The following is a 57,998-nucleotide window of genomic DNA, read 5'->3' as shown; positions in this document are numbered from 1 at the left end:
ACCCTTCAATTTCTCCCCTGGCTCTCTATTCTGTCCAGTAACTTGTGTGGAAAAAGCAGGTCTTCCTGACTGGTGCCCCCTTCCCCGCATGTGCAGAGCGGGGCCAGTCACAGAAAAGAGAGCCCCCAAGAATGGGATGGTGACCACAGTTCCCATCCAGGGGGGTAGGGTGCTAGGAAAGAGGAGGAAAATGGGACGGTGACAGATTTCCAGATCTCTAACCCACTCAGGCAAACTCACTGCAGCATCCCTGCACAGAGTCACCTGTGAACAAGGTGAGGAGCAGAGAGGAAAAACCAGCCCCTGACTCTCCCTGTTCCCCTGCTGCAGGAGTGTGCTGCCCTGGGGACAGTGTCAGGGGGAATCCCCCCAAAGGGGCTATTTTGGTTCTGGTCTATTCCAGTGTTTAATTCACAGTCTGTTGGTGGGAGGGTTTGAAAATGTCTCGATGGGTTTAGTCCTGGTTGGCGGAGTGGGGGTGGGTGGTGGGGGGAGGACAGGGGCAAGGTCTGTGCTGCACTATGGGGACTGAGCATGTTCCCAGCATGGCAGAATCTACAATCTGTGTCTGCAGGGAAAGGGCCTGGGGGAATCGCGATGTGAAATGAACTAAAGCCTGTTCTGAAACCTCCACAGCTGCCCTTCTCACCCTGCCAGGCTGCAGAATGATGCCCACGTCTCGCTCCAGCTCATCCCAGCCTCCAATGGGACAGGGAAGAGAAACGGTCACAGTGGAGCTAGCTCGGGTAGGGGTTATTGGGGGGTTGCTGGTGGGTTCCTGCTGGAGGGAGAGGGGCAGTAAATACTGACAAGGTGGCAACTTCTGGGGAGTTAGGGCTGGAGGGGGCAGGGAATACTCTGAGTGAAGAAAGGGAGGGGGACAGAGTGTGACAAACCTGCTGGGACTTGTTTAACGTGGGCCTAGCTCCACGGAACAAATGCTTGGTTGTTGGGGGAGAAAATTCCCTAATTTGTGAAACAGGAAACAGAGAAACCAACTCTCTGGGCAGGGCGGGGAAAACTGACCAGACTTCCAGTGCTGAACCCTCAGCCTGCTAGCCAGAGGCTGGTGTGACATGGAAAAGGGGCACCCACCAGGGAGGTGTAGGGAAGATGTCCCGCCCCTCACATCCAGCTGCTGGCAGTGGGGAGGGTGTTAGGATTCCTACCATGGGGATGTGCCTGGACCCTACTGGGGGCTCCATCTCCTGTATCAGTCTCTGGGTAGAAGGTGTATGATGGATCTGCTGGGAGAGACAAGGGGCTCTCTCTTTGTCCCCTTACCCTGATGCCTCCTGGCTGCTCTCAGCAGTGTGGGGATAGGACTTTGCTGACTGTCTCTCTCTCAGAGCATCCATTTGATTGGCTCCTTTCCCCCGTGAATAGTGGGGTTGTGATTGGGACAGCAGGTTCTGAGTTGGGGGGCTCTTGCTCTTTCAGGGGCCGGTGACCTTCGAGGAGGTGGCTGTGTATTTCACCAGGGAAGAGTGGGCTCTGCTGGACCCCACTCAGAGAGCTCTCTACAGAGACGTCATGCAGGAGAACTGTCAGAATGTGACCTCACTGGGTAAGGATTCCTGTCACCTCAGTTCTTGGAAGGGGAAATGAAGAGATAAGGTTCATGCCACCCCCACAATGCCACCTCTGCTCTGCCCTGTTTCAGCATCATCCCGACATGCCAGTGACACACATACTAGCCCTCTCTCCTCCACTGTTACAGAACGCTCTGGGAACAGAGGCGTATAGCAGAAAGGCTAACAACTTCTCTTTGCTGAGATAATATTCAGGTTCATCTCTGTCATAGCAAACAGAAGCTTCCTCCCCTGGCCTGCACTCCTGTACTGAACCTCCTGCACGCAAACCATCTGAGACTTGCAAAGTGTTACCACCCCTTTGCCCTCAACCTGAGTTTTCCTTTTCAGTCACTGCCTTCACTTACCCCTCACTAAGCCTCACAGATCACTAGAACCAGAGTGCTGACAATCCCCATGGCAAGAACACACCCTTGGGCACCTTTACTGACAAAGCCTGCAAAACTCAAAATGGAAATGAGGCAGAATTGGCCTTCCCAGTTTCACATGCACCTCTCTTCACAGCACAGTCACAGCTCTGCCAAGCTGCTCCAACCAATCCCTCCATCATCCAGTTACAGCTTCAGCTGACCCGTGCACACAGCTGGAGGGCATGCGGATAAATGCTGGGATTCCCATCTGTGAACACAACACAAACAATGGCACATTCTCTTAGTCTTTCCTTGTATTGATTATAGGTTCATAGATTTTAAGGCCAGATGTGACTATTAGGTCATCTACTCTGATGTCCTTTATACCACAGAGCACAGAATTCATCCCGTTACTGCTGCGTTGAGCTGAATACCTGAATTCCTGTGGCAGTTTGTTAACCTTTCCACCGCACACACAGAACCAATATCAGTGGTTCTTGCCAGCTGCCGGGTTAAGGGTTGGAGGCAAAGTTAAGGTTGCATTGGAAGGGTGGCGTTTACATTAACTTCTCATTTCCTGGTTTGTGGAGGTTTAAGTTTAGTCACCGTCCATACTGTGCAAGGCAGGAGGCAGCACTGGGCAACCTTAACTGTGTTAATGTAGCTTGTGAGCATTTAGTTTCCTGTTTTAAAAAATGGCTGCTTTTGCCACTCTAGCTGTGTCTATAATTGAGCTTTTGCCAGCAGAGCTATGTTGGATGGTGTGTGTGTGTGTGTGTGCGTGTGTGCACATGCGTATGTGCACTTTTTCACAGCCTTAAACAACAGAGCTGGACTGGCAAAGCTTTTAAGAGCTACCTAAGACCTACCTAACTAGTTCCTCGACAGGCACCTGACAGGCCATCTTTAGGTGAACTAATATGTGCTACCTGGTCTGTGGGATCCCAGTAAAACATTAGGCACGCTGTGTCCTCGGCCAGGTGGCATCAAGAGGTCAATGATGAGTCACATCCTCCTCCTTCTCCAATTGCTGCCTTAGAGTGTCCTTAGAATGATCCTGCTCACCCCCATTGCAACCTTCTGTTTGGGTTCCACAGAGCTCCATCCTTGGTCCCCTTCTTTTCTTCCTCTGCACCTTATTTCTGGGTAATCTCATCCGCACACACACATTCAACTACCATCTCTGTGCTCCTAACTCACAGTTCTACCTCTTTGCTCCTGACCTGTCTCCTTCTGTCCCAACTGAAATCTCAGCCTCTCTCTGTCTCTCATCTCCTTATTGATGTCCAGCCATCAGCTAAAGCTCAACAACTGAAGCAAAGCTCTTACTATTTCCCCCAAACCCTCCCCCACCTTCTTTCTCTACCATCACAAACAGCACCATTGTCCTGCCTGTCACTGAGGCCCATAACTGCGCAATACCTTTGTCATGGAGCTCCCTCTAGGGCACTGGTTCCCAAACTGGGGGGCATGAAGAAATTCCAAGGGGAGCGCAAGGCTGCCCGGTCCTTGAGCTGCCGGCCAGGGAGGCTAGCCCCCAGCCCCTCTTCTCCTGTCCATCCTCCCCCACAGCCATGCAAGCAGCGCAGCTTGTGCCTGCCCACCTCCCAGGCTTTCCAATAAGCCAGTCCTGCCCCTCTGAGTGGCCTGGTAAGGGAGCAGGGGAAGGGGGAGTTGGATATGGGGCAGGAGGTCCCGGGGGGACAGTTGGGGGACAGGGAGCCGGGGGGGGTTGGATAGGCGTGGGAGTCCCGGGGGAGCCTGTCAGAGGGAGGCTGTGTGGATAGGGGTCGGGGCAGTCAGGAGACAGGGAGCAGCGGGGGTTGGATAGGGGGTGGGGTCCCGGATGGGGCGGTCGGGAACAAGGATTGAGGGAGTTGGTAAAGGACAGGTAGGGGGGGCGTGAGGGTTTCTCAAAAATTAAAAAGGGGGCATGATGCCAAAAAGTTTGGGAACCACTGCTCTAGGGCCTCCTATCTAGGCTGTGCCTACATCTGGCATTTTCTTTTTGTGTAACTTCCCTAACATCTGGCCTTTCCTAGCCATCCGTGCAGCTAGAGCTCTTGTCATCCTCTCCTGTCTCAGTTGCTCCAACATTCTTTTCTCTTACCTCACCTTGCACATCTCCATTCAGAAGGAAAACGCTACCTCCTCGTCCTCGAACATGACCTATGACAGAAGGTTGAAAGAACTTGGTATGTTTAGTCTTGAGAAAAGAGTGAGGGGAGACCTAAGAACAGTCTTCAAATGTGTCAAAGGTTATTATAAGAGGACAGTGATTAATTGTTCGTCATGTCCACTGAAGGTAGGAGGAGAAGTAATTGGCTTGATCTGCTGCACTGGAGTTTGAGGGTGGGTAATACAAAAAACTTTCCAGGTATAAGGATAGAGAAGTACTGGAATAGATTACAAAGAGAGGTTGTGGAATCCTTGTCACAGGAGGGTTTTAAGAACAGGTCAGATGAACTTATGGCATACTTATACCTGATCCTGCCACAGGGCTACGGGAATGGAGTTGACGACCTCTTGAGGTCCTTCCAGCCCTATATTTGAAGATTTTATGATTCATTGCCTTAGCCCTTCGCTTTGATCACGTCTCCCGGTGGAGAATGTGGACCATTTTTGCGTACCTAGAGCCCTGAAAATCTGCAGATATCCATGGACCATTTTTGTGGATCACGGATTGGATGAGGATACAAATTTTGTATCCATGCAGGGCTCTCCTTGTCTTACTTCTGTCTATACCTACAACTTAAATCTATTTTGTGCACAATGATTACATTTGAAATAACATATGAGATGACCATAGCAATGATCAATGAATGATCAAATGAACTAATTGGCTCCATGAACCACGGAGACTCTTCCTTTTCCATCCCCACCTGCAAGAGCTGCAGTCTCTCTTCCCTGCATGCTCTTTGGATCTTCGACTTTGTCCCTCCCGAAGTCACATGGCCTGATGCTTATTTTTCACATTCTCCTTTGGCAAAAGAAATAGTCTGTGGTTCCTGAACTATACCATCTAATTTGCCAGCTTTCTCCACACACAGTGTTTTTTATACTCTCTCCCTTTACACCTGACTCACTAGATTCCCCAATGCCACAGTATGTGCTTTTCTGACATCTAATGCTGCTGAGATCCTGCATTCAGTGATGTCCCTGCCCTTCCTGTTCCTTACTCCACTGAACCCCACCAGCCCATGCTTACTGTTCCCAGTTCCCCAGGCCTCTCATTGTCTCTGGACCTCGATGTCAGCAAGAAGCAGAGCCAGGGAGACTTGCCCTCTGTCTGGAATCTTCACATTCTGGGACATGCAGTTCCAGTCTCTGTGTTTTAGGAGCCTGTTTGATAATGAGTGTCTGGCTGTGTATGTTCCCAGCAAAGATGGGAATAGTTAAATCCCTCATAAGCTGAGTGTTCTGCACCTTTGAGCACCTGGGGAGCTGGCCCTGAGATTTTATTGGTTTTAAATTAACAGAATTTTTTTTTAATGAAAAATGGCCTATGAATTCACCTGACGTCGCTTGTTTTCTTTCCCTTGAGCAGGGCTTCCAGTTTCCAAACCCTATGTGATCTCCCAGCTGGAAGGAGGGGAAGAGCCGTGGGTCCTGGATCTCCAGGGTTCAGAGGAAAGCGAGATCCTGAGAAGTCCCTGCACAAGTGAGGAAACATTAAACCAACCCAGACACTGTAAGTGCCTGAGAGAAACAGCTGGGATTCCCCACAAAGACTTTGTGAGCTCAGAATAGTCCCCAGAAGATCTCACTCCTGGCTTCCTTCTGATTATGATTGACACCTTGGCAGCAGCTCCCTCCTTTCCTACTGAGTGTTTGGATGGGATGTGGACAGGGCCGGCCTTTGGGAAAATGGCACCCTGGGTGAACTTGTATTTTGGTGCCCCTGGCTCCCATGGGTGTGGCACCCTCCCATTGCCCCTGGCCCCTATGGGCTCCCCACCCTTCCTTTCCCCCTAACCCCTGCACTATACCCACTTCACCCCAAATGCCTGCTCCCATCCTGCACCCCTAATCCCTACACCCCCTTTATTCCTAACTTCTGCCCCCTACTGCACACCAACCCCTGCCCCTCCTGTGCCCCTAACTGCTGCACTGTGCCCCTTCACCCCAACTCCTGCCCCTCCCTCCTGTGCCTCAATCCATGCAACCCTTCACTGCTACGCCCTGAACCTCCCTCCTGTGCCCCTAACCCCTGCACTGTGCATGCCTCCTCATCCCAATCCCTGTCCACCTACTGCACCCCAACACCTGCCCCCTCCTGAGCACCTAACCCCTGCACTGTGCCCCTTCACACCAACCCCTGCATCCCCCTCCTGCACTCACATGGGGAACCTGACCTGGATGCACAAAGAAGGTGGCATTGCTGCTCGCTCCCCCACTGGACTGCTGCTCCTCTGCCCCACGCAGCCCTGGGGGGCTGGGAGAGGGGAGCAAGGAGCAACATCAGGGCTTCTTACATCCAGGTCACTTTCCCTGTGGGCTGTGTAAGGGGAGGGCAGGAGAGCAGCAGCTCCTGGTGCCTCAGCACAACCCAGGTGGGGAAGTGACCTGGATGTAGGGAGCCCTGGTGTGTGTGTTGGGGGGATGGTGTGAAGGAGTGTGTGTGTGTGTGTCTTAAAGGGGGTGTGTGAAGGAGTGTGTGTGTGTGTGTGTTGAGGGGAGGGTATGAAGGGGAGTGTGTGTGTGCCTGAGTGAGTGAGCTCACTGTCTCTTTAAGAAAGCTCTCAGGGTCAGGAGCCTGAACTAGGCTTGTTCAGACACAAGCAGCTGCCAGCAGCTCCGGTCCCAGAGAGGCAGCAGCACACGCAGATTCCCCCAGCCTGGCACCCCAGCGTAGTGGAAATCGGGTACACGGGTGGGTGGGAGGGGGACACCCCACCATCAATCAGCCCCCACCCCCCCAGAGCAGTCAGGAGGATGCTCCCAGTCTGGAGTGGCCCTGGGTGACTCCATGGATGGGCGGAGGCATGCGGGGAGAGGAACAGCAGCAGCTGCACACGTGGAGCAGGGCGGAGGAGGGGCATCCCTGCTCCGGAGCAGTCACCTGGCTTTGACGTCTGGTCATCCAATGGCCCCCTGCAGCTCGGGTCTCTCCCCCTCCCCCACGCTGCTGCTCGCCTTCCTGCCATGCCGCCTCCGTCAGCCCAGCGAACCTCTCATCAGCAGGTCAGGTGGGAATCCAAACTCTGTGCACGGCACCCCCTTGGGCAGGCCACCCATATGGCCCACCCTAAAGGCCAGCCCTGGATGTGGAGCAGAATTGATTCCCCACTGTCCCGTATGGGGAAGAGTTTGGGGGAATTCAGTCCCTGATTTTTATTTTCTGTCTCTTCAGCACTTACTTGGGTTTGCTCTCTGCTTTTCCATCCCTAATTCTGAGATTTCTCTTCTATTCTAGCAGGTGATGGGGTGGTGAGGGAGAACAAGGAGCAGAATCCTCACCGGGAAGATGCTGAGCTAGTAGAACCGCATGGAGCATTACTGCAAAGATCCAAAGGGAATGTGTCCAGGCACCATGAGCTGGGAAAAGCTGGTGAAAGTTACCACAGACCAGAGAGAGAGCAGGGAAACCAGTCAGAGGAGAAAGTGGATGAACCCATTAATTATCAGGAAACTCACAAGGACCTCAAGGAAACTACATCCCAGGAGAAAATCCTCATGGAAAAGAGAGAGTATATATGCAGTGAGTGTGGGAAAAACTTCAATTACCGCTCAGCCCTTATTCGACATGAAATAATCCACACGAAAGAGAGACCCTATGAATGCTGTGAGTGTGGGAAAAGCTTCAATCATACCTCAGCCCTTATTAGACATCAGCGAATACACAGAGGAGACAGACCCTATGAATGCTGTGAGTGCGGGAAAAGCTTCACTCAGAGCTCAGACCTTTCTACCCATCAGAGAATCCATACGGGGGAGAGACCCTATGAATGCAGTGAGTGCGGGAAAAGCTTCAACCATAGCTCAGCCCTTCTCTCTCATCAGAGAATCCACACAGGAGAGCGACCCTACAAATGCTGCGAGTGCGGGAAAAGCTTCACTCAGAGATCAGCCCTTATCTCTCATCAGAGAATCCACACGGGAGAGCGGCCCTATGAATGCTGTGAGTGTGGGAAAAGCTTCACTCGAAGTTCAAACCTTACTACGCATCAGAGGATCCACACAGGAGAGAGACCCTATGAATGCAGTGAGTGCGGGAAAAGTTTCACTGACATCTCCTCCCATATCTCTCATCAGAGAGTTCACACGGGAGAGAAACCCTATGAATGCTGTGAGTGTGGGAAAAGCTTCTCTCAGAGCTCAACCCTTATTACACATCACAGAATCCATACACAACAGAGACCCTATGAATGCTGTGAGTGTGGGAAAAGCTTCACTCAAAGCTCAGGCCTTATCTATCATCAGAGAATCCATAGAGGAGATAAATTTCATAAAAACCTTCTCTAGAGCTGTTAGAAGATTTTTTTTCTTTAATTCTTTTGACAGTTCCCAGGTAGTGACCATTAAGGCTGTTTGCATCTTTTGCACACTGTAGTCCCTCAGCTCCCACACATGAGTTGCCCACTTTTGAAGGCTGCCCTTCTTTGGGGTGGATCCTGTGGTCCTTTCTATCAACTTCATTGTCCTGTGCGTCATGGGAGTGTGTGTCCTTTCTACCAGGAATGTCCATCACCCCAGGTGGGGGAGAAAGGGGGTGTCTTTAACCAGCTACATTGAGATAAAATCTACCTGGGCCTCATCTCTGTGGTTTCCATGGAGTTAGCTAGCTTGAGTTTGCTTTCCTGATGTAAAAAGACAGCTATTCTTGCACTAAAGACATGGGCCATGGAAAGTGGATGAGGTTATCTAGCACAGTTCCTCCTGATCTGACCTAACCACCACCACATTTCCTCATCTACACCGACCTGGAGATTCACACTAATACTCTTCCTCCAGTGGAAAGTTATTGTTCAAGTCGTCAAGTTCCTCTCTGAGGACAAATTGTCTCATTCCCAGTTCTCACATTACCCAGGATCGTGCAGAACAGTAGTTATTTTGTTGACTATTTTTCTCATTTAAAATATATTCAAATGTAATGAAGAGCTGGAGCAATGTCAGGGAAATAAGTGTCATTTCAGGCTCTGTGACACTGGAAGGAGTTGGGGTGACTCAGAGATTCCCTCCTTCACACCAGAACTGTTACCTTGTGTCTGAGCCATGCAGAGTTCACCCCCTTCATATTCCTTCACTTCCCAAAGTGTCCGGTGAGGTCGTGTTCTTGGCTGTCCGTGCTTGGAAATGGTGTGTGGATGTCTTTGCAGATACTTTAAGGCTCCCGTCTGTATGTTCTGGGGACAGTTGCTCACCTTCAGTGGAACGTTCCTGAAATTGGCCTCCATCACCCTGTGGTACATTGATCTCCATGCGGACAGGGCCAAAGGGAGGGCTTGCTGCTGTGGCCACTTTGGCTGTGAGGGAGGCCACTGCTCTGGCTTAAACCATCCTGCGAGCACCTTCCACCTAGCCACCCAATGAAAAGCCCTGGCTGGGATGAGTTAGTTGGTGTTGGTCCTGCTTTGAACAGGGGGACAAGGGACATGGGTTCCAAAACCCAGTGAAAAAAGAGAGGCTGGAGACAAATATTTGTATTTGAGGGTATGATCCCCTTTGAGGGCTTGAAATACCAATTGTATCTTCTTCTTTCTCTACTGTGGATGCTATTAAGAGTCTAGTTACAGACTGCTCAGCTGAATTCACTTTGGGCTAATGGTGTACTACCACTGAGTTTCCCTTACTACAAGCTGAAACCACTGAGTGCTGTGGGAGAATGTGAAGATATATTACTGGTAGAGCAGTTTGTGGAATGACTGGAGTGGAGCAGTTCCTGGAGTGGCTTGGGGTGAAAGCTGCAGCAGAACCCCATGGAGAGGCAGGGCAGTTGGTCTTGGACCACGTAAGGTACCTCTTAACACTGCTGTGTGCTCCGCCCCCAGGCTGGGAGGTAAAACTCTACAGATAAACTTTTGAACTCGGGGCTGCACTGACTAGGGACAGAGACTTTTGGGTTGTTGGACTTTTGGGACTTTGGGTGATTTTTGGGTTGCTGGTCTTAAGACCCTGAGGGGAAAAGGACACTGCCAAACTTACTTGGGGGGGGGGGGTCTTTTGCTCATGGTTTGTGTTATGAATCCTGTTTGTGGTGTTTCCCCAACATAATGCCACATTGTTTCCCTCCTTTATTAAAAGGATTTTGCTACACTCAGACGCTGTGCTTGTGAGAGGGGAAGTATTGCCTTTTAGAGGGGGGTGGTATGTAATTGTCTCAGGTCACTGGGTGGGGGCTCGAGATGGTTTTGCATTGGGTTATTGAAACGGAACCCCTAGATACTGAACCCAACCCTTGTTGCTTCCAACTCAGATGGGCAGAAGGGTTATACAGGCTTTTCAGGTGCAGGGAGACTAGTGAAGGCTGCATAGCCTGTTGACATTGTGCTTCATTCCCCAGAGGGGATCAGTCCTGGGATCCTGGCAGTCAGTCTCTCTTAGGAGTGGGAAAGTCGACAATGGGACGCATGTTGACAAAAGAGTGCAAGGCCATTAATTGCATTCTATTCTGAAAGACCATGACTCTGGGCAACGTGCGTGACATTGCAGATGGCTTTGCACAAATGGGCTTCCCTAACTGCGGTGGGTGAAAGATGGCACACATGTTCCATTTCTGGCACCAGACCACCTAGCCACCAAGTACATTAATCACAAGGGGTATTTTTCTATGGTTCTCCAGGCACTTGTGGATCACTGTGGGTATTTCACGGACATTAATGCAGGCTGGTCCGGTAAGATGCATGACACATGCATCTTTCAGAACACTGGCCTGTTCAGGGAGCTGCAAGCAGGGACTTTCTTCCCGGACCAGAAGATCACCGTAGGGGAAGTCAAAATGCCCATTGTGATCCTGGGAGACCCTGCTTACCCGTTAATGCCGTGGCTTAAGAAGCCATACATGGGGCACCTTGACAGCAGCAAGGAGCGGTTCAACAACAGGCTGAGCAAGTGCAGAATGACTGTGGAATGTGCTTTTGGCCGTTTAAAGACCTGCTTGTGCTGCCTATATGGAAGGCTGGACATGGCCGATGACAATGGAGATATCCCATCTCCTAGAACTGGAAGGGACCTTGAAAGGTCATCGAGTCCAGCCCCCTGCCTTCACTAGCAGAACCAAGTACTGATTTTGCCCCAGATCCCCAAGTGGCCCCCTCAAGGATTGAACTCACAACCTTGGGTTTAGCAGGCCAATAGTCAAACCACAGAGCTATCCCTCCCCCTAAAATATTCCTATCCTTATAGCCACATGTTGTATGCTCCATAATATTTGTGAAGGGAAAGGTGAAAGCTTCACTCAGGGCTGGACCATTGAAGCTCAGCACCTGGAGGCTGAATTTGAACAGCCAGAGACAAGTACTATTAGAGGGGCACAACATGGGGACATAAGGATCAGGGATGCCTTGAGGCAGCAATTTGAAGCTGAAAGCCACTAATATTTGCTGCTATGCACCGCAGTGCAGTGCTTGTAATGCTAAGAGGTGATTGTGATTGGTGCAGATGATGCACTATGAAGGTTTAAGAAACTTACCTGTTGCTTTGCAGGGCTCTGTTTGCTTTCATTTAATGGAATGAAGATTGCTTTCAAACCAAAACTATTCTTTTATTAAAAAGCAACCACTGGAGGAGAGAGACAAACAAACACCCACCCACCCACACATCAGCACTCTAGGGGATGAGGGAAGGGAGGGTCCCCTGAGGAGGTGAGGTCCCGGGACGGTTAAAGATTTGTGTATGTCCAGGTATCATATGCAACCTTATCCTTTGGATTACAGTGCAGTGGGTACTGTACTTCAGCAGGAATGAACTGCAGAGGGATGGGTGTTGAGTGCACTAGGTACTGGCCGTCCACAGGGCTGGACTGCGATGGGGCAGGAGTGGAATGCAGAGGGTACAGACTGGAGCCAAGAAGTTGATAAGAGTGTGTTGGCCATGTCTGGGGCACATGGGAAAGAGGTTTGCGACAGTGGCTGCAGGGAAGGGCACGCGCAGTGCTGCTTGGTTTACAGTGCTAGTAGTGCCTGGAGAGTGTCAGCTTGGCACTCCATAACTCCTGCTTTCTGCAACCCTCCTGCCCCCAACAACTTGCTTCAGTGATTCCCCAAATCAAAGCAACTAGCCAGCTGTGAGTGGCTAGACTCCTCCAGGGTACAGAAGAACTCCTGGCTACATACATCTCTGACCTGCGAGTCATCCTCTGACTCTTGGTCCCCTGCCACCTCCTCATCCAAGATTTCCTCCTCCTGGCTTGGTCCACTCAACTGGCACGCAAGCCACCGAATTATCCACAGTGGCCTTCGCAATGGAGGTGGGGTCACCACCAAGTATCATGTCCAGCTCTTTGTAGAATCTGGAGATTGTGGGCACAGCACCGGAGTGGTGGTTTGCCTCCAACACCTTGTGGTAGGTGTTCTGCAGTGCCTTCACTTTGACCCTGCACTGCAGTGTGTCCCAGTGATGGCCCCTTTCTCTCATGCATTGTGATATCTGTCAGTAGCTATCACAATTCCTATGGATGGAGCACATCTGGAACTGGATAGCCTCCTCTCCCCAAATGCTGATGAGGTGCAGCAGCTTGGCATTGCTGCAAGCCGGGGATCGCCTGGTGCGCGGAGCAGTCATGGTCACCTGAAAGATGCACTGAGACTACTGCCTGCGTCACCAAGCAATCAGGGAGGAGACTTTTAAAATTCCCAAGGAATTTAAGGGGTAGGGTTCACAGTTGGTCACCAGAGGGCAGTGCAGTAGAGTTCAAACTGATGACCAGAGAGGCGAGAACAGGGATTGTGGGACACCTCTGTGTCAAAGGAAGTCCAATCACAGGCCAAGCGCAGTGCTGTAAGCGACCAGGCTGTCTACACCGGCAGCGAGGCACTGTAGCCCCAGCACAGAAAGCTGCATGTCAACTGTGCAGTTTGTGCACATGAAGTGGCTTGGCAGTGTGTACATCTCAGAAGTTACAGGGCAGAAAGCTGCTTTACCATGCAGAAACTTGGCAGTCTAGACAAGGCCATAGATGGCTTACATAAGAATGCAAGACTGGTCATACTGGGTCAGACCAGTGGTCCTTCGAGCCCAGTGTGCTGCCTGAGAGTGACCAGTGCCAGATGCGTCACAGGGAATGAACAGAACAGGCTTGTTGACCTGCAAGGTGAGAGTCTTTCACCTTATCTTTAACTTCATTGTTGTTAATTCCTACTGATGCTATCTTACCAGCCCTCCCCTGAGGTTACTAGGCAAATCAGGTGTGAACCACTCCTTTGACACAGATGTGTCCCAATCCAGCTGAATTGAGGCAGACTTTGGGCCAATGTCAATTTGGAAAATACCTGCTTAACCCAACAGGTTTCTCAAAGTCTCTGTTGCTGTGAACCGCATGTAGTGTGGATGTGTGAACCCCAAAGATATCAAACATGAAAGAAACACCAGGCCAGTTCTGAGGTGGTTTCCAGAGCCAGGCCTCAGGATTAAACAGCTGTGCTCAAAAGAAAGAGGGGCCTTAACACCTATAAAAATAACTGGTTGCAAAACCAAAAAAAAAAAAAAAAAAAGAAGAAGAAAAATAAATAAATAAATAAAACCAAACCAAACCAAAAAAACAAACCAGAAAAGCTACCGTCACAAATCCATCACCATTGTAGATTTTGACATCTCCTGCCTGATGTGACATCTTTGCTTTGCAAACAAGAGATCTGGGGAACTCTGTGGGTGTTACCCTCTAACTGGGTAAAAGATTACACATCTTGTCTCAAGTAATTTTCCTCTTAATAGAAGATTTATTTTAAAATTTATCAAAATAAATTCCATTTTAAATAGAAATAATTACCGTCTATACTGGGTCTCTATTCTCATACATGCTATTTTTATCACATATTCCCCCACTCTAATTCCTTTGGAGTGAAGTTTTAATTTCAGGATTAGCCTCCATTTCCTATATAGTAGGATGGGGCAGGGAGAGAACTAGAAGAAAACATGAATTATATTGTAACACTGAAAGTTATCACATAATCAGCCTCTTACGTTACACTAATTAACTTAAAGTTTAATTTTATTGTCACTGGTAACAACTTATTCAAAGATTACAAAATATAAACCAATAGGACAGTTTTCTCTTAATTCCCATTTCCACCCAGTCAGCTTTGTGTGAAGTCACGTTCTATAATAACCTAGGAGCCTTCCATTTTTGAGAGTTCATTTCTCCCTTGGTCTTCTTCCACCCACACTCATGGGAGGAGTCTCACACTACGTGGGAAGGCTGCATCATGAGAAAAACTACCTGTGCTCTATTTTCACACTTTCTAATCTTTCAGGGTAGCAGGAGCTGGAGAAGTGGTACAAATGTATAAGACTTAATAGCAAAACTAAGAGACCAAACCACAGACTCTGGACTCAGCATTCATGTATCCTGCAGTCTGAACTTGGAATCTGATACATTCCCTCATTGGCTACCATCATTTGCCCAGCATGGAAGTGCTTCTTCTCCATCAAGGCAGCCAGATTGGGACCCAGAGGCATGGAATGGCTCTGATGGAATCAGCTGTTTCTGTGCTTCATGAAACTTTGGATCCAAATGGTAAAAGACAGTTGTTCCCAATTTAATCATGGCATCCTTTAGGAGTGTGATCTATGCCACTTAACTAGGGAGCAGCATTCTAAAAATAGTTTACCTGGGCCACAGGTCACCATCGCTTCCATCTCTGGGGTGAAAATCAACCACTAGTACCTGCAATTTCTACCTGAGTTCTTGTCAAATCTTTGACCTTACTTGGAGTAATTTTATACTTTTCTGGCGTAGAATTCTTCACCAACCACACAACAGATCAGTAGCGATAGTGAAGTATAACTCCCCCAAATATGCCTTTTTATTTCTTTAATGTGGTGCAACAGATTTAAATTAGGGACTAAATTCAGGTACAGCTTAGAATCCCCCTAAGACACCAAATTTCAGGTAGCTATTAAAAATAGGTATCTTTCTGCAGCTATATCACATTCAACACAGATTTCATTTTCTACACATTTGCAGCATCTCCCAGGGGTGAGCTGAAGAGAAATGTCACTTCCATTTTCCCATCTCTACCTAAATAGGGATTGCATTTCCCAAATAATAGGCAACATGCAGCTGATTAGGAAGGAGATATCTTCAGGAGTGACCTTCTGCAGGTCCCGGGCCACAATTGCTTTGGGAGCCAAATACATGGGTATTTTGCTTAGTTACAAGTCATTTACTAGGGAATCCTCTTCTCAGCCCTTTAGGGAAAATATTGACCTAACCACTTGAACAACAGGGGGATTGGGATGGTGATGGGGAATAAGGGAATCCCTCTGACTTACCCTATCTTCTTCTGTTGTTACAGAGGGTGAAATGACATTTTCCCTATCCGTGCCCTGTTCCTGCTCTTTGTTATATTTCAATATATTTTAAGTGAGGAAAATGGTAATAAAAATATCTGCTCTCCAACACAACCTGAAGCAACATGAAAGCAACTGGGAATGAAACAACTTGTTGCCAAAGGGGAAACCTGATGACTAACAATTGCTTTGAAATGGGGGAACAGTATAACCGTGATGCTCAGGGTTTGTTTAGACTAGGAAAAGTGATGGAGTTTAGGTCAGGTCAAGGGGAAAGCTAATGCCAACCACTGCACCTGGGCTGCATCTGCAGTACAACTATAATTGTCTTTTTACATCAAGATCACTAACTTGAGCAGCCAACACCTAGTACAGTCCTAGTGGATGTCAGGCACAGGTGGTTTTTGCCTCAGTGTAGCTTGTTGGGATAAAACCTCTCTTCCCCACCTGGAGCTGATGAACATTCCTGGCTGGTGGGACACACTGCTTCAACTCAAAAGGAAAGGAGTTGATAGAAAAGATCACAGGACTGATCCCAAAGAAGGGTGAGCTGCAAAAGGCAGAAGCACGCAACTCATCTGGGGGAGCTGAGAGACCACGCTGAAGATGGTGCAAAGATCACTATTTGGGAATTAGCAAATGTGATTTTAAAACAAACAAACAAACTAAAAACTCCACACTTTGGCCAGCCCTAGTCAAGGCATTTGTTACAGATCACTCTCGTGGATTTTCTGATGTCTAATAAGGGTTGAGTTCTGACTGAAGCGTTTCCCACACTCAGAGCATGTGTAGGGTGTCTCTCCCGTGTGGATTCTACGATGTGTGATAAGGTGTGAGCTCTGATTGAAGCGTTTCCCACACTCAAAGCATCCATAAGGTTTCTCACCCGTGTGGATTCTCCTATGTGTCATAAGGTATGAGCTCCGATTGAAGCATTTCCCACACTCAGAGCATCCATAAGGTTTCTCACCTGTGTGGATTCTCTTATGTGCGATCAGTACAGAGCTCTGATTAAAGCTTTTCCCGCACTCAGAGCACATGTAGGGTGTCTCTCCTGTGTGGGTTCTCTGATGTGTGATTAGGGTAGAGCTGTGATTGAAACTTTTCCCGCACGCAGAGCATGTGTAGGGTCTCTCACCAGTGTGGATTCTCTGATGTGTGGTAAGGGCTGAACTATAACTGAAGCGTTCCCCACACTCAGAGCAGGTGTAGGGCGTCTCTCCTGTGTGGATTCTACGATGTGTGATAAGGTGTGAGCTCCGAATGAAACTTTTTCCACACTCGGAGCATATGTAGGGCCTCTCTCCTGTGTGGATTCGCTGATGTGTGATAAGGGCTGAACTATCAATGAAGTGTTTCCCACACTCCGAGCATTCATAAGGTTTCTCACCCGTGTGGATTCTCTGATGTGCAGTAAGGGCTGAGCTATAACTGAAGCGTTTCCCACACTCAGAGCACGTGTAGGGTGTCTCTCTTGTGTGGCTTCTCTGATGTATGATCAGAGTAGAGCTCTGACTGAAGCTTTTCCCACACTCAGAGCATATGTAGGGTCTCTCACCGGTGTGGACTCGCTGATGTGTAGTAAGGGCTGAACTACTAATGAAGCATTTCCCACACTCCGAGCACATATAGGGTTTCTCTCCTGTGTGGATTCTACAATGTGCGATAAGGTGTGAGCTCCGAATGAAACTTTTTCCACACTCGGAGCATATGTAGGGCCTCTCTCCTGTGTGGATTCGCTGATGTGTGATAAGGGCTGAACTATCAATGAAGTGTTTCCCACACTCAGGGCATCCATAAGGTTTCTCACCCGTGTGGATTTTCCTATGTGTGATAAGGTGTGAGCTCCGATTGAAGCGTTTCCCACACTCAGGGCGTGTGTAGCATGTTCCTTCCAAGTTCATTCTCTCAAGTGTAACAAGGTCTGAGTGGCTATTGAAGTTTTCCTCTGGCCAGTGCTGACTCTCACAGGCTTTTTCTTTTTCTTGGAGTGCACAACTCCTTGAATCATTCCTTTTGGATCTTCCTGATAATGTCCGTTGTGGTTCTACTTGCTCAGCATCTTCCTGCTGGGGTTTCTTCTTGTTCTCGCTCACCATCCCAACACCTGATGGGAGACAGAGAGAATCCAGACATAGGTCATTCCCTGCGCCAGAGAGAAAGAAAATCTCAGAGAGAAGAATGGAAAAAGGGATGAACAAACCAAAATATGTGCAGGAGAAATCAAACCTATCAGGAGCTGATTTTCCCCAAATCCTTCCCCAGAGGAGAGAGAGGAAGGGATCAGTTCTGGATCCGCATCTTACCAGCTCTCTCAGGGGAAGGCCAGATGGGGAGGGAGCTGCTGCCAGTTGTCAGTCAGGATACGTGGGAAGCCATGAGTGACATCTGCCTAATGATTCCACATCTACAGGGAACAATTCTGAACTTGGAGAGCTCACAAAGTCTTGGTAGAGCATCCCAAATGTTTCCTGTATTCATGGACAATTTTTGAGTTGGTTTAACCAATTCCTCACCTGTGCAGGCAGCTCTCGAGAGCAGTTTTTCCCCAGAGCCGTGGAGGTCTGGGACCCATGGCTCTTCCCCTCGTTCCAGCTGCGAGATCACATCAGGTTTGGAAACTGGAAACCCTGCTCAAGGCAAAGAAAACAAGGGAAGTCATTGGAATTTGTGGGATAGTTGTCACAAGGAATATTCCATGATTTTAAGCCCAGATCATTTTTAAGTAGTAACATCCCAGGGCCAGCTTCCTTGGCTCAAAGTGGCAGGAGAGTTTATTATTATTATAAATCATATTCATTATCTTAGTTCCTAACGACTAACTAACAGTGGGTCCCCATTGTTGTAGGCACAGTACAAACCCAGAAGAGTAGATGGTCAGTAAGGACATAAGAACGGCCGTACTGGGTCAGCCCAAAGGTCCATCCAGCCCAGTATCCTGTCTACTGACAGTAGCCAATGCCAGGTGCCCCAGAGGGAGTGTATCTAACAGGTAATGATCAAGTGATCTCTCTCCTGCCATCCATCTCCACCCTCTGACAAACAGAGGCTAGGGACACCATTCCTTACCCATCCTGGCTAATAGCCATTAATGGACTTAACCTCCATGAATTTTTATCTAGTTCTCTTTTAAACCCTGTTATAGTCCTAGCCTTCACAACCTCCTCAGGCAAGGAGTTCCACAAGTTGACTGTGCGTTGTGTGAAGAAGAACTTCCTTTTATTTGTTTTAAACTTGCTGTCCATTAATTTCATTTGGTGGCCCCTACTTCTTATATTATGAGAACAAGTAAATAACTTTTTCTTATTCACTTTCTCCACACCACTCACGATTTTATATACCTCTATCATATCCCCCCTTAGTCTGCTCTTTTCCAAGCTGAAAAGTCCTAGCCTCTTTAATCTCTCCTCATATGGGACCCATTCCAAACCCTAATCATTTTAGTTGCCCTTCTCTGAACCTTTTCTAATGCCAGTATATCTTTTTTGAGATGAGGAGACCACATCTATACGCAGTAATCAAGATGTGGGCGTACCATGGATTTATATAAGGGCAATAAGGTATTCTATGTTTTATTCTCTATCCCCTTTTTAATGATTCCTAACATCCTGTTTGCTTTTTTGACCGCCTCTGCACACTGCGTGGACATCTTCAGAGAACTATCCACAATGACTCCAAGATCCTTTTCCTGACTTGTTTTAGCTAAATTAGCCCCCATCATATTGTATGTATAGTTGGGGCTATTTTTTCCAATGTGCAGTACTTTACATTTATCCTCATTAAATTTCATTTGCCATTTTGTTGCCCATTCACTTAGTTTTGTGAGATCTTTTGGAAGTTCTTCACAGTCTGCTTTGGTCTTAACTATCTTGAGCAGTTTAGTATCATCTGCAAACTTTGCTACCTCACTGTTTACCCCTTTCTCCAGATCATTTATGAATAAGTTGAATAGAATTGGTCCTAGGACTGACCCTTGGGGAACACCACTAGTTACCCCTCTCCATTCTGAAAATTTACCATTTATTCCTACCCTTTGTTCCCTGACTTTTAAACAGTTCTCAATCCATGAAAGGATCTTCCCTCTTATCCCATGACAACTTAATTTACGTAAGAGCCTTTGGTGTGGGATCTTATCAAAGGCTTTCTGGACACTATGTTCACTGGATCCCCCTCATCCACATGTTTGTTGACCTCTTCAAAGAACTCTAATAGATTAGTAAAACATGATTTCCCTTTACAGAAACCATGTTGACTTTTGCGCAACAATTTATGTTTTTCTATGTGTCTGACAATTTTATTCTGTGAAAGTGAAATGAATTATATTAAAGAAATAGAATGAATTAAAGAATGCTGTATGTACCTTTAAGTAGAAATGAGAAATGCTGCAAGCCAGGGGGGCAGGAAAGCAGACATTAACTGCTTAATGAATTGCCCCACTTAAGGGCAATTGGTGAAGCATTAGCCTTAGATTGATAAGAGTTAATAAGGAAGCAGGATATGCATATTGTGCCCTATGCAAATTTTACAATTTTGCTCTCTCTGTCCCTTTGTTTAGTTCGCACCCTTTTATCTGTATAAATAAGACTGTTTGAATCTTGCATGGAGGCTCACATTATCTGAATGTATTAGCAGAGCGCTGTGCTAATAAAACAGAGTGGTCTGACAAACTATGAGTCCTGAGTCTAACTTTGACAATTTGGAGGTTCCACCGAGATGGCAACCGTCTTCACTGGGGCTGTGTGATTCCTGACCGTTTTTGTAGGACGACCGTGGTAGCCGGCACCTGGGCATTTGGCCCAAGCGGTCCTCCTCCTGAACGGAAGGGCGCACAACCACAGTGAGGTCTACGCCATCGAACCTGTTGGTTCCCACTCTGTTCTGGTAGGGATCCCGGGATCTGACATCAGGAATCTGGTCAGGTAATTATTTCTGTGTTTTGTCCGGACTGAGGACTGTCCTGTCTCTGTGTCTATCTGTCCTCCTGTGGAGTGTTTGAGTCTGGGTGCCATCTCCGTCCGGGGATTGGCCGACCAAGGGGTTCCTGTCCCCACGGTCTGAGTGAGTGAAATCTGCACAATCGCAGCTGCACCGCACCTTGGGTAAAACCCTTGGTGTGAAAGCAAGGGCGATTGAGTCAGTAGCCTGTGGGCTCCTTTTGTGTGTTGCACCGGGCATCGCTCTGACGAACCCGAATTTCCTTCTTGTGTGATTGGTGTGTGTAAAGTCCTCCTGTATTGGTAACCAGACGTCTAAGTCAGGACAGTTCCCTAAAGGAACGCCGGCTCAGTTTTATGAAGGGTCCGGACTCCTGTAAATTTCTGGAAAAATGGTCTAGGCTAACTCAGGGAGATCCCAAAACTCAGTGGCCACTGTTAAAACCTTGGAACAAGGACCGAGTGGACATCTTAAAAAACAAACTCGGCCAGCCTAAAACTAAATTGGCTAAAGGAGAGGTTAATTGTTTCATGCAGTGGTGGGAAGAGGCAAATCGTAGGTGGACAAAATCAAAACTCGCCTCTCTCAAATATTCAAATAATAAATGAAAAGCTTTATTAAAAGCCTCCTCTCCCACCACCAGACTGAGCGCTCCCCTTCACCCTGTTCTCTGACACACACACACAAAAAAACAACAACCCTGGATTGATCCCAACTCCCTTCATACTCCCCTCTCATTGTAAAAAGGATAAAATGCCCCTTGTTCTGTTCCCCTTAGTTGTCTGCCTCAGAAACTGATTCTTTAGTGTTCCATTACCAATTCAGCAAGGAGGGTGGGCTCCTCAACTAGCCCCCACCCTTCCTGGTCCCTTTCCTTAAGCATTTCTTTCAAAATTGTGAAATGACCACAATATCACTCACAAAAATGGTTCATTGGAAAAAGCAGGATTGGGCCCAGACAAGCAGGCAAGCAACAGATAAAGAAACTAAAAAAAAAAAACAAAAAAAAACCCAGGTTGGAAGCCCTAAGGGCACAGTGTCAGGAGTAAGTGCAAGTATGAACCCCTGGAACAATACTTACAATGGTGAAATCTGAGTTGATAACGGTGTCATTTTGGGAAATAAACAAGTGATTTAAGGAAAGAGAGTGAAAAGTTAACCCTACAGAGGCTGGAGAGAATTAAACAGTTAAACTTTGTGAAAATGTTAAAAAGGATCTTGTTAAAAGAATTCTTGGTTTCTTTGCAGCCATTCTAAAGGAAAAATGGGCCCTTTTCCAGAGGAATGTCTGTAAATAATCCAGGTAAAGAGACTATCTAATTAAAATCATTTGACTATGAACAATTGAGTCAAATTTGCTAAAAGAACATAGGGGGGGTTGTATTGGAACTTACCTGCCCCAAATGTATAAAGGGAATGTAATCTATGTACAGCTACGTAAAAACAAAGCAGTGTAAGAGGGATGTTAAGGGACAGAAAATGTGTATGTATCTGTCTGTCTGTGGGAATATGTGAGGTTTGTAAAACTCCTGTTTTGTAAGTTTAAGATAAATTGGTTTTGTTTTGTTTATAATGCCACTAAAAATCCATTTGACTCTTTAATTCAAAGTTGCAAAACTGACGGACCTTTTTGCCAGACACAGGTAATCGGTGTTGGTTGACTTTGAGATCTGGTATTTAACCCTTAAGGGGTAACTTGATTCTTTACAAAATTTAAATGTTTTCAAATAAAGACCAAGTCATGACTGCAGCAGGACAGTCAAAATCAGAAAAATAGGGAGAGATTCTGGATTCTGTTTGTTTGTTTTTGTAACAAAATAGCAAATGAAAGCTGTAGGAAAAGAATAAAGACAGTGGCCCTCTGAAGCAACAGCAGGGGTGAGGTGCACAAAACAAAAAGAAGCAATGTTAGAAACACCGAGCCTTAAATGGCTCTGTGTAATCAGACTGTCACTTTGATAAGGGTACATAAAACTCTGTGAGAACAAAAGAAACCGTTACACCCTAGGTAAAAATTAATATGGCGAATGGTTTAAAAGTTAAAGTATAGAAGGAATGTGCAGACGTGTGCAGTGTATATTATAGAGGGGGTAAAAGAAATGCAAACGAAACATGCTACTTAATTAAAATCCTATTAGGGCTCCAAAAGAGCCACAATAGACTGTTTTCTTTTTCAGATCTGTGTGTGTTTCGGAAGCAAGAGTTAAAAGTAATCAAAACTCTGGTAAAAGTTAATTGTGTTCCTTTTAAGACAGAGTCTCTGAGCTCTGCTTATGACTTTGAATCCAAAAGCCAAGCCTGTGTGGATGCAAATTATCTAACTGATAAAGGAAGTGAGAGAACTGCCAGCACAAAGAAGTTGCAGATAAAGAACATACCTGGTCAGCAAACAAATTGTCTAAATAAAAGGCACGGGATAACAAGATACCTTTAATTAAAATAAATGTAATGTTAATAAGTACCCCTGTAACAATGTATAGTGTGTAAGATTTTTGAAAAAAAAAAAATCCTTTATGGTAATGATGCTTTTCAGCTGTTACCTGTGAACAAACTTAAAGCTTAACACAGCAGGAAAGACATTGTAACCTTGGTCTGCTGTAAAGGGAAAACTGAGGTACATCACCTCATGGATTTAATGACTGAACAGTGGGATAATTTCCCCATAACTCTTAAAAGATAGAAGCCATTAAAACCTGGCCTGCCTATAGAACAAAAACACAGGAAAATATGGAGGTAATTCCTCTTGTTTTGCCTGCAATCAGCAAGGGTATTTGTAAAAGAAAGGAATATTTTAAGCAATAATGAATGCCACCCCAAAAGTGGTAGAAAAATGTTATTTTTGTCTTTCAGAAAAAGCTAATATCAGCTACAGGACAACCTAATAAGAAACAAATAAAAGTGGGTATGCTTATCCATGCCTGTTGCTCCAAAGCCCTGTAGTAAAGACATCTCACTAGGATCCTGTATGTGGGATAAAATGAATAATGAGACCAAAGTACTGTATAATGGGCTATGTGTATGTGTTATATCTTGGGGGGGAAAGTGTTTTAAAAGAATGGAAGTGTTAGCAACCTTCCAATAGACAAATGTAAATGTAATGTAAGTAATGTGTTTACAAAAGGTAAAAAGGTAACATAGTTCCTAAAACGAACAAAAGGGCAATGTGGGAAACCAAACCATTCATATTATACATGCAAATGGCAACATGTTAAGAATTGCCACTGCAGAAAGACATAACAGCTTACCATTGGTATAATATATTTTCTGAATGGTCTCCCACAACTATTGGCGTACTAATGTTACTAACCCTAATTGTTTTTTATTTTAAATTGTATGTGGGTTTAATTGGAATGTTTGAAATGTGCAGTTGGATAAAACAAATGTATGCAAAGCTAGAGCCACAGGCCCAAATCACCTCCCAGTATTTTCTATTACGTGGACTAAATAAGAAGTGACACTGGCGATTAATAATCTTAGTGTCAAAAGGGGGATATGTAGGAGCAGGATTTTATAATGTCCCATAAGAATTAATGTATGATTTGATTTCATCCCTGTCAGCCACCCTTTCTGAATAGCAGAAAGGAATGACAGACCAGAACAATCCTTATGACTGATTATGGTCACCCTTTTGTTTTAGAATAAGTTATAATGTCTACTATGGTTTCCTATATGTATTACAAAGTAGGCCTCTAGTTAAATATACATTTCTTTGTTTTAAGGTTTAGTAAGTAAGAAACAGGATTCTCTATTGTGTCTATGTTAAGTAGATTAGAGGAACATTGAAGGCCTGGGTCTCAATGTAAATTGTCTTGGTTATTGATTGTAAAACTTAGCAAGGTTTAATTTGCAATGCCTTTTTGCTCCATATAAAATACTACTGTTTGTATTCTCAATCTGTGTGAATAAGGAATGTATGCATCAGGGAAAGATAAGGTGTGAAGGCCATTGTTATAGCCAGAGTCAAGGAAGAAGAAGTAAAGAGACTTAAAGGACATCAAAGAATCATTAGGTACTGCTTACTATCCAGATGGCCGTTAAACTGTCTGGCATCACAGCGTGCATACATGCTTCGCAGTGTAAGAAGGCACCCCCCAGCAAACCAATCACCTCAGGACCACGCAGAGTCAATTTTGACTCCAGAAGAAGACGTAGAGGAACAGCCTGCAATACCTTACCATCTACGCTCTCGTAAGGGTTGCCAGAAGCAGACGAGGACCTAAAGCAAGGCCCCAAAAGAAGCAGTAGTGAGCCTAGCGCCTGCTGCCTGGTGGATGTAAAACCGTGACTGCGGTTCCCTCAGTTGAGGTTGTCAGAACCGGAAGGGCCTTGCCTCCAACATGAGCCTCTGATGGCGCCTGTTCCTCGGCTGCTGGTGTCTTAAGGTCTGGGGAGTCCACAATGACAATTCTTTTATCCAGCAGCAAGTGTGGATAGCTCAGACCCTTAATATTTCTAATTGCTGGGTCTGCAGCCACATCCCAGCCCACTCTCAAGCTGGTGTTCCTGTCCTGGCAATCCCACTCAATTCCCCAGACCTCACTGGAGGACTTCATCCGTTTAACAAAACATGGAACAATGATGACACTTGGGAAGCAGTGGGAATAAATGTATCTAAATGGATAAGTGTGGTGGAGGGAAAAGGTCATTGGTGTTGGGTGTGTAATGGGACAGGGCTGGATCTGGGAAAAAGTCATTGCCTTCAGCATATTGTGGCCAATGGTGTATGGGATTATTCGAACAAAACTAAAGAGTGGCGGGCCGGGTATGGGGATATGAATTTTTTCTCGACCTGGGATCAAACAGAAAAATCAATCTCCTGTTCCCCCTACAGTAATCTTAGTGAAAACAATACAATCTTTCAATGCCATGCAAATAACACCACTCCTCGTAAGGAGAATTACCCTGTGCCCTTCGGAGGATATTACTCCTCCTTTGTAGGCACCTATGTGACAAATGGGTGCAACCGACCCTTCCCAGCCTTAATAGGCCATCATTGGGTTTGTGGGACCAAAGCTTATACTGTGTTACCAGATTACTGGTCAGGAATCTGTTATCCCGCCCAACTCTTCCCACAATTCCGAGTGCTAGGGTCTTTCCCACGAGAACGCCTTCATAATTTCAGGCGAAGAAGAAGGGACTTATCAGATGCCCAATGGTATGTAAATAACATAAGCCCCTTGACCTGGGAAGAGGCCATTGGCGGTTCCCTTATCCCACTTGGGGGAGTAATACACGATGCAAAAAGGCTCCTAAGGTTACAAGCAGTAGTTGAAATAATGGCAAATGAAACTGGAGAGAGTTTAAAGACCCTGGCCAAAGAAACAGGGGCGATCTGACAGATGGCCCTCCAAAACCATCAGGCATTGGACATAGTGCTGGCGGCCAAAGGAGGGACCTGTGCTCTCATTAGAAAAGAATGTTGTGTGTTCATACGTGACAACACCAATGAGGTAATAGATTGTGCTAGTCACTTAGAACAAATCGCATATCTTCCCTATGAAGAGCTGAGTTCTTTATGGAAGTGGCTAAGTAACCTGTTAAATTTCTCTGGCATAGGAAACAGGTTGTTTCAGGGAGCCCTGACTATCCTGTTTGAAATCCTAATGATTTTTGTATGCTTTCAGCTAATCTCCTGTTGTATCCAGAATTGTGTAAGGTATGCCTCCCAAGTGACTGCCCCAAAACAGAGTGCTAATATGATGATTTCGAAATATCACTGATGAACGAAGAGATAAAGAACGATTAATATGTGGAACCCAGTAATTGTTGGTCTTTGCGTAAGCTTGACCAAAAGGAGGGATTGTGAAAGTGAAATGAATTATATTAAAGAAATAGAATGAATTAAAGAATGCTGTATGTACCTTTAAGTAGAAATGAGAAATGCTGCAAGCCAGGGGGGCAGGAAAGCAGACATTAACTGCTTAATGAATTGCCCCACTTAAGGGCAATTGGTGAAGCATTAGCCTTAGATTGATAAGAGTTAATAAGGAAGCAGGATATGCATATTGTGCCCTATGCAAATTTTACAATTTTGCTCTCTCTGTCCCTTTGTTTAGTTCGCACCCTTTTATCTGTATAAATAAGACTGTTTGAATCTTGCATGGAGGCTCACATTATCTGAATGTATTAGCAGAGCGCTGTGCTAATAAAACAGAGTGGTCTGACAAACTATGAGTCCTGAGTCTAACTTTGACAATTCTTTACTTTTGTTTCAACTAATTTGCCCGGTACTGACGTTAGACTTACCGGTCTGTAATTGCCGGGATCACCTCTAGAGCCCTTTTTAAATATTGAGGTTACATTAGCTATCTTCCAGTCATTGGGTACAGAAGCCAATTTAAAGGACAGGTTACAAACCATAGTTAATAGTTCCACAATTTCACATTTAAGTTCTTTCAGAACTCTTGGGTGAATGCCATCTAGTCCCGGTGACTTGTTACTGTTAAGTTTGTCAGTTAATTCCAAAACCTTCTCTGTGGCCCTGAAGAATTTACTATCTAAATAGACAAGACAGACACAGAATGGGGGAAGGGGCAGAACCCACCAGCAGAGTGAACTATGTGAAGGCAGAGTGACCGATCTGATGAACAGAGGCATACACCTTGCGACTACTGTATTTAATGTTACGAGGAGGGTCAATGTTTTCTGGAAATTGCTGCTATTACTGTATTTTTTTCTGAAATTACTCTTCATTTCTGGAACCACCCTTCATATCAGGAATTGCTGAACAGAGGGTGGATGGGGCATGCAGGGTCACAACCCTCCAGATTTCTGCCCAGAGACACCTGACTCCTGCCCAGGGTGCAGGGCAGAGACTGGAGGCTGGCTGTTGTTGAGACTTGCTCCTCATAGAAGTCTGGGCTCAGCAAAACCACTTTGCAGCTTCCCCATGACAGCCAGGGCAGTTGGCAGTAGGACACCAGGCTCTCTCCTCATGCTGCAGAGTGGACGGCGCTCGCACCTGCTCTCGACTGCGTCCACAGCACCTCTCCTCTGCTCATCTCCCCTGCACACAGCTGGTTCATGCCCTGTCTCCCCTGCACACAGCTGGTTCATGCCCTGTCTCCCCTGCACACAGCTGGTTCATGCCCTGTCTCCCCTGCACACAGCTGGTTCATGCCCTGTCTCCCCTGCACACAGCTGGCTCTAGGCTATCAATGCCAGTGGCTGGGCCCCACCTCCCCCACACAGCTGGCTTCTGTCCCCTCCCCCCAATGCACTTGTGACATTGCACTCTATATGATTTTATGAAAGTATGCTCATGATTATGAATATAATGTAACTGAAATATGCTTCATGCAAAAGGTCTCTTGTAAGGTATCATTACAAAGCTTATAATCTACTGAGTATGATCATCTAATTTGTATAAATGTACCACTCTTGTATCTGAAACTAGAAATATAAAATATATCTCTGAGGGTCTATTGTAATTATGCAAAGTGTGGGCCATTAATGGTGGTTTGGAATCTTGATGGCTGCCATTAACCATGACAATTGTCTGTAGATGGCTGTTTTACTGGTAAGTCTTCCTGTATATGTGTGTGCTGGCAAGTGGGTAATGAAGTCTTACAGTGACATGTGATCAGGTCATCTGAACTGGAATCCATCTTTAACCTGGCGCTTTTCTATTGAGAAGGAGGGGGTGAGAACCCAGAGAGGGACAAAGGATTCCCCCTTTATGCAAAAGATATAGAAGTGGGTGGGACAGAACCAAGAGAGGGGGCCATCATGAGAAATCCCCTAGCTACCACCTGAGCTGGAAGAAGGACTGTACCAAGGGAAAGGACTGTGCCCAGACTAGGAAGGCGTCCAGTCTGTGAAAGAAACTTATTGAAACATCTCTGAGGGTCAGATTTTAGCTGTATTCAGTTTTATTACTGTTTTAGGCTTAGATTTGCGTGTTTTATTTTATTTTACTTGGTAATTCACTTTGTTCTGTCTGTTACTATTTGGAACCACTTAAATCCTACTTTCTGTATTTAATAAAATCACTTTTTACTTATTAAAAAACCAGGGTATGTATTAATACCTGGGGGGTGGGGTGGGGAACAGCTGTGCATCTCTCTCTATCGGTGATATAGAGGGCGAACAATTTATGAGTTTATCCTGTATAAACTTTATACCGGGTAAAACTGATTTATTTAGGGTTTAGACCCCATTGGGAGTTGGGCATCTGAATGTTAAAGACAGGAACACTTCTGTGAGCTGCTTTCAGTTAAGTCTGCAGCTTTGGGGCATGTGGTTCAGACCCTGGGTCCTTGTTAGAGCAGACCGGCATGTCTGGTTCAACAAGACAGAGGGCTGGAGTCCTGAGCTACCAGGGCAGGAAAGTGGGAGCAGAAGTAGTCTTGGCACATCGGTTGGCAGTTCCCAAGGGGGGTTCTGTGATCCAACCCATCACAGCACTTTCATGCTAAAGGATTATATATTGCTCATGTTTGTCAATTACTCTGTTTTCATTGCCAGCAAACACTGGTCCTAGTTATGACTGATATCTGTATATTTGAAAGCATGAATTTTTCACACACTATGATGCTGAGATGGACCAGATGATACCGGGGAGGGCTCAGGGATGGGATTCCTGTGAAATCTGGTATCACTAAAAGGTGATGAATGCAAGATCTAAAGGCTGGTTATGCAGATCTCCATCTTTTGAACTTTGCCCCACGCAGAAAGGGGCAGTGACTGATTTCACCTCATTCAGCAGATTGAAAAAGACAAATAGACTTTTTTGGGAGAAACAGACGCGTTTGAGCTGATTGAGGGGGGTCTTTTGGGGCTACAAACTGACATGAACTGATAACCAAGAGGTAAGCCTTTAAGAACAGTTCCAAAGTGTATTAAAACCTATCAGGGATTACCAAGAGGACTCATGAGGGGACGACGGTAAATACGCATTTGGATGGTCTTCTTGTTTTATACTTTTTCACCCATAAGGCTTAACCTCTGGCACACTGTCATGGATTCATAGGATCTGTGCAATGCACTGACTTTTAAACAGTCCTTGGGAGGTGTCCCTTGAGTGCGCTAGACCCCCAAGGGGTCCCACTCTTCCACAAGGATAAACCATGTAGCTTCAACATCTGAGACTGAGCCTCTGGCTTCAACACTCCTATTTCAACCTGTGAGCTCTGCCAGCAGGTCCAGCTGAACTACACTCCTGTTCAGAGACTGTTCCTCATTCATGCTTCAGTGCACCTCAGAAAGTTTTTGCTTTGACACTGGACAGACTTCAAACATAGCAGGCTTATTAGTCAACCAAAACACAGCATTGGAAAGTCCTTAGATTAGGACTGAGATGCAAAGAAGACAATATGGTCCATACTGGCCAATGCCCTTGAGCCATGCTGCTGTAGAAAACATTTTGTTTTCCTTTTACTGTGCCTGTCCATTTGTATTTGCTGCGGTAGAGCTCCCTGCACCAAAATTCCCACCTCTATCACACACACACACTGTTCACAGCCCTTTGAGAGAAAGTAAAGCACAGGAACTGGACGTTAGTCCAGTGAAGACAGTGGAGGACAAGCTGCAATCCTCAAACCCTAGTCAAAAAGGAGAGACATGTGGGTCCCTACCCATAGAGAGGGGCTGGCTAGAGGCTTGATACCTGAGAGGGCATTCCTTGAGCAGACCACGGAGCAGGTCAAAGACTTAGCTACACCAGAACTGTGACATCGCAAAAGCACCTTTTGGGGAATTAGGAAATCTAGTTACTCAGGCGTAATGGGAGGGAGAATTCACACACTGGGGGAGTTTGAGAAGGTTGGGGAACTAAACACTAAAATTCTTCTGGAAAATGGAGACTGTAAGAAACAAGAACTGGGCCATGTAACCTCAGGAACATGCATGGAGGAGCAAGGAGGTGAACATAAATAAATGGGTTATTGAGCCTTATATTAGGCTCAGGCTTTGTGGGAGTAGTTATACTGAAGTCTAGGATTTACCTGAATAGGCCTAAGGAGAGAATCCCAGGTTAGATATTTTGCACCCTCATTTTGAGAGACTAATGAGTAACCACAAACAGGTGCAACATGCCACAGGATTCTGAAAGAAGGAAGTTTGGGGCGGGCTTTTAGCAATTAGGTTGCTATGCAGTATCTCAGCAGTTGGACCGCATTCATATATTGGAATTATTAATAAATAAGTGATGTAAATCATGAGTATTAATGCTTGATGCTTAATTATGGACTTCCCAAAGGCCACATATGAGTTGGGGCAGTTATTGACATTACTGTAATCAGAGTAAGGAAACAGATATAGTATATAGCCATGCTATTACCATAAGGAAGTGGATAAAATACCTCTCCTAGTTACCACTTTTTCATTTTGTTGGGTCCTCGAGACAGTGTAAACTGAAACAGGGCCTCCCTTGCCTCTCGATCTTTGTTTCCAATGGTGTCCATAACTTGTAAGTATGCACAGTGCAAGACCCTCTTTACAATACTTATCTTAGTCTAATCGTTATGTGTATTAATCCTTTCCTATGATTTCAATTATAATGGTCTGTATTAAATCAAGTTTCTGTGTGTTTCACCGAATTTCATCTTCTCAATTAACTTTGAGTAGCCATGTACAAGGGCAAGTTTTACCCCAATACGTAATATTATAGATGTAAAAACTGTACAGGTTACACTACCACCTTGTGACATCATCAACAAAGTGCCCGGGTCGTGGCCCTCCTATGGGAGGGAGGAATGCAGCAAGGACTCAGGATCGGTGGCCAGGATCGCTATGCACAGAGATGGGGAGGTTAGATGGGGAGGGGGGTAATGAGTGGGAGAGGGAGTCAAGAGTTAAAATAATAATATTTGGGGGGGAAATGTTTAATTAAGAGAAATAAAACTGGAGTGTAGACGCTAAAGTAACAAGGCTTGGGTAGGGATTTGGGGTTAAAGGTCTGAGATCCCCCACAGCTCTAGATCCCCAAACCTCTCCTCCCTCCCACTGACCCATCCAGCCCACTTCCTGGATGCCTTCCTCCATACTCCCCTCCCTTTCTTCCCATTACTCTCAGCCAGCACTACCTCCAGCACCTTGAGAGTTTCTTGTGTTCCCTCATAGTCTCTCACTACCTCATCCCTCCCTGTTGCTTATTAGCTGTAACTCTGCAAACACCCTCGCCATGTCCTGACACCCCAGAATTATCTACTCCCCCGTTCTCCTCCCATGGCTCTGTTCTCCCTTCCCTTGTGGGGTCCTGAATGGCAACATTACACGCTCTCCTATAAAAAGATGAGCTCATCTGACTGTCACACAAGCCATGCATGAGTCATACAGCTATTTACTCAATTTAGAATTCTACAGGTGGCATATTTTCCTCTTAAAATGAGGAAAAGTCATGAAAGCTCTAGTTATTCATTTAATTAATATATTCAATAAGGATAAATTAAATAAAATTTTGAAATGACTGATAGCACCAAAAAAACACATGTCCAAAAATTATTCTAGTGGGTGGGAGACAAGGCAAAAAAAGGGGGGGCAAGGAAACTTGTCAAAACTTGTGTCAAGGTTGCTTCCCCACTTTGAACTTTAGGGTACAAATGTGGGGGCCTGCATGAAATCTTCTAAGCTTAACTACCAGCTTAGATCTGGTCCGCTGCCACCATCCCAAAGCTAATTCCCTTCCCTGGGAGGCCTTGAGAGACCTTCACCAATTCCCTGGTGAACACAGATCCAAACCCCTTGGATCTTAAAACAAGGAGAAATTAACCATCCCCCTTCCTTCCTCCCACCAACTCCTGGTGGATCAAGATCCAACCCCCTTGGATCTAAAAACAAGGAAAAATCAATCAGGTTCTTAAAAAGAAAGCTTTTAATTAAAGAAAAAGGTAAAAATCCTCTTTGTAAAATCAGGATGGAAAAATAACTTTACAGGGTAATCAAACTTAAAGAGCTCAGAGGACCCCCCTCTAGCCTTAGGTTCAAAGTACAGCAAACAGAGATAAACACTCTAGTAAAAGGTACATTTACAAATTGAGAAAACAAAGATAAACTAACACGCCTTGCCTGGCTGTTTACTTACAAGTTTGAAATATGAGAGACTTGTTCAGAAAGATTTGGAGAACCTGGATTGATGTCTGGTCCCTCTGAGTCCCAAGAGCAAACAACTTCCCAAACAAAGAGCACAAACAAAAGCCTTCCGCCCCTCCCAAGATTTGAAAGTATCTTGTCCCCTTATTCGTCCTTTGGGTCAGGTGTCCGCCAGGTTACCTGAGCTTCTTAACCCTTTACAGGGAAAAGGATTTTGGAGTCTCTGGCCAGGAGGGATTTTATAGTACTATACACAGGAGAGCTGTTACCCTTCCCTTTATAGTTATGACACGCCCCCCCAAATCACAGATAGTGTTGGACAGCCGGTTCGACACTGGCTGTGATTTCTTCCTGGAGCTCTAGGAGAAAACAGAGTTAATAAGACACATGTGCCTTTAGACATACTACTGATTATATAAAAACTAACAATATGTTCCACATTCCAAGAACAATTTTTAACCAGTTGATTCTGGGAAACTTTCCCGGGAGAGTGCATCAGCCACTTTGTTAGAAGCCCCTGAAATGTGCTGTATTTCAAAATCAAAATCTTGGAGAGCTAAACTCCACCGAAGAAGTTTTTTGTTATTCCCCTTGGTGGTATGAAGCCACTGTAGCGCAGCATGGTCTGTTTGTAGTTGGAAACGCCGTCCCCAAACATATGGGCGTAGCTTTTCCAGCACCTACACAATGGCGTAGCATTCCTTTTTGCTGATTGACCAGTGGCTTTCCCTCTCAGACAGTTTCTTGCTGAGAAACACGACAGGATGGAATTCTTGATCCGGTCCTTCCTGCATTAAAACTGCTCACACGCCCCGCTCGGACGCATCTGTGGTTACTAGGAACGGTTTGTCAAAGTCTGGGGCCCTTAGCACAGGGTCAGACATGAGTGTCGCCTTAAGCTGGTGAAAGGCTTAAGACACTCATCAGTCCAATGAACTACATTTGGCTGTTTCTTTCTGGTTAGGTCTGTTAGCGGGGTGGCGATTTGGCTATAGTGTGGTACAAATTGCCTATAATATCCGACCAAGCATAAGATGGATTGGACCTGTTTCTTTGACTTTGGAACCGGCCACTTTTGGATAGCATCCACTTTGGCCTATAGGGGATTTATAGTTCATTGACCCACCTGGTGCCCCAGGTAAGTCACTCTGTTTTGGCCTATTTGACTCTTTTTAGCCTTAACAGTTAGACCTGCCTGTCAGATGCGCTCGAAGACTTTTTCCAGGTGCTCCAGGTGTTCTGTCCATGAATCAGAAAAAATGGCCACATCATCGAGGTAGGCAACTGCAGATTCTCCCAATCCCGCTAGGGGACCATCTACAAGTCTTTGGAGGTGGCGGGTGCATTCTGCAACCCGAAAGGGAGTACATTGAATTCATACACCCCTGCCTGGGTGACGAAGGCTGACCTTTCCTTAGCGGGTTCATCAAGTGGTACTTGCCAGTACCCTTTGGTTAAGTCTAAAGTAGAGATGAATTAGGCATGTCCCAATTTCTCCAATAGCTCATCTGTGCGTGGCATTGGATAGTTGTCAGGACGAGTTACAGCATTTAGCTTACGGTAGTCCACGCAAAAGTGTATTTCCCCATCTGGTTTGGGAACTAGAACCACTGGAGATGCCCATGAACTATTAGAGGGGCGGATTATACCCATCTGTAGCATGTCCTGGATCTCCCTTTGTATAGCAGTTTGGGCATGAGGTCACTCCCGGTAGGGTGGGGTTCTAATTGGGTGAGCATTACCTGTGTCAATAGAGTGGTATGCCCGTTCAATCCGTCCTGGAGTGGCTGAGAAAATTGGTGCAAAGCTTGTGCACAGCTCCTTGATCTGCTGTCGCTGCAGACGTCCAAGGGTCGCGGAGACGTTCACCTCTTCCACGCCACCACCCCTTTTTCCTTCGTAGTAGACACCTTCAGGCCACTCCTTGTCATCTGTTTCCTGGGCTGTAAACTGGCAAACGTTTAATTCTCTGGAATAAAAGGGCTTAAGAGAATTAACATGGTATACCTTAGGCTTTATGTTGGAGGTGGGGGAGGCTATGAGATAGTTAACAGCTCCTAGGTGCTCCTGGACCGTGAATGGTCCTTCCCACGATGCTTCCATTTTATGGGCCTGGAGCGCCTTTAAGACCATGACTTGGTCTCCTACTTTGAAGGACCGTTCTCTGGAATGTTTATCATACCAGGCCTTTTGCTTTTCCTGAGCATCCTTTAGGTTTTCTTTAGCAAGGGCTAAAGAGTGTCGGAGGGTGCTTTGTAGGTTACTTACAAAGTCTAGAATGTTAGTTCCTGGAGAAGGCGTAAACCCCTCCCATTGCTGCTTCACCAACTGTAATGGCCCCTTAACCTCGTGGCCATAAACAAGTTCAAATGGTGAAAACCCTAAACTGGGATGTGGTACAGCCCTGTAGGCAAAAAGCAACTGCTGCAACACTAGGTCCCAATCATTGGAGTGTTCATTTACGAATTTACGTATCATGGCCCCAAAAGTTCCATTAAACCTCTCCAGCAGGCAATTGGTTTGATGGTGATAAGGGGTGGCAACCAAGTGATTCACCCCATGAGCTTCCCACAGGTTTTCCATGGTTCCTGCCAGGAAATTAGTTCCTGAATCTGTAAGGATGTCGGAGGGCCACCCTACCCTAGCAAAAATGTCTGCTATGCCTGGCACACACTTTTAGCCCTGGTGTTGCTTAAGGGTACTGCTTCCGGCCATCGGGTAGCAAAATCCATGAAAGTCAGCATGTTCTGCTTTCCTCTGGGGGTCTTCTTTGGGAAAGAACCCAGAATATCTACAGCTACTCACTGAAATGGGACTTCAATTATGGGTAGTGGCTGGAGAGGGGCTTTAACCTGGTTTTGGGGCTTTCCCACTCCTTGGCACACCTCACAAGACCGGACATAATTAGCAACGTTCTTGGCCATTCCCTCCCAGTGGAAGGACTTCCCCAACCGGTCTTTGGTTCTGTTCACCCCAGAATGGCCACTGGGACGATCATGGGCTAAGCTCAAGAGCTTTACCCGATACTTAGTGGGAACTACCAACTGTCTTTGAGGATGCCAGTCTTCCTGGTGCCCACCAGAAAGAGTCTCCTTGTATAAAAGTCCTTGTTCTACAACAAACCGGGATTGGTTAGAAGAACTGAGAGGCAGTGGGGTGCTGTGCTGCCCCCCAAGCTTTTTGAAGGCTGTCATCTGCTTCCTGCTCAGCCTGGAACTGTTCCCTTGATGCTGGAGACATCAGTTCCTCCTTGGACTGTGGACTGGGGCTTGGTCCCTCTGGAAGAGATGCAGGTGCTGGGGCTGTTTCCATTGACTGTGAACCGCTGTCCGCGGGTGCACTATGTGATATTTCAGGCTCTGGCTGAGCCTCTTGGGTAGGGTTATCTGCTGCTTCTGCCAGTTCAGGCTCGCTGGTGCCCTCTGGCGTTGGAGTGAGTGGTAGACGGGTTTGCAAGCGCTGGACTCAGTGCTGGCAATAGTTCTGTTGCTGGTTGTGTTGCCAGTTCCGGTTCTGGGACTGGCTTTGGCTGGGTCTCTGGGATTGGATCCACTACAGCTGTTGCAGTCGTTGGCAGGGGATCCGGTTCCACCACCTTTCTCTGGATCTCTGGTAACACAGACGGGGCCCTGGTGGACGGCTCAGGAACAGGGATGGGGGTGAAAGCTGGCTTAGCCTGGCTGCGGGTGACTATTCCCACCCTCTTGGCTAGAACAACCATGTGAAGCAAGTCTTCCCCCAGCAGCATGGGGATGGGATAATTGTCATAGACTGCAAAAGTCCACATTCCTGACCAGCCCTTGTACTGGACATGCAACTTGGCTGTAGGCAAGGTTACAGACTGTGACACGAAGGGCTGAATTGTCACTGGAGCCTCCGGGTTGATGAGTTTGGGGTCCACTAGGGATTGGTGGATTGTCGACACCTGTGCCCCAGTGTCCCTCCAAGTGATAACCTTCTTTCCGCCCACTCTCAAGGTTTCCCTTCACTCCGAGTGTATGAGAGTGGCATCTGGGTCTGGGGATCTTTGGTGTGATTGGGGTGTAATGAAATGTAATCGGTTGGGGTTCTTGGGGCAGTGAGCCTTTATATGTCCCAGTTCATGACATTTAAAACATCACCCTGCTAAGGTATCACCGGGGCGATGCTGGTTGGTGGAGACTGGTGTGGTGGGGTGAGAAGGCGTCTGGGGTTTCCCTTGGGATGTGGGTGGGGCCTTGGGTTGTCCCCGGTGGTAAGGTTTGGTTTCGGGTTGCCCCTTCTGATATTCACTCCAACTGCTACTAGTTTTTTTCTTTTCTGCCACCTCCACCCATTTGGCTCCAATCTCCCCCACCTCGGTTACAGTTTTGGGCTTCCCATCTAGGATGTACCTTTCTATTTCCTCAGGAACCCCCTCTAAAAACTGCTCTATTTGCATCAGTAAGGGAAATTTTTCCATAGATTTAACATTTGCTCCTGATATCCAGGCATCCCAATTTTTCCCAATGTGGTAGGCATGTCGGGTAAATGACACATCGGGTTTCCACCTTAGGGCTCTGAACCGCCGACAGGCATGCTCAGGTGTTAGCCCCATTCTGATTCTGGCCTTGTTTTTAAAAAGTTCATAACTGTTCATGTGTTCCTTAGGCATTTCAGCCGCCACCTCTGCTAAGGGTCCACTGAGCTGCGGCCTCAGCTCTACCATGTACTGGTCTGTAGTGATGCTGTATCCAAGGCAGGCCCTTTCAAAATTTTCTAAGAAGACCTCAGAATCATTGCCTGCCTTGTAGGTGGGGAATTTTCTGGGATGGGAAGTGGTATCTGGAGAGGGGTTGTTAGGATTGGCTGTTGTATCTGGCCTAGCCCGTGCTAATTCCAGTCATGCTTCATCTCTTTTTCTCTCAGCTCCATAGGTCTCTGGTGGGCCTCCTCTTTGGCTTTCTCTTCTCTTTCTCTCTGCTCTTTCTCGAGTTTTTTTAATTGAAGCAGTCTCTGATTTTTTTTTCATTTTCTTCTGCTTCTAGTCTGGCCAGTTCTATTTTGTTAGCTACTTCTTTGGTAGTCATTTTCCTGTTTTCTTGTGCTGGGCCACACCCCTCTGCAGTTGACTGAAACTGGGATACACTCAGCTCAGGCTGCTGCTGAGGTAACAGAGACTTTCTAACTAGCTATCCCCGAGAGGTAGAAAGCAAAAAAACAATTCAGCTTGTAAATTCCTTTTACCAGTTGTTTGCTCACTGATTGAGCACTTCTCTTAACAAAGATCCTTGTTAAAAAAAACTTAACACCTCTGCCTTCAAGCAAGGAGAGACAAGATATGCATCTACCTTAAGCTCTACTTTCCAAGCAGCTAGAAAGGAGAAAAAAAAATCTTACTGGCTTTTGGTTTAAAATGATCCCACCGCTCTGCCACCATGTCAAGGCTGCTTCCCCACTTTGAACTTTAGGGTACAAATGTGGGGGCCTGCATGAAATCTTCTAAGCTTAACTACCAGCTTAGATCTGGTCCGCTGCCACCATCCCAAAGCTAATTCCTTCCCTGGGTAGCCTTGAGAGACCTTCACCAATTCCCTGGTGAATACAGATCCAAACCCCTTGGATCTTAAAACAAGGAGAAATTAACCATCCCCCTCCTTCCTCCCACCAACTCCTGGTGGATCAAGATCCAACCCCCTTGGATCTAAAAACAAGGAAAAATCAATCAGGTTCTTAAAAAGAAGGCTTTTAATTAAAGAAAAAGGTAAATATCCTCTTTGTAAAATCAGGATGGAAAAATAACTTTACAGGGTAATCAAACTTAAAGAGCTCAGAGGACCCCCCTCTAGCCTTAGGTTCAAAGTACAGCAAACAGAGATAAACACCCTAGTAAAAGGTACATTTACAAGTTGAGAAAACAAAGATAAACTAACACGCCTTGCCTGGCTGCTTACTTGCAAGTTTGAAATATGAGAGACTTGTTCAGAAAGATTTGGAGAACCTGGATTGATGTCTGGTCCCTCTCAGTCCCAAGAGCAAACAACTTCCCAAACAAAGAGCACAAACAAAAGCCTTCCGCCCCTCCCAAGATTTGAAAGTATCTTGTCCCCTTATTGGTCCTTTGGGTCAGGTGTCAGCCAGGTTACCTGAGCTTCTTAACCCTTTACAGGGAAAAGGATTTTGGAGTCTCTGGCCAGGAGGGATTTTATAGTACTGTACACAGGAGAGCTGTTACCCTTCCCTTTATAGTTATGACAACGTGTATAATTAATAAAGGTATAAAGTTATTACTATTCAGGTTCTTTAGAGACCCCACAGCTTCTAATATCCGAGTGGACAGGACTCCTTACCCAGCAAGACCACCATCTCATAGTTCTCCTGCATGACATCCCTGTAGAGGGCTCTCTGAGTGGGGTCCAGCAGAGCCCCCTCTGCCCTGGTGAAATGCACAGCCACCTCCTCAAAAGTCACCAGCCCCTGAAAGAGCAAGAGTCCAACAGTCAGTACCTGCTGCCCCAGTCACAACCCCACTATTCACGGAACAGCAGCACCAGGTAAATGGAAGCTCCAGGAGGCACATGTTAACAGAGTCCCACCCCACCTTCCTTACAGCAGCCAGGAGACATCAGAGGGTTGAAAGAGAGAACCTTTGTGTCTCCCAGCTGACAGACGGAGGCAGGATCTTCACATTTATCACATACCTACTAGCCAGAGCTTGATATAGGATATGGGGCTGTCTCTGGACCCTACTGGTGGCTCCTTGGTAGGAATCCCAACACTCTCCAAATAAAATATATGGAAGAAAGGGGAAGTCAATAGTAAAGAATATAAGTGAGAAGGTCAGAATTGTAGAAAATTGGTAAGGGAAGCTATCAGAAATCAATGACCAATCAATGAAAATAAGAAGGAAGTTTTAAAAAGTATATTAAGTACAACATTAATCTTAACAATGTTAGTGGTAAATTACTAGATGGAAATGGTAGAATTATCAAAAATAATGCAGAAGAGGTAAAAGTGTTCAATAAATATTTCTCTTGGATTTGGAGAAAAACAGATGATGTAACACATATCATAAGATGTTGATGCCAACAGTCTTTCCATTCCAACAGTAACTCACGAGGACGTTAAACAGCAGCTATTAAAGTTAGACATGTTTAAATCAGTGGGTCCAAATAACCAGAGTTTTGAAAGACCTGGTGGAGGAGCGTGGTGGACTGTTAATATTGATTTTAATTAGGACTTGGAACACTGGGGAAATTCCATAAGACTGGAATAAAGCTAATGCTGTGCCAATATTTAAAAAGTGTAAAAGAGAGGACCTAATTACAAGAGAGTGCTAGTCTGAAATCGATATTGGGCAAGATAATGGAGCAGCCGATACTGGATTTCATTAATTAAGAATTAAAGGAGGGTAATATAATTAGTACCAATTAACAAAAGGTTTAGACACAATAAATCCTATCAAACTAACTGGATATCCTTATTGGATGAGATCAAAAGTTTGGTTGCAGCTAATAATACTGATGTAATATACCTAGACTTCTGTAAGGCATATGACCTGGTTCAGCCCAATATTTTGACTAGAAAACTAGCAAGATACAAAATACACATGGTATACATTAAATAGATTAAAAACTATGATTGTAAATGGGGAACCATGGTCGAGTGGATGTATTTCTAGCGGGTTCCCGCAAGGATTGTATCTTGGCCCTGTGCTATTTAAACATTCTTATCAATGACCTAGAAGAGAATATAAAATCATCACTGATAAAGTTTGCAGTTGCCACAAAGATTGGGGATGGTGGTAACAAATGAAGTGTCAATAGATTCAGGCTCCAGCACTGGGAGTCTGGGAAGTTTTCCCAGCCCTGGCTGGAGGGCAATTTCCTGTTCCACAAAGAGGGGAAGTTCCATTCCCAACTCCTGTGCCTTGAAATTAGGCCCTACCTGACACTAAACCCCATATTCAGTATAGTGGTATGATTATAATAGAATTAGGTCATAATTATGATGCATTATGTGCAAGATGTATCATTTGCAGTGTCATTGGAAAAGTTAGGATAATCCTATTCAGCAAATCATATTTGTGTGCATAGATCATGTTTGAATCTGAAGTTATGGATATTAAGTCTGTATCTGTCTTTCAAATGTGCTTACTCTGGGTAACACCCACAACTAGCCTTTCAGGTACAACAATGAAGAAGCCAGACAGTGCTGATGGCTCATCAACAAAGACAATGGACCGTGGAAGAGCTTAGCCTTCCTGTGAATGTTTCAGCCAGCCTATGAGTCATGGCTACTATGACTCAGCAGTGCATGCTAGGGCATGTGACCAGACCACATGACACTGAACTCCATTTTGGTACCTGTATTTTTCCACTAACTGGACTGGGAACTGAGTTTGGAAGAAAGGGTTCCTGCCATGTGGAAAAGCTACATAAGGTGGGGTGTGACATCTTCTCTTAGATAAAAGCGGTGTGATGTAACTAATCCAGTGCTTACTCGACAATTGGGTCGAGGGGAACAAGTATGGCAATAAAGAAGCCTGTACTGATATCCGCCTCTGGGTAAACCTGCTCCTTTTTTCTTCTAACAATAATCACTTTAAATCTATCTTTCTGCAGCTAATAAACTGGTTTTATGCTTTATCTTAACCTGTGTATTTTGAGTGAAGTGTCTGGGGAAAATCTGAGCTTGGTTAGCACAAGCTTGTTGTGCATATCTTTCCCATATTGAGGGGAAGGTGAATTATATTAATGAGCTTACATTATAGAGATCCCTGTGCAACTATAAGATGGTATAATTCTGAATTTACATTACAGCAAGTGTGCAATGTTGGGGAGCTGGGAAATTGGCTGTTGTCTTCTATCTGTCCTTGAGTGGCTTAGGTAAATTACTCAGGTAGCTTAGTTGGGTGTATGGCGCCACCTGCTGTTGTGCTGGGTGATAACAGGGCTTGGCTGAATCTCCAGCAAAGCAGCGTGAGAAGGGCCAGCCCAGCTTGAGGGTTATAGGGCACAGCAGTTCCCAGAAGCCCCCCAGAGTGCACCCCAGGGGGTGACAACCCATCACACCCTAGATTACACAAGTCTCAGCAGGTTTGTCACATCCTGTCCGCTCCCTTTTTCCAACCTAGATATTTCCTGCCTCCCACCACCTGTAGCAGCTACCACCTTCCTATGCATTTACTGCTCCTCTCCCTCCAAGCAGAGCCCACCACCAGCTCCGTGATAATCTCTTACCTGAGCCAGCTCCATTGCAGCCATTTCCTTCCCCTGGGAGGATGGGATGATCTGGAGCAAAACGTGGACGTTATTCTGTAGCCTAACAGGACGAGAAGGGCAATGTGAGAGAATTCAGAGGGGGCTTTCGTCCATTCCACAGGCCGACTCCCCCCAGGATTTTTCCCTACTAATGGACATTCTAGGATCTGCCACACTGTGAAGCACAGAGTGACCTATTCCAGTAGAGGCCTAGCCCCTTCCGACCAGGGTGTAACCATCTGAGAAATGGTGAAACTCTCCCAGTAACAGTCTCTCTGTTACATTTACCAAGTTTGAGGATGATACCAAGCTGGGAGGGGTTGCAACTGCTTTGGAGGACAGGATTAAAATTCAAAATGATCTGGACAAACTGGAGAAATGGTCTGAAGTAAATAGGGTGAAAGTCAATAAGGACAAATGCAAAGTACATCGCTTAGGAAGGAACAATCAGTTGCACACATACAAAATGGGAAATGAGTGCCTAGGAAGGAGTACTGCGGAAAGGGATCTGGGGGTCATAGTGGATCACAATCTAAATATGAGTCAACAGTGAAATGTTGTTGCAAAAAAAAGGAAACATCATTCTGGGATATATTAGCAGGAATACTGCAAGCAAGACACGAGAAGTAATTCTTCTGCTCTACTTCTCACTAATTAGGCCACAACTGGAGTACTGTGTCCAGTTGTGGGTGCCACATTTCAGGAAAGATGTGGACAAATTGGAGAAAGTCCAGAGAAGAGCAACAAAAATGATTAAAGGTCTAGAAAACATGACCTCTGAGGGAAGATTGAAAAAATTGGGTTTGTTGAGTCTGGAGAAGAGAAGACTGAGAGGGGACATGATCACAGTTTTCAAGTACATAAAAGGTTGTTACAAAGATGTGGGTGAAAAATTGTTCTTAACCTCTGAGAAAAGGACAAGAAGCAATGGGCTTAAATTGCAGCAAGGGCGGTCTAGGATAGAGATTAGGAAAAAAAAACTTCCTAACTGTCAGTGTGGTTAAGCACTGGAATAAATTGCCTAGGGAGGTTGTGGAATCTCCATCTGTCATAACTATAAAGGGAAGGGTAACAGCCCTCCAGTGTACAATACTATAAAATCCCTCCTGACCAGAGACTCCAAAATCCTTTTACCTGTAAAGAGTTAAGAAGCTCAGGTAACCTGGCTGACACCTGACCCAAAGGACCAATAAGGGGACAAAATACTTTCAAATCTTGGTGGGGGGAAGGCTTTTGTTTGTGCTCTTTGTTTTTGGGTTGTTCGCTCTCGGAACTAAGAGGGACCAGACATCAATCCAGGCTCTCCAAATCTTTCTGAACAAGTCTCTCATATTTCTAACTTGTAAGTAAACAGCCAGGCAAAGTGTGTTAGTTTTTATCTTTGTTTTCTCAACTTTTAAATGTACCTTTTACTAGGGTGTTTACCTCTGTTTGCTGTAACTTTGAACCTAAGGCTAAAGGGGATTCCTCTGGGCTCTTTAAGTTTAATTACCCTGTAAAGTTATTTTCCATCCTGATTTTACAGAGATGATTTTTACCTTTTTCTTTAATTAAAAGCCTTCTTTTTAAGAATCTGATTGATTTTCCTTGTTTTTAGATCCAAGGGGGTTGGATCTTGATCCACCAGGAGTTGGTGGGAGAAAGGAGGGAGATGGTTCATTTCTCCTTGTTTTAAGATCCAAGGGATTTGGATCTGTATTCACCAGGGAATTGGTGAAGAGTCTCTCAAGGCTACCCAGGGAAGGGAATTAGCACATTGGGAGTGGTGGCAGCAGACCAGATCTAAGCTGGTAGTTAAGCTTAGAAGTTTTCATGCAGGCCCCCATATCTGTACCCTAAAGTTCAGAGTGGGGAAGCAGCCTTGACACCATCATTGAGGATTTTTAAGAGCAGGCTGGACAAACACCTGTCAGGGTTTGTCTAGATTATACTTAGTCCTGCCTTGAGTGCAGGGGACTGAAATAGATGACCTCTCAAGGTCCCTTCCAGTTCTATGAACCAAAGGCGAGAGAAGAGCAGAATCAAAGGAGTCACTTTGGGGGATGCTCCCTGTCATTGTCCCCAAGGCACTGTCTCAGGTTTACAAAGTTGTTTGATGCTTCAGCCTTTATACAGTCTCTCCTGGGAGTGCCCCCTTTCATGGGCTGGGCCTACTTTTACCTTTTGACAAGTGTGAACGTGGGGGCTCTGAGACTGGGCCTTCTTGCCTCAGCACACTTTGTTTCTTTCTGTGGCTCCTCAGTGAGTCTAAATGAGTAGATACTCCTGATAGAGACTGTGAATATAAGAAGGGCCTACTGTGTCAGACCAATGGTCCATCTAGCTCAGTGGCCAATGCCAGGTGCTTCAGAGGGAATGAACAGAACAGGTCATCATCAAGTGATCCATCCCCTGTCACCCATTCCCAGCTTCTGGCAAACAGAGGCTAGAGACACCATCCCTGCCCATCCTGCCTGTGACACTGGCCGATGAGGTGTTAGCTCTTGAAAAAGCCCCCATGTCTTAATTGAACAAGGACAAACGTATAGCTGGAATCAGTCTGGCTCACTTGTGTTAGTATTGTTAAAAGAGGTATTAGGATTATAACAATGTGTTTAGACGTCACTGAATGCTTGTGAGTTGCTGCCTTGGTTAATATCTGACTAGTTGTATTGTGAGCCTCTGTTACTATGTAAATCAGCAGACAGCAGAGTGTCTTTACCTAGGGGAAGTGCTGATTGGCAACAGAATGCATCCTGCCTCGCAGGAAAGGTCCCTCAACACCAGATAGACTATTATGGGATGTTAAAGAAGACAAAAGATGGTTTTTGACCTCCCATTAGCTGAGTTTGCACATGGCAGGAAGGTGATAAAAACCCCATACAGAAGGAACAGATTATATATATGATGCTTGGACTCTGGGGGGCAAAGTTTCTAGGCATAAGCAAGAAATCCCCAGCTGATTAGCCTGGGTTAGTCCCTAGGAAGATATAGAGCTTGTTTATCATAGAAGCTTCTATTACCTTTTGAAATTTAAGACTGTAACTTGTCTGCATCTATATGATTACCTGCTTTAACTTTGTAAACAACTCTCATTTCCTTTTAAATAAGTCTTAATACAGGTTATTACAGGACTGGCTACAAGCATTGTCTTTGTTGTGAGATCTCAGATTCAATTGACCTAAGTAAGTGACTGGTCCTTTGGGACAAGGTCAGGCTTCACAAAGCCCTGGCTGGGATGATTTAATTGAGGATTGGTCCTGCTTTGAGCAGGGGGTTGGACTAGATGACCTCGTGAGGTCTCTTTCAACCCTGATATTCTATGACTGGCAGTAACCTGAACATTGCTGTGATTCGTGGTGTAAGGCAGTGGTTCTCAACCAGGGGTCTGGGGCACACTGCGGGGCCACTAGCAGGTTTCAGGGGGGCCACCAAGTAAGGCCAGTATTAGACTCGCTGAGGCCCAGGACAAAAAGTGGAAATCCCAGCGCATGGAGCTGAAGTCCAGGGCCCTGAGCCCCACCAGCCAGGGCTGAAGCCAAAGCCTAAGTTATGTGGATTTGCGGGGCCCCTGTGGCATGGTACCCGCAGAGAGGAAGAAAGTGCCCCGAGGCCTCAGCCACAGGGTTGAGCCCTGACACACTACTGGCTTAGAGGTTCTCTGCCAGTCAGGAAGGGGTAGCAGTGAGGGAAGACTGGCAACTGATGGTTGGAGGGGTGAAGAGGCTTGGGGTATGGTGGGGAAAGAAGCATCTGGGATTGGATAACCTGGGGCTGGGCAGTCTCCATAAGGGACACTTGCTCCACCTGTGCCCTTTCCACACCCTCTTGCAAGTAGACAATGATCACCCTGACCCCACGCCACCCCTAGCTGTGTCTGAGGACTCTTCCAAGTTACACCCACTAACTCTCTTCCTATTTGGGGCATAGTTCAGGGCAACAATTTCCCTCCAAGATCAACCCAGCTGGTTGTTGTCTGTTCTGGTGCCACAGTGTTGATGTCACTAGGCCTAAATGAACCAAAGTTCCTCCATGTTTAACTCTAATCGACCTCAAAAGCCAGGGACAGAAATTGGAATGTGTAACAACCAGTTATCAATTACAACCCCCCACCCCTCATACTAGTACCAAGCGGTAATAATGAGGCCTGTATGTTTCTGGCTGAAGGGGAGATAATAAATCAAAGGGAAACAGGATCAGATAACGGTTTAGAGGAGTGTTACTAACAAGCTAGACTTATAGTCGCCAGAATGATTTAACTGCTCAAATGTATAAACATGGCTTTTGTAAAAGAAGGGAGGGGGAAGAGGGAGGAACTTAGCTGTGAAATGTAATTGCTTGCTACTTGCTAAAAGTAAACTATTATAGGAGAAAGTGAGGGGGAAGGGGGAAAGAAAGGGGGGTAAAGGGGGAAGCCTAGCTGCAAACAGAATAAAAAGGTAAAGCTGCTTGTCTCGGTGTGCTTGATCTGAGACGTGCCAGTCTCCTTGCACTGCTTTGAGATCTCAAATAAACTTTGTTTGCTTCTCCACCCTGGTGTGTTCATTGGCGCGAAACACACCGGGCAACGAACCCCACTGTTGCTGTCCTTGGGCCCTCTGTGCCGGCAACAACAGGGTGGGTGAAAGGCAGAACCGCAGCACTTCTCGGGCAGAATTTATTTTCTTCATGCAAAAATAAAAAGAAATTCTGCGCTGGACATGAATTCTTTGCGTATGCAGTGGCACAGAATACCCACATGAGTAACTCACACCTGGCACAAACATAACCTGCTCACTCCCATCTCTTCTTCCTGTGTCTCAGAGTCCCAGAGCTACTGCTGTCATTAATGCACACAGGCTTTCACTCCCATCAGTGCTGGTGAGACACAATCCAGCTACAGGACTGAACCCTTATTCTCCCATCACATGGAACAGTCTCAGCTGAGGGGGAGATGAGAGGGGGAAGGGGTACAAAGGGAAAAGAGTTGTTGTAGCTATGTTGGTCCTAAGATATTAAAGAGGGATTTTTAATTGGTTCTAAAAGAAATTACCTCACCCACCTTGTCTCTCCAAGAGATTTGAAAGTGGCAGAAGGAGTCAAAGAGGAAGACAGAGCTCAAGATCCCCTGGAAGAAACTACATTTCCCTTCTGCCCCTGGGTATGTTTGTATCCTATATCAGGGACCATCCCATTTCTCTCACAGCACCAAAGGGAGACTGCAGCCAGCCCCAGATGGTCTTTCCTGATCCTGGGATGTGTGTTGTGAGAAAGTTTGTGTGTAGCGGGTGCATGGGCTGGGTACAGCTAGACCTACCCTGTTTCCCCGAAAATAAGACATCCTCCGAAAATAAGGCCTACTTACAGTTTTGCCTCTCGTTGTAATATAAGGCATCCCCCCGATAATAAGACCTCCCCGATAATAAGGCATCCACCGATAATAAGGCATTTTTCATTTCTGAAAAATAAGACATCCCCTGAAAATAAGACCTAGCGCATCTTTGGGAGCAAAAATTAATATAAGACACTGTCTTATTTTCGGGGAAACAGGGTATCTGCAGAGTGGAAAGTCAGGGCAACTCCAGCACAGGATGGGGGCTGTGGGCACGGGTAGTAGTTCTGGAGCTGGGCCTCTGTCCCCTCCAGGTCCCATGGCAGATGGCTCTGGCAGCATCATTGCAGGGTAAGGTTGGGGTAGTGTCTGAGATCAGGGTGAGAATTGGAGGGGGGTCCTTGCTCAAGAATGAGGGATGGAATTCACCTCCCCACCCCTCTGCAGAGCTCAGCAACTAGGGATTTATCCAGTGAAGTGAATTTCACTCTGGGTGACTTTGAGCCAGCCACTGAAAGATCCTTGTGCCTTCAGTTCCACACTGGCCACAGGAGTTTCCTAGTACTCCCTCCCCAGACTCCCGGGGGCAGCCAGGGATAATTAGTGGGTTATGGGAACTAGAAGATGAAAATTCATTAAGAACAATGATATTTGTGTGTTTATTATTAAATCCCCAGACACCCACCAATCCCTGTCCTCCTTCCGATGAGCTATAAATATCTAAGGGACTCAGCGACTGATCCTGCAGTCAGTTCCTGCCCTTCCCCACTTTCTAAAGCAGCACTTTTAAGAACAGGCCAGGGAAACATGTAAATACTTTGAACCAAACTGCAGAAGCTGCTGAGCATGGAGAAGTTAAAATGAAACCAAGGTTCCATCTCTCCAAGGTTCTGGCCCCTAGTGCAAAATTATAGACACTCCCCAGAAATATGAAATGGCAACTTCATACCTGATAGAATGTTATTTATCTATTGACTTCTGGGAATTACCAATAAAAAAAACCCTCAACCTAGTGAAGGTGATATCCTGAGGAAAAGATTGCGTGTCTTTACAAATTGGTATGATCTAATCTGGAACTTTATACACTAAAATGCCTAATTCGTAGCCCTCTGGCGATTGCCTGGTGTCACTACAGGGCAGAATTAAGGTTGGGGGCCTTAGCTGTGAATTTCCATCCCCTAGCATATTGTGATTGCTGTTAAGTGGGTTTGACAAAATTCATTTTGTCTATTTCTTTCTTTTAATTTCAATAGATGATATCGATATTTATTTTTAAGCCCTTTTTTCAATGTTTATAATTTCAATGTTCAGAGCTGTGGGAAGTCATAGGGGTCGTCAGACAACAATTATTTAATAACAACAGTAAATGTTGAGATTCCAAAAGCCAAATCATATAACTGTTCAAAGAGAAATTGTCAATGTCACTCGCAAAATATACCATGTAAATATCCTTAAATCAAACTTGACTTTCTCCAGAAGCATTTCTGTACATTACCTATATAAATATTTTTTCATCTGTGTGTGTGTGTGTACAGTGAAATCAACATTACAGCAATTTATTAATAACAATCCAATCCTTTCAGGTGTAACTTTAAGTATGAAGTACTTTAATTATTTCACTTCCTGGACTGTAATGGTTCATTTCAGGATAATTACACCCTCCCTGTGATGTATTTAGCTCTCAGTACCGTAACCTCATCATGATGTAGCTCCTGTCTGGGAGCTCTGCTGAGGCCAGTGGCATTATGATCAGAAGACGACACTCTGACACACGATCAGAGACACATCGGAGAGGGTGGAGGATGAGGTAACATGGAGGCTACCAGAGTTGAACATAGCCCTACAGAATGTCGGGCACAAACTCCCTCTCAGCCTCTCCTACCTCCCAGAGTCCGTAATTCTGAAAATGGTTCCCTGAAATGTAAATAGCCCCAGTACGAGAGACAGTGATTAACGCAGGTACCTTGGGGGCTGCAGTGCCAGCCATCTGCATTGAGGAGGGGGGTTAAGAATTGCAGTAGAAATTGGTTAGGCTGAGAGAGGGCAAAGCTGATGTGGGACTGGGAGCCGAGTAGACTAACAGGCCAGAACTCATGGGGGGTTTGGGAGAAGAAGTCAACAGGACTAGGTAGATGCACTTCAGTGTATTTTCCCCATTAACCATTCTGCTATATATTTAATTTAGAAACTTTTAATTCACATCTAAACACCTTGGAGCTAAGTTGGGTTGATGTATTTCCACTTACAGTGGTACAGTTTTAATTAGGTGCTTAATCAGATGCTTATGCAACACAAAGCAGTCAATAATTGGCATGTTTCATTAATTAACTTGACTGTGGGCTGTGCATCGCTTTTTTTTTTTTTTTTTTTTAAAAAGATGATGTAAGTGAGAGTCAATTTTAGGCATTAAGAAATGATAATTAGGTGTCACTTCATTTTTCATGTATTTATCTCAATTTTAATTTCAGTTTTGAATCAGTATTAATACCATGTTGTTTTAATAGCATTAGGGGCTATTTGTATAGTTGTTTGCAAGATTTCATTGGCTATTGTGAACCAGCAGTCTTAACCTTTTATTTTAAGATTCCTAAATATAATCCAGTGCACCACTCCTGAAAGACTGCAAGCCTGGGCATGTTCCTTAGAGACCAAACACCTGACGAGCCCTTTTGCCCTAAAAATCGCTTTTGGGTCTTTGACATTGCTTTATCCGCCCCACCAAAAAATGCTATAGGTAACGAGGTTATTACAGCGTGCCTTCACTAGGTATAGTACTACTAGCTATGGGCCAAAACTCAAATGGTTCTGTTTGTTTTATCTTTCATTCAGCTTTGCAATTATTAGATCACATTTAAAAACTGGCAGTAAAATAACCAAAGCAAGTTAAGAAGAGAGTGGCATCAGGCAAAGGTGGGGGTAAAACAATAAAGGGAAAGAACTGACTATGCAAAAAGGAACATCCCAAACTATCAGAGCCCCAGACCCTCATCCAAGTGAATCCACCCCAGCCAGGCATATCAAGCTGGGTCCCTGAAAAATTGCCCATCCTGTCTGGCAGTGAATGCTGCATGTTCCAGATGGAGCTATGGTGTGTGCATCTGCTCTGCTGACATGCTGCTTTGGTACGGAATGCACCACGGCCACAGGGAGCAGAGACATGGACTCCTACAAACCAAAATCCCAGATATACCTCCAACATCCCATCCTCTCCCCCACATCCACATGGCCATTCTCAGCCTATTGCTAACAGTTCCTTCCAGCCTTCAGCACTATAAATAAATAAAACATGGTGTTACAAAAGAGATTGTGCCAGAGAAACCTGACATTTGATACAGGGATTTGATACAGTTCCACATGGGAAACTATTCATTAAATTGGAGAAGATGGGGATTAATATGAGAACTGAAAGGTTGATAAGGAATTGTTAAAGGGGAGTCTACACGGGGGTCATACTGAATGGTGAGTGGTCAGGCTGGAGGGAGGTTACTAGTGGAGTTCCTCAGAGATCAGTCTTGGGACCGACTTATTCAACACTTTTATTAGTGACTTTGGCACAAAAAGTGGGAGTGTGACACAAAGCTGGGAGGGATTGCCAATATGGAGGAGGACAGGAAAAACATACAAGAAGATCTGCATGACCTTGAAAGCTGGAGTAATAGAAAATGGGATGAAAAATCAGTAGTGCAAAATTATGTACTTAGGGACTAACAATAATTTTTGCAATGAGCTGGGGACTTATCAGTTGGAAGTGACAGAGGAGGAGAAAGACCTACGTGTATTGGTTGATCACAGGATAATTATGAGCTGCCAATGTGATGTGGCCGTAAAATAGGTTAATGCAGTCCTAGGATGCATCAGGCGAGGTATTTCCAGTAGACACAGGGAAGGATTAGTACTTCTGGCCTTAACGTCTGTGAGTCTATAAACTGCGCTTTGTGTTGCACAGACACTGATGGAGATCAGGGCCCCATCGTGCTGCACATGGCAGAGAACCTGACTGAGATCAGCACCCCATTGTGCTGGGCACTGCACAGACAGAGAGGGACAGTCCTTGCCCCAAAGAGATCACAATCCAAGTAGACAATAGTAGGAGGAAAACACAGAGGGTCTGTGAGTTCCCCAAGATCACCAAGCAGGTCAGCGACAGAGCCAGGAACAGACCCTGGTAATGCCAGAGCCCCGTCATCCGCAGCTTGGAAAGGTCTCCAAACCCCATTGTATTAGGCTGCAGGAAGAGGTGGGTTTTCCATGGATGCACAGGCTGTCTTGGCAGGGCAGCTCAGCTGCAGTCTCTGCACATAGCTGGGGGGTTGTCCCCTGGGTCAGGAGAAGTCAGTGTCCAGTCCTGTGGGGCTGTGCTCCTGGATCATACTTCCAACACTCACTGCTGCCCCTCCATTACCAGCTGCACTGTTCAGCCAACCCCAGGCCTCAGTGAGGTCACTGTCGTACCCTCCCGCCCGCAAGCCTTCAAACTGGGACATGGTGCACCAGTGCCAATCAGAGTGCACTAGTGTAAATTCTGTCTATACTAAGGGTTTGCAACAGTGCCTAAAACACCAGTGTGGCAGAGACCTTCAGTACCCAAAACAGCAGTACAGTGGCACTAGAATTGGGATCTATTTCTAGCTCTGTCACTGATAGCCTGGGTGACCTTGGACGCATCAATATTTCTCCTCCCAAATTTAGACTTTTTACCCAGCTGCGCACTCACTGGGGTCTGCTCTCTCTCCAGAGCTGCTCACCACTAAAATCTGTGTGGTGTCACCAGAGCTAAGGTAGTTCAGCTCTGGAATAGTCTTACAAGGGTGGCCGTGGAGTCTCTTTCCCTGGAAGTTTTTAAGAACAGGTAGGACAAACCTCTGTCACAGATAATCTACATACACTTGGTCCTGCCTCCGTAGAGAGAGCTGGACTTGACAACATCTTGAGGTCCTGTCCAGTACTACATTTCTATGATGCTATGAAATATATATGTATAAAACACAACACACTTAATAAAACCCACCGCAACATAATGTCAGGCAATTGAGAGGAAAAAAAAAAAAAACACACAAAAAAACGACCAAGGCATAAAATAACAATACAAAGGAAAAGAAAACAACACAATGCTAACTAATACACCCTACGACAATATTACTCAGTGAAAAAGAGCTCATCTCAAACCAACAAAACACAGGCACTAAACATGCTGAGGTAAAACAATGCACCATAAAACTATGCAACACAACATGGTGCAATCACAGTTCCAAATGGCACCATGCAAAAGAGATCAGCATTGAGCAGGACACAGCACAAAACAGAATTATTTCAATGTAGGCATGGAAGTGATCTTGACAGATTGTCTACTCAAGCCTCTTGTGATGAGTCAGGATGAAATATCCCTAGACATTCCCAGACTGGTGTACCTGTAACCTGATCTTAAAGACCTCCAATGAAGGAAATTCCACAACCTCCCTTGGAAGCCAATGCAATGTTAACACTCTCCAAAAGAACGCTGTACAAACACAAGCTGGGCTTGGGGTTAAGGGGAGAGGCAAGAATTCAAACAATCTGGGTTCAGCTCCCAGTTTTGCCCCAAATTCTCCATGCAAACTTGAGCAAATTACATCAGCTCTTTGAGCTTCAGTTTCCCCATCTGTAAAATGGAGAGCAGCCGCCCACCATTTGCCTATTTAGCCTTTGAGCTTTTTGTGGCAAGGACTCTCTGTCACAGTGGGCATGTCTACACTGCAGTTAGACACCGGCAGCTGGCCCGTGCCTGCTGACTTGGGCTCACATGGCTCAGGCTGCGGGGCTGTTTAATTGTTGTGTAGATGTTCCGGCTTGGGCTGCTGCCCAAGGTCTGGCACCCTCCCAACTCGAGGGTCATAGAATATCAGGGTTGGAAGGGAGCTCAGGGCCAATCCCCAACTAAATCCCCAAATGGCCCACTCAAGGATTGAACTCACAACCCTGGGTTTAGCAGGCCCTTTGCCTGAGCCTTGTGAGTCTGAGTCAGCTGACATGGGCCAGCTGTGGGTTTTTCATGGCAGGGTAGAGATACCCTTGGTGTCTGTTCAGCACCTGTCACAATGGGGACCCTGATCTTGGTCAGTGTCTGTGCAGAACCCTGCACAACAAGGTCCCTGCTCTCTGTAGGCATCTGTGCAGTTCCTGGCACAACGAGTGCCCCAAACTCGGTCAGGATTTGTGCAGTGCCCAGCACACTGAGGGACCTGATCTCAGGCAAGGCCTGTACCACGCTCAGGATGATAAGAGCCCTGATCTCAGTCAGACACCTGGAGAGAAAAGCGGGAAGATTTTCAAGAATTTGATATCAGTATTTCAGAACTGAGGAGAAAATGGGGCACAAACTAAATATTTGCCAATATAAGGGATAAGCACCAACATCTGGGGAGATTTTATGTCACCATTCCACAGTTCAAGAGAAAAAAAAGGGAAATCTGAGAGGATTACACAGCGATATTCAATCAACAACAGAATGGGAGGGATTCCTCCTGCCTCACATTAACATGGCTGGCAGGGAGCCCTGGGTGATGTGGCTTTCACAGGGGAAAGGAGTGGGGCTGGAGTCAGAAGGTCACTGGCTGTGGGAAAGGGCTGGCTGTGGGGTCTGGAAATGTGACTAGCAGGCGGTGTCTTGGGGTGGGCTGCTGGATTGGGCAGGATGGGGGAGGGAAAGTAGCAGGGGCTCTGCTGTCTCCAGGGGGGACACTTGCTCCTCCCTTCCAGGCCTTTCCATGCCCTGTTACCAGCAGAGAGTGCCTCCCCCCCACAAGCCCAGCCCAGCGGTGTCTATGTCTCAGGGCTCTCCCAGCCTCTGCCCATTAACCCTCTTCCCAGTTCAGAAATCACTCAGGGGAACGATTTCCCACCTGAACAAGGAGAAATCACTGCAGGTAGAAATGGGGGGAAACACCCCAGACCTGAGATTGGAACTGGCCACTGGTGACGTGGAGAGAAAATGGGGCACAATCGGGGGAGGGGAACAGAGACCTTCTCAGGGATTGGAGGGAAAGGGGGGGGGGGGTCACCCTGGATGTTGCTCGTTGCTCTCTAGGGAGAGAGGGGGCAGGGCTGGAGGGTCCCCACGGGAGGGGGCAGCGGTAAATCCGAGGGGATCTCAGCCCCCCCTTCTCTCCCCGCTCCTCGGGGGTCACCGGCTCTTCTCCTCCCCCGGCCATGTCCGGGCTGCACAGACATTTTCCATCCGCCCCTTTCCCAGATCCCCCCTCCCGGCAGCCCCCGCCCAGCCACACGCCGGGCCCCAGTGGGGGCCGGGCCGGTCCCCTCCCCCCGTGGGGCCCCAGGGCAGAGCCTGGCCGGGCCGGGGGCGTTGGGCTCCTGCGGGGACAGCAGCTCCGAGCCCCCCGCGGGCGCTGCCCCAGGGAGCAGATCCCGGCGCTGCGAGATGCCGGGTCCCCCCCACGGACACTGGGGCAGAGTCACCGCCCGGCCCCGCCCCCGGGGCTCGCTCCGGTACCTGGAGGCTGCAGCGCCGCAGCGGGGCGGGCAGAGCCCGGGGCGGCCCCAGCGGTTAATGAAGGTCTCCCCGGCTCAGTCGGAACCTCCCTTGTGGGGGCACGTGCCCGCTGCTCTGGGAAACAGCGCCTCTGCGAGCTCTGCCTCTGCGCATGCGTAACTCTGCCCCTCCCCCCGCGATCTGCGCATGCCCAGAGCAGGGAAACACGGCGGGGTCCCATCTGTCCCTACACCAGCCTGTGTTGACGGGGCAGAAACCAGCGCTCATGCGGCGCAAAACCCTTCTCCGACCCCGGGAGAGGCTCCAACGGCCCCGCACGCGTTCCCAGTCAGGTTCGTCCTCCCCCTGCGCAACGTCACTTCAGTTCCCGGGAGACTCAGGAACTACATCTCCCAGCCTGCCCCGGGGGGCGCTTCCGCCCTCTGCTGTGTAGTGGCACAAACAGCTCTCACTCCCGATGTGCTACCTTGGGTGTACTGAGCATGCTCACTCGAACTGAGCATGCCCAGTAACCTTCGTTGTAGCCACTGCCCTCTCTCTGCCCTTACTTCTACTTACGATTTGTTGCCTCCTCTTTGGGGGGGTTTAAAAGGATTAAGGGGGCAAATCGCAGCGGGGGGCTGTCAGGGTCTGAGCAGGGGGCAGAATTTTACTGGCCTGGGGGGTTCAAGCTACTGTAGCTAGCGGCAGAAGAGGGGCTGAAGGGCAAAAATCGTTAGGAAGCAGATCGGGATTGTTTTTGACCACATACCCCATTCAGCAATGGGGGGGGCGAGTCCAGGGGCCGGTGCCGGGCAGCGGGTCACTTGCGGTCCACCACCCCATGAGTGGCCGATCCAGAGACACCCGCGTGTCCCCGCACCCGGGTCTGAGACAGTCCCTATCCCCGGGGTGTGAGCGCCAGGTGCCGCTGTTCTCCTGGACAATTCAGCTTGTGCCAGTATCCTGGGGGCGGGGCTCTGGCGCAGACCATATGCTGCTGCTGCCCCCGTGTGACCCTGGAGCCCGGGTTGAGCAGCTGCTGCTCCCCGGGTCTGTGTGCGGGGGAGCCCGGTATTAACCCCTCCGTGCCCGGCCGGGGGGGGCTTTCTCTAGCTGGGACCCGCCCCCTAGGCCGCCCTGGGCTCTGCCAGGTGTACCAGCCCCCGGGCGATAGTCCCCCAGGGGCGCTGGGGCCGGGCAGGAAAGTGACTCTCCGCCCGGGGGAACCTGGGAGAAGCCTCGGAGCTGCCTCAGCCCCAGTGGAGCTGCAGCAGGATCTGCCCCCGGCCCCGCTGGGATTGAGGGGGACAGAGACGGGGCCCGGCGGGGGTGGTCCCCTGTGGGGGGAGGGGGTGTCGGGCAGGGAGGGGAGAAGCCGGAGTTGCGGAGGGGGGAAGGTCAGTGGGACGCGGGGGGGGGGGGTTGAACTGTCTCTGTGCAGCAGGAAATCCCCGGGGGAGAAGTGGCGGGTGGGGGAAGGGGGAGGGGAGTTAATTGGATCCTGTCCCTGCTTGTGCCACTTGCCTCTTACACCCCGATACAAATTCTCTCTAGTTCTTCCCCTTTCCTTTCTCAGTATCTCACACGTGGCTATAAAATCCGGGGAGATTCCCCTGTAATGAGCATCTCTCTCGTCTCCCCCGATTTCCCCCGGTCTCTCCATAATTCTCAAATGTCCATTTAAAATCTCTCCGATGTGGGGGATTTTCCCACCCATTTTATCTGCAGCGATTTGTCCTTCTTTAGGTGGGAAATTGTTATTCTGAGTTATTCCCCAAAACATTGCTGCCCCTGAAGTGGGGATGGGATCAGATGCCCTTTCTCTGCCAGGGCGGGGAAGGGAGGTGCAAGTGTCCCCCATGGGAAATGCTTGGACCCTGGTTTCCCAATCCCAGTTGCTGCTCCCTAACTACCAACACAGTTGCCCCCAGCCCCTGGTTACCGGTCACTTGCCCATCTGCCACTGCTGCCCCCTTCCCTCATCCAGGGAGCCTTCCAGCTCCCCTCCCCCTCCCTTGCCCTCTTAAAGCAGCTCTTCAAAGGGCTCCCTGCTGCCCATGTCAATGTAGTGGTGGGAACTATCACTTTCTGTTTATGTATTGGACAGTCCTATAAAATTCAGTCAAACAGTCCCCCTTTTCCCTTTAGTTATTTAATAGCAATATAAAATCCCCTCAGATCTTGGTGTTTTTCTCTCATGTTATCAGTTGTGTAGTTAGTGACAGGTATGCTCTGGAAATCTCAAAGATTCATATAAAATACTCTAGACATTTGCACCACTTTTTCTCTAGTTGTCTATTTCTAATTGAATATGCCCTGAGATTTTTCCCTGTCTCTCTAATCATAAAATACTAAGAAAATCTCAGATTTACACCTTTTCTCAGATTCTTGAACATGGATATAAAATGTTTGCAAATGTTGTCTATTTCCTCTCTATTCATTTACCAAATATTGATGTGAAATACACTCAGATTTTACCTCATATCAACAGCTGATATAAAATCCCTTTGATTTTCCACTTTCCTTTCTATAATTTGCAAAAATAGATCCAAAATCCCTCAGATTTCCACCCTTTCTCTTTCATTTCTGAACATTGATCTCAAATCTCAGGTTTTCCCTCTGTCTATGTCATGAGTAAATGTCAATTAAAAATTCTCATTGTGGGGCTGTGAGTGGGGCAGAAGGTAGAGAGTGTTGGAGTCTTGCTCTTTCAGGGGCCGGTGACCTTCAAGGAGGTGGCTGTGTATTTCATCAGGGAAGAGTGGGCTCTATTGGACCCCACTCAGAGAGCTCTCTACTGAGACATCATGCAGGAGAACTATGAGAATGTGACCTCGCTGGGTAAGAGTTACTGTCCCCTCGGTTCTTAAAAGGGGAAACGAAGAGATAAGTTTCACACCAGCCCCACAATGCCACCTCTACTCTGTCTTGTTTCAGCATCACCCCAATATGCCAGTGACACACACACTACCAGAGACCCTCCCCTGCTGCAGAACACTTTGGGAACAGAGCACAGGAGCAGTATCGCACAGTGTCAAATATCTCCTGTTTGCTCAAGTAAAACTGGGGGTTAGGTCCAGCCTAACGAACAGAAGCTTCCGACCCCCCGGCCTTCTCTCAAACCCTGAGCCTTCTCCACCCAAACCAGAATGTGCTTGGGTGTAACAAGCAGGCTGCTGGTCCATGGTTACTTATCATACGTACACTCAGTGTGTCCTTGAATGCTGGCTGGGGGTATCCAGACAAGGGAGCTCCATCAGCAGAACATTTTATTTCACCCAGAATTACAGATGACACAACTCCTCGGTGATCTGGATTGCACCCCAGCATGTGAAAATGGCCTAAGTTGGTAGTGAAACTTTTTAAGACATGGAGAGTCTTGCTCCCATATCACCATGTGTAATAGCCACAATCCCTCTTCTCTGCAGGCTCCTTGGATTTTTGAGTCCCTCATTCCCAAAGTCACATGACCCCGATTCTTATTTTTCACATTCTGCTTTTCCAGACTAGTTAGAGTCTCTTGCTCCTGAATTATAGCTTCTCATTTCCCAGTGTTCTCGACACCCAGGGATTTTCCTACTCCCTCCCATTACACTGGACTCACTAGATTCCCTAGTACATAAGAACGGCCACACTGGGTCAGACCAAAGATCCATATATCCT

General features: G+C 46.6%; 2 protein-coding genes across 11 annotated transcripts; one reads left to right on the top strand and one right to left on the bottom strand.

Annotated features, from left to right (window-relative positions):
- Positions 1–600: 600 nt before the first annotated feature.
- On the top strand, positions 601–10,151 carry LOC128823041 (zinc finger protein 569-like). Of its 2 annotated transcripts, none has more exons than XM_054005075.1 (4): positions 601–746; positions 1,441–1,567; positions 5,490–5,633; positions 7,362–10,151. In XM_054005075.1, the coding sequence occupies exons 1-4, from the start codon at positions 666–668 to the stop codon at positions 8,405–8,407; spliced, it is 1,398 nt and encodes a 465-aa protein (XP_053861050.1). In that variant the 5' UTR covers positions 601–665; the 3' UTR covers positions 8,408–10,151. The 2 variants fall into 2 exon arrangements, with proteins under 2 accessions (XP_053861050.1, XP_053861049.1); XM_054005074.1 differs by having other exon boundaries at positions 7,359–10,151.
- A 3,921-nt stretch (positions 10,152–14,072) lies between these two features.
- On the bottom strand, positions 14,073–54,561 carry LOC128822992 (zinc finger protein OZF-like). Of its 9 annotated transcripts, XM_054004961.1 has the most exons (6): positions 54,354–54,511; positions 41,866–41,947; positions 41,557–41,607; positions 38,665–38,791; positions 17,908–18,021; positions 14,073–17,537 (listed from the first exon to the last, which is right to left on the bottom strand). In XM_054004961.1, exons 3-6 carry the CDS (start codon positions 41,578–41,580, stop codon positions 16,099–16,101), a joined length of 1,704 nt encoding a protein of 567 aa, XP_053860936.1. In that variant the 5' UTR covers positions 41,581–41,607; positions 41,866–41,947; positions 54,354–54,511; the 3' UTR covers positions 14,073–16,098. The 9 variants fall into 9 exon arrangements, with proteins under 9 accessions (XP_053860936.1, XP_053860935.1, XP_053860934.1 ...); XM_054004960.1 differs by lacking the exon at positions 41,866–41,947; XM_054004959.1 differs by having other exon boundaries at positions 41,557–41,947; positions 54,354–54,510.
- Between the last annotated feature and the right edge of the window lie 3,437 nt (positions 54,562–57,998).

The sequence above is a fragment of the Malaclemys terrapin genome, chromosome 15 (assembly GCF_027887155.1).
Source record: "Malaclemys terrapin pileata isolate rMalTer1 chromosome 15, rMalTer1.hap1, whole genome shotgun sequence".
NCBI lineage: Eukaryota > Metazoa > Chordata > Testudines > Emydidae > Malaclemys > Malaclemys terrapin.
This window is presented reverse-complemented; position numbering and strand designations above follow the sequence as displayed.

Bases quoted from the DNA above. Each gene is read 5' to 3' on its own strand.
- LOC128822992 (XM_054004954.1), bottom strand. From the start codon at position 34,489: ATGGTCTTAAAGGCGCTCCAGGCCCATAAAATGGAAGCATCGTGGGAA. The intron at 18,022-34,098 runs GTAATGCTCACC...TGCCTTGAGCAG, and splicing joins ATACCACTCTATTGACACAG to GGTTTCCAGTTTCCAAACCT. The intron at 17,538-17,907 runs GTGAGGAATTGG...TCTCTGGCGCAG, and splicing joins CTCGAGAGCTGCCTGCACAG to GGAATGACCTATGTCTGGAT.
- LOC128823041 (XM_054005074.1), top strand. From the start codon at position 666: ATGATGCCCACGTCTCGCTCCAGCTCATCCCAGCCTCCAATGGGACAG. The intron at 747-1,440 runs GTAGGGGTTATT...TTGCTCTTTCAG, and splicing joins TCACAGTGGAGCTAGCTCGG to GGGCCGGTGACCTTCGAGGA. The intron at 1,568-5,489 runs GTAAGGATTCCT...TCCCTTGAGCAG, and splicing joins TCAGAATGTGACCTCACTGG to GGCTTCCAGTTTCCAAACCC.